Genomic DNA, 60,948 nt, shown 5'->3' with positions numbered 1-60,948 from the left:
TGTGATCTTGACCTTAAAATAACTTTGACCATTAAGGTCATTTTTAATTTACAGGTACTGTATAATTATTCATTCTTGAACAAAATATCAAAACCGACATGTTGAATAATCCAAATATGACTTTGACCTTAAAATGACCTTGACCTTTAAGGGCAAATTATTGAATTTTGCTTGATAATTATGTGTTAACTTTGTTATTTTAAAGAATTTTATTCATATTTGTACAAAACAACAGTTGCCAATAAGTTTTATTATCCAAGTTTGACCTTGACTATCATGGTCAAGTAGTTGAACTTTTGTTCTGTTTTGTTCTAACTGACATAACTTTTTTGTTGACATATTTTTATTCATACTTTGAAAAAGCAACTGCAATGTCCGGTCCGTCAAAAAAAATCCCTTATTATTGAAGTACAATCTTATTTAAGCTCCCTGTAAATGTAACGGACAGGAAATAAACATAACTGTAACTCTCTAGCCAGTGAATTGGGGTTACCAATGGTCTGTATATAATGCACTGGGGAAAACAGGTAAAAATTGGTATAAAACAAGGGAATAATATTTCTGCTGAGTAACTGCATGCACTTATGTAACTGATCTACGATAACAATATCCAAAACAAACAAATCGGTTGTTTAGCGTATGATTATATGAGTGACATAAGGAACGTTCTACATTTTTCCTTATCTGTAAATACAATGCATTTAGGTTACGGTCTATATGAATTTTTTACCTATATTAATAGTACGTTGTATATTTAATTTGATAGGTACGAAAAGGAACGTGAATATCGCTTTTCGTTTTAATTAATTTGCATTTTGTTTGGACATATGTCATGAGTAACCAGAAAAATAATCAACAAAACTTCAGTTTTCACTCTAAGCATACTACATTTGTAAAATAAACGTGCCCTGTTTTGCATTAACAACTGTACAGTGTTATTTTTTTATTTATTATTATTTATATTTTTTTATGGGGGATATTATTTAACAGTATAGAGTCTGTCAAGGTTGCACATATGTACAGCTTTGCCTGGCTTGTAGGTACAGACAAAGGCGTTGGCAGTGTCGCTTATTGAAGACGTTCAATTAAGTAACGATTAATTAATTCGACGTGTAAACTCGGTTGAAATTTACCATTAATCATTGATTTTAACAGTAAGTCACATTTGTGGTTAAACATGTATAAAAGTTTTAAGGGTATCATTTAACATCCTGATAAATAGTTAGAATTAAACATAATCAATCACTATATATTAACCACAAGGTTAAAGGGGGATTTTTGCATCACGGTTTCCCAATACCAATGTTCCATAACTACGTTTTAAAAGAAAGAGGTGATCTTATTTTTGAACCCGTGTCGGATGGTCTAGCTCTAAGTGGTATAATCTGTAATAAGAGACTAATTTCTATGTTTAGATGTTCGAAATGAATCATTAGTGTATTGAAATTTAATCCTACATTTACCAGAGGTCAAATGACTGTGATTCTTTTAATGTACTCTATCGTTTAATGACGCTTATAGATTCGGCAAACTTCGTCAGTTTCCGTAAAATAACAGCGGTTAGCTGTTAAGATGCTCTTAATGGAGAGTGGCAAAATAAGGCGAAATTTCACGAACTAACAATGTTGCAGATATCAATTCCGTCTCCTATATAAACATTCGGAATACCTCGCTGGTTACCAATAATCCTTTACCAAATAGGTTGAATGTACAAGTTAAAAAATCTGAACTCTTGTCAGAGTGCGATAAACAAAAATATTGTCATGACAAAGATTGAAATGTCCCTTAAACGTTTTTGCTCGAAAAAGATACCAGATTTAAAGAAGAGTTTTCTTTCCTCATTCGCATGACATGCAGGCATACCGACAATGACTTGTAAGTAAAAGAGTCAGTAAAATGAGAGAAAATATGACGATTTTCCTCTGCTGCCTGAAAATGAGGGTGGAGGTCACAAATAACTATTCCATGTTTCAATGCAATATCTTATGGTGTATGGTGAAAAGGTGGGATGGTCCAAAACAAATTTACCAAAAGTGTGACGTACTGTTATTGTAATGCACTAAATCAACCTTTCAAATATAAAGGGCCCAAAGCAATAACATAAAAATATATGTTTAAAAGATCACTCATATAGGACCTATAGCCTGCCCGTAGACACTCCCATCAGTTTTAAAAGAACACAAAGTTGTTTAAAATAACTACTGCACATTTAATTTGTACTTGTAGAAATATGAAAGCTACAGACTTATCAAAAGTGCTATTTAGAAGTTTAGATAATCATGACAGTCATATGTAAATGAGGTGATAAGTCTGTACACTCCCTATCCCCCGGTCATTATGACTGATACACCAGGCCATTCAATGATATCAGGGTTTGCTTTTGAAGCCCACACCCGTAAAGGAAGTTTATGTAATTCATATTATTTTGAAATGAGAACATTGACAAAAGACAATCCAACAAAATTCTTCACTGAAGATAACACCCATTGCTTCATTTAGATATTGTATTTATTTTGTAAATAATGACTGTGCAATTATCAATATGATATACAACTAAAATAATTTGAAAGACCATACATAATCAGTCTTTGACTTTAAATAATAGTACAAAAAAGAAATACTGAAACTTTGATATACTCTTTACGTTTAACGTTCAGCACGGCAAACTAAATAGTTTTGTTATTCATTCAATAACCCACAATTCATGTACACAAAATCCTTCTTTTTCACTTCCTAGTAATTGAGCTAAAATTTCGATTTATGAGAACGACACTATTTTTAAATCATACATCAAGTTGATAAAGAAACGTCAAACACTTCGGTCCGTTTGATTGCTTTAATAGTAAAATTCCTAGGGTGAAGAACAATTCCTAAACTAAACTCTCTTGGGTCAATTTCTTGTTCGTCGTTTACTTTGGCAGTGTTCTCAAATCGGAATTTCTGTAGTAGAGATACCGTGAATAGAAAAAGACGGTTTTTAGCGAGGGCTTCTCCCAAACAAACTCGACGTCCTGCACCGAACACCATGAATCTGTAAAAAGTACATTGAATTTGAAAACAAAAAATATTTACAACTTTTAATTTTTCTCTTTGTATATTTATACGAAAAAAATGCATATACATGTACAATCTGAAAATCTTGTTAAATCGGTCATTTATCAATAACATTTTCGTGTAGGTAAGAAAATATTCTATGTTTTATTTTCACAAAACTGATCAAATTTAATAGCAACTTTATTCAGAGTTTTTACTTAGCAAACATTTTTGATTTTGTTTTGTTTCTGTTTTTCCTAGTAGTAATGTTGTTTATGTCGGTGTTTTTATTTTCTTGTTTGCTTCCTGTTTTTTGTTTAGATTTACGTAGATGTTTGCATCATTTTGACGTGACAGACACAGTCAAATAAACATAATAATTATTTGGAGTAAGTATATCCGTTTCAGTGGTTAGACTGTTTTGCTAGCATCATGCTCAATTACCTTCCCGTTTGTACTGACATACGTGACGTCGTGTCGACACGTGACGTGAGTACGTGACAAATATCATAACATATATCATTTGCACATTTTACGTCCCGTTCCTTTCTTATTTAAATTTCAAAATCACAAACTTCAGACTTCAAAAGAACCATAATATACGACTCATAAACAATACCTGCGTCTATTCTCGTGATGAGTAGGAACTAAGTGACCTTCGGAATCTAAAAATCTATGAGGATCGAACTTCCAAGGGTCGCTCCAAAAATTCTCATCGTGGTGTAATGCCCAAAGATTTATATAGACCTGAAATGATACACGTTTAAATATATCAGAAACACGGACTTTGCTCTCCTAAGTGCGGCAAGAGACATTTTTGTCCGGCATGATTAAATTTGGTGAATCTAAAAAGCTGATTTAGTTTGTTGAATATGTAATTTGTACATGTATATAAAAAGTACATGGTAGAGAAAGACCTCGGGTACCCCTCTCATGCAATTGAAAATATATGCGCGAGTAAAATACCATAACAACTACTGCACTTGGACATGTTGATTATTAAATTAAAGCAGAAGAAATTATACAATTGAAGACATAATCATGAGTTAATAACATAAAATCGCTAAATGATGGAAGTTTATGCAATTAAAGATGTGAAATGTATGCTTAAAAGTGTTACAGAATGTTATTCAAAATGGAATCATTGGCTGAAAAATGATATCGATAGCTAAAAAATTATATCTTAATTTAGATGTTTGGCCATCTCGCAGGGAATCAGGACATATGTTTTTATTTGAGATCGTTTTTGCATATCTGACGTCATATACGAGTTTAGGTAGCGTCAACGTTCCTTTAAAATAAACACCGAGTATACATATCTTATATTTACGTACTTGACTGTCAGTCGAAAAAAATTAACAATAGCGGAAACTTTCAACCTTTTTAACTTTATATATAAATTATTATTCGCGTCTTGAATTGCTTCCGATAGCAGATAAAATAATATTATTCGAATTTATGATCAACTACACACAGAATGGATATTTTAGATAACGACCACTTACAAATGTCATTAAAGATAGAGCGGAAATATCAATGCTCGGGCGTTCCTCTTTAATAACGTGTCTTTTATCATAAATGAATAATAAAAACAACAAAAACTTATTTTATCCTTTCGAGTTTCAGAGGGTGTAGTCTTGTTAAACGTAACAGCCACAGAAATGTATTGTCCAATCTAACCGCAAATAGATAAAGAAATTGCTATCTGTAAACCGCGAAATTTATCTCAGTAATCAGAGAGAATGGTGGTAACTTCTTTCCAAGAATAAGCACAGTGTTGTAGTTCAATGTATGAAAGTGATGAAACATTACGAAAGACAAGCGCCGGTGATGACAATGCAAATTTTTTAATACACTACGTATACTTGTAACTAATATGGACTTGACCTACTTTGAATATGGAACTGTCCATTAGAAAATTTAAAGGGTTCAATATTAAAATATGAAAACTGAGCTATCAACAGTGCATATCTGGGCTCTATTACTGATAGCAAAGACTGTTCCAGTAACTTAACGACTGTCCGGATTGTAGGTAACTGTATAAGGTTCTACCGATTTATTATTTCACATTTACCCGAGAGCTCATCTTGCACTTAGGGTTGTAATGTGATATTTTCCAGCACCGATGCTGTTCTCCAGTCTGATATACATGTACAAAGACAGTTCGTCAATGTATATGCTTGCTCTATTGTACAGGAAAAATACATTATGGCATACGTCTGACAAGAAACTGGTGTTTTAGCTATGCTTGTGAAATGATTCCCTTAATTCAAATGACCTAAATCAATGTTTACATAGCGCAACTACATCATGAATAATTAGAAAAGGCTCAAGAGTTATAGTATGAACAAATCACGATAGTGAACTGTTATCGATAGCGCTCAGCGGTGACAAGGGTATACAGTGTCGATATAGAGAGCTTAAGGAGATACGAGTTTTGAAGAGTGATGACGGAAGTATGATAGCGGGGTGAAGAAGAAGGTATTGAAGCGGCAATGCGATGTCGACGATGTGACGAGCTAGGGCAAAGGCAAACATATTATAGCAAGGGAGATAAGATCTGATGATATAGGAAGGGTGATAAACAACATTTTGATTGGTCGCACCAACACAGTAAATGTCATATGTCGACTTCCAGCTTAACAGGTGGAGGAAAACCTCATGTGCCCCTCTATACATTCTTTTAGGCACAAACGGCCATCTGAGTAGAACCACCGACGTAATGTAAGCTAGCAGGATAGCTTCCTCACACGTAGAATCTGACGACGCTTGCGCCTCACGAACCTACAACTAGCGGTGAGAGGTAAGTGGTTTGAAGGCAATGACCTTTACCATAGCATTCGGCGACAGACGCCCTTATGTGATGAAGATCATAGTGACATATCGATGGCGGGACAGTGAAGGCTAAAATATAACAGCAGCAAAGCAAAAACTCCTATATTGTTGTAAAGAAGACGAAAATATAAAATATAATCGGAACAGACCAATGACGATGATGAAATTATGACGGCGGCTGCGGGATGACGAAACTTTAATGGGGACAGAACGATGACGAAAATATAATGGGGACAGAACGATGACGAAACTTTAATGGGGACAGAACGATGACGAAACTTTAATGGGGACAGAGCGATGACGAAACTTTAATGGGGACAGAACGATGACGAAAATATAATGGGGACAGAACGATGACGAAAATATAATGGGGACAGAACGATGACGAAAATATAATGGGGACAGAACGATGACGAAAATATAATGGGGACAGAACGATGAGGAAACTTTAATGGGGACAGAGCGATGACGAAAATATAATGGGGACAGAACGGTGAAGAAAATATAATGGGAATAGAGCGATGACGAAATTACGACGGAGGCAGAGAAAAGAAGTAGATATGATTGCTGAACGGTGATTTCGCAGATATAATGACTGAAGAACTAAAAAGAAGATATGGTGGCGGAAGAGTGATAATGAAGATATCATGGCGGCATATCGATAGCGACGGAGTTGTGCGATACAGCGACGTCGACGAAATGACGGCATACACGCATAAGGCGCAGATATTATTGCAGGAAAGAAATTATGGTGAAAATTGCCATGGTTCATCTAAATTGACATTTGAAGATTCTAAGGTTGGCTCCATATTGGAGTGTAGTCATGACACTTACTGTTGTATTTTTAGGTATACGTTTTCCTCCTACAGATGTATCACAAGTTGTGGCATGGGGTACAGCCAGGGGCACGTGGGAAATATACCGTAAAGTCTCATATAAACACGCCTCCATATATGGCATTGAAGGGCGGTCTGATAAGGAGGGTTCACGTGACGATCCTATCACGTGATCAATTTCCGTATGAAGACGCTTTTGGATTTCTGGTCGGTAAAGTAGCACCAAGAGAAAACATGTAAGAGCAGTGGTAGTTGTATCTGTACCTAAAAATAGGTTAAAATGTTAAACTGAAGTAAACATGGTACATGGTAATAGTGAACTTTTGAATAAAGCAAACATTTAAAGAGACAGAAAATGCTAGGTTTAATTTGCCAGCATATTTTGTTAGAGCCATTTTCTTTTGAACATGTTTTAAAAATCTGACATGGGTAGATTGCATATTCTGTATATTGGTTGTTCTTACATTCATAGTCCACAACTCTCAGCTATATACTCCACTGTTCTACAATAAAGCAACTATAGCCATTTCATTTTCAAGAAGAGAGCGCAATACCTTGATGTTAAAAGAATTTACATCGATTAGCACTTTTATCATGTACAGTGTAGTTTATAAATTATTCCTTTATTTTAAGAGTATCAATTTAAAGCAAAATAATCACCGTGTCTAACCTGCAAGTATGAGATTCGTAAACGTTTCTTTCAGAGTGGATTCTGAAACATCGTACTCTTTGTACCGAGTGTCACCCTGTAACTTTTGTAAGTCAGATATCACACTTTCTTGCCGAGATTCAGTCTGAAAACACAAACAAAATTACTATAGCATTCAAATCACCTTGGAACCGGGATAAAATTCCGGGATAATGACGGCATATAATATTGCGAGCAATAACATCTTCACTTGACAAGCGGGAACAAATTTAGTTACAAGAACCACATAAAACAATCTGATAAATCAATATGCAGTGTCCAAATTGACTCATCTTAACATAACTTTAAATTAAATGAAATATATAAGAATTGCTGTTCGTTCTTCTGTTTGCCTTAAATTACGATCTTCACACCACACGACATTGTCGTTATCACACTGTGGCGTGGCTTCACTTCTCGCTAAACAGAGACTTATTGAATTGCTAGACCCATGTAAATAGTGCAACAGTCAAAACCCACGCCTCTAGGTATTGTTTGGTAATGACTTTCAATCTGTCACCGCACTGACGGGTCAATGCAGTGTCTAGAGTTCTTTAGGAGCCCAAATAGCAGGCGATATGTGTAGCTCGTAAAGCGGCTGCAGGGGGGGGGGGGGTTAACACATCAATTCACTCCACACGGCGGAACTTTCCAGTGGATTAAAAACCAGTATTAAACGTCCAAGTTGTTACTAGTGTATAGGGGACAGGATTTCAATTTACATGTATAATGTGAAGTATACTTCAATAAAGGTACCTTTGAACAATTATGGTCCAGCCAAAACTGATTCCTTAGTCCCACCGCCTGTTTCAGGGCTCTGTATTCGTCCTGGAATATGTTAAACATTGGAAGATGGTCTAGAATACGACTTGAACCTGGCCCAAACGAGTGGTTAAACAAACCGTTGATTTCTTTCAACCTCGTGAGATCTTTACCATTATATGGGAACCGGATACCAATTGCCTGGAAATGGTGAAAGTTAAAATATATATGAAAAAGGTCTAAAATTTACTCTGAAACCGTCAGTTGAAACGCACGAACGAACGTATATAAGATTACATTCTTGCATGTAACGCACAAAGGGAGATTATCCAGATTGATTCTTAATTACGTTCAGATTAAATTAAATCAAAATTTCTAATGCTTTGAATAACATTATTATAAGACAATAAAATACTCCGAAAGCTGTCTAAACTCAGTTTGATAGGTGCTGTTTAAATAACACGTGACAATATTACAATTAATTTCTAAATGCATTGACAATTTCACTGTGTAGAAACACATTTACTTCATGTCATCGCAAAAAATGATACATGTTGAATTGTATAACCTTGCAATATATGATCGCATCGCAATAACTATTAAATTGCATAGGCTTGCAGTAAAGGGGCGTCCGTGTCCGAGTCGTTGACTTCAAACCACTTGTCCCTTACCACTGCGGGTTCGAATCTCAGCAGGGATTTTGGATTTTTTCATGTGAGGAAGCTATCCAGCTTTCTTACGGAATGTCGGTGGTTCTATTCAGGTGCCCGTCCGTGCCCGAAATAATACATGGAAAGACAGTGCTCGTCCGTGCCCGAAATAATACACGGAAAGACAGTGCCCGTCCGTGCCCGAAATAATACATGGAAGGACACCTAAGGTTTCCCTCATCCAGTAAAGCTGGAAAGTCGCCATATGACCTATACTGTGTTAGTGAGACTTGAAACCAGACCAAAAAACTTGCAGTAAATGATACAGTGATTTCGTTTGTGCACTGTGAATTTTTCTTCTTCAAAATTCAATAGTGTATTCGGTATAAAGTGTATACTGCAATGTACAACTAACGAAATAAGCTATTTTCAGATTGCTACTGTATCTTACAAGGTGCCAGAAATTGGGAAAAAAGGTTGAAATAAGTTTTAAAGACATTCCTCCATTAAAGCTCCCCTCAAAATATGCAATAGCGAAATGCTACCAGTCTTAACAAGTGTTAAAGTATAAAACATCATAAAATATTATACCAAGTCTAGCATTATATTGCACGCAGAACAATAAAGAAGACTCCAAGGATCGAACGCTTGACCTTTGTAAGCGTCTATTCGTGAAATAAGCTCGGTAATTTCCGTACCGCATCGGTCTTGAAGTCTGTTAAGGCCACCGCCATACATGCGAAGTGACGAATGAATTTGTTTCCTTAAAAACTGCAAAAAAAAAGAATGGAAACATTTCAAAGCAAATCAAAGTTTATCTCCCACTACATCTGAAATGATAGTCTGTGTAAGTGTGGGGTACTAGGTACATATGTTTAAACTTTAATTTATACATAAGTAATTCTAGTCCGATTGTGTAGAAAGCTATAAGTTTATGGACACACTCGAATCCGTTTCTGGAACTATCAGTAAATGTTTACTTTCAGTATATGGAGCAATGAGTGTAAAGTAAGTTTCTTGCTCAATGAAACAAAGGCCTGTCCCTGACGGGGTTTGAGCCCACACGGCTAGCGATTCTTATAGCATTAACCGATGACCACTTGACCGGAAAAATGCAACAGACAGCTCAACATTAAATCATTACAAGGTTAGCTTTTAAAAAAGCTAGTAGCGACTCGCTTCGTAATTTTATTCCAGGGGTGTGTTTAAATGTAAAAATGACAGTTCTGTACCTGAACATCAAAATAAAAGTGACATATAAAGTTACGGAAGCCAGTTCTCTCAGTTTAACAAAGGGGTATATGAGTATATATGAAGATGCATGTAAACAGATAGAATGAAGTCCCTATGTCTATGCACATTTACTATATGGCCTGTTGACCTTGACCAAAAATGTTAGATATGTAGAATTCATAAAGAAGTCTCTTTATACAAAGTTAAGTTGTAATATGTTATTTAGTATTGGAATGAGTGACAGACACAAGTCCTATACAGGAATATATTACTGAAGAACTCTCTTGGTGTGGGCGAATTTAGATTCATGTGGCATGATTATTTGATTTGTACAAGTTCTCAAGTCTCGTAAATCCCGGTCAAAATAGACCGGGAGAGACCGGAAGCGACCGGACCGGAGAATAGTATATCCCAGTAAATACATAACACAAAATACCGGACAGGATAAAATTACCGGAAAAAAAAAGAAAAAGAAAAATATGCACAGAACCAGATGTACACTTATGTTTAATTAACCAATTAATTGTTAATTATTTAACTTACTACAGAGAAAACAGGTGAAATCGCTAAATCAAAAGTCAGTGTAAATATGATTTATTGAAAAGAATTCATGAAAACAAATATTTTTTTCATCATTATCATCTTTGCGCTCAAAGCAATTCTTGTTTCTTTTTAAAATGGCGTGAAAAATTGAAGGTTTTTTGACGCTATGTAAGATCAAATTTGATTGGCTTAATTATTTTGGATTCCAGCCCAGACAGATAAATTTTGTAGAAAGCTGGAAGCCAAGCTTAGATTAAATTTTTGGATGGATTCGGAGTTTTAGGTTGTTTCTAAGTAAAATCCTAACGTAATACCGGCTCGCCGTGGCGAGCCGGCATAACTGAACATAAATAGGACATGCATTACCACAAAAAATCTATATAGGGCGATTTGAAATTGCTTTGGCCCTAATATTTGCTCCAAGTAAACAGTTTTCAAATACACCGATAAGATACGCTAATAAAACACTTTCAATGTCAAATACGATTTTAAAGGATACTTTTTTGCATTTTTTCAGATTTTAGGTAATGCCATAGTTTATATCAGGGAAAAAAAATCCACACAACGTCTTTTACATTTTGCATATAAATAGTAATGTAATGGTAATGTAAGAATAAATTATTATGGTTATATAAGTTAATAAAGAAATATCGGTTATGGTACTAAAGTTACACTATAGTTGATTGCCTTGTTTCAGCATTATGATCTTAAAACTCCCTATATTTAGCAATGGACAAGTCCAAAAATTTAAAACAGGGCATGTTCAACGCAGGATTTTAGCCCAATGCATGGTAGAAAACCTCTTATTCTCAATACATTATCAATTTATAAGCACTGTCATCTGCATAATAATCATGTCGCTCACATGCGTTATATCATTTACATTTGTTTAAAACAAGCGTTTCTGACATATTAAGAAAGATTTCAGTTGACAAGTTTATCCTTTGCTTTTGGATATATTGACGCTTATTTGATCTTTATATTGCACGGAATGTGGCGAAACTTGCCGAATGTTCACGATCATATAACAGAATTGAATATGAAAAGTAATGTCGTGGTAAAATGATATTTCACTGGGATATTTTTCAGTACAGTTTATGCTATGTATTTACCTGTAATTTAGGCGTGTAGGTCTGCCATACTATAGAATTCTTGTTCCTGTCCTGATAGTCGGTCCGGCTCATGTGTGGTCGACCGGCAAAGTCACTACCACGAGTCACTAGAGCTTCATAAATAGTGTCGTAGTCATTTAATACTACTATCTCTTCACCGAACAAATTGAATCGAAAAACCGGTCCATATTCCTTAGCCCATTCTGTTAATACAATGTGAGTCCTGGACATATCAAATAAGTTGCCTATGAATGGCCAACGGTTGTTGACGGCGGGAATGTCGGAATATTTCACAGCATGTTTGATCACTGATTTATAAAGGTAGGTTAGTAACAAAAGAACCAAAGACAAGGCCAGTGTCAATGTCAACATTGTGGAGTCTGAAAGAAAAATAGAACAACTGAAACTAAATATTTAAAACATGAACATTATTTTTTGTCAAATTATTTCTGGGACCATAAAACACACGAAAACTGAACTCCCTATATAACATAGGGAGATTCATAGCTACAAAGGAATATAGTGTTGTTGTGTAATAAATTATTGTGTAATAAAATATCCTACAAACAGGATGACATCAGACATTGCTTGTTACACACGTATTTTGTTACCTTTCAGTATTATACAGAAAATGTCGATGACTTGACAATAAAATGGAATTAAAGAAAACTAAAAGTCTCACAAATCTGCCCAGAATTCCTAGATAACACTTTAAAAAACACCCAAAACGGGCCAAATTATATGTTAATAATTTTTTTAATTGAGATCTTTATCATAACATTGCAACGGTATTAAAAAGTTTTATGTTGACCTTCGTATGACATTGGAGGAGAAAAAGTTCACTAACATTACAGTTCACTAACATTGTTTAATGTTAGAACATGTATTTTGACAGGAAGATGGAGTGAAATGAACTCCTACCAGTTACAGCAAGTGATCCGTCGTCAACAACAACAGATACCATTCATCCAGGAATAATGTACCATCTAAAATAAATAAAAAATGCCATCAATTAATTCACATGTATCAAATTATCATACATATTCTTCGCTGAAATAATTTCTCTTTTTTCTCTCTTTAAATTGTCATCCTTCGATTCGAGTAGCAAGCTGGCTTAAAGGACATTGTAGGGCCTACCAAAGGAACAACAAAAGATTTGTTTTCTTCTACGGAAGGGGAAAACAAGTAATTATGGATTTAAAATATGCAATTTAATGCTGATCTCTGGTAGAAAGTAGCGATTAATTTTAGTTATATAGTTCTAAAAGTAGCAAAATGTAAACAAAGTTGAAATGTAACTGTGCTAATATATTTTTTTTAATAAAACCTTAAAAGGAAAAGCAAAAGTAAAATCTTTTTACTGTATAGCTCTATAGAAATTACAATAAATCATTTTAAGACCTAATCTATTCCTAAAGACTATTTTTACATCTTGTTCTTACAACAAATTACGTTTTGTTTTGTTCAGGTCTTGGCAAAGTTACTTCCCTTACTTCCAAGTGCGATATTTGCAAATCAATATAATCCAAATGCAACCCGTAAGATTGATAAATTAGTTGCAAAAGAGTGATGGAAATTGATTTCTAAATGATATGAAACGTATTTACGAACCTTTTCAGTATGGGTTTCTTTTGTATGGGCTAACAATTTTGCAATTTTAATATACATGTATTAAGATTAATTTTAACAATATTATAGATGTATATCATAGGCCCTTTAAAATAAGTAATAGTCTCGTTTGATGTTAATGCACCCCCTGCGTCCAGCCCCCCACCCCCAACCCCCCGATATCGACATTAAAAATTATATAGTTTCATAACATGATAATTTCTTACATTGTGTGTCAAGCGGGAAGTAAGTTTACCAGCTACGCTCCTTTTTATGTTAATTAATTTTTAACTGAATGTTGTGTACTGAAATCTTTAAGATCTTCACATTCACTGTACTGTATCCAAATAAGGAAACTATTAACATTTAAGAGAGGTGTCAAACTTTATAAATGTAAAAAATAAACTGTTAAATGTATTTTCAATTAAAACACAGCCCTATAATTACAAATATTTAACTTTGAAATACATAAGGGTTAAAATTCAAAGCTCATCAAATAAATTTTCTAGAAGAAGACTAAAGAAATAAGTTACCTCTTCACGTGGAATTAAACGCACTGACTAATTAATAATCAATTAAGCCCGGTGGAACTAAACGTAATCTAACCGTTATTTCGATGCACACATCCTTTTTATCAACGTTTTTATTCTCAATACCAAATTTAAGTCCAGAAAAGCGTTAAAGGATGAAATGTCGTCCGTAGCATGCATGTTCATACAGTTAATCAAGGTTACATGTGAATCAGCTATAAATAAAAAGGTCAAGGTCGCAAAATTTGTTTGATCCACGGGAGTTAAGCGCTCAACAACTGTTAAATTGATTTAATGTAAGAGTTGTCTGAATACAAGCGAATCTACATGTTATAGCTAACTATCAACTCTGCTTGATTCAATTTAAACCATGTGTACATGTAGCCTGTGTTTCCATTGTAAACAATGTTAATTAACATCAGTATATTTTTCGAATTTACATGTATACATACATATAAATCTATTCATTCTGGGACATGATATATAATATGGATACACTCGAAATAATTATTTTCATTTTGCTAAATAAATAGTTATATGTCAGGTGCATAAAGTGGAATACAACGATAATAAATATCGTGTCATCGACAACACTTTTAAACGCAAATTAGTTCTTGCTCTTGTTGATAAGATACGCACGAACTGTACTGTATAGTACATGCTTGCAGAGACATAAATAACATCTACATCTACATTATCTTCATCACCTGCCCTCACATATTAATTGATAGTGTTACAATGTTTTGTTTATCATTACTTTCCACAAGATATATATCTTTGTGGATCAATTAAACATTTTACTTCTAAACATCAAAAGATTTTCCAAATTGACCCTTCAGGCACTGACTCTATTTTATAATCCAGCTGAAAGAGTTGTCGCCCTCTTTAACTCTTCAATGTTATAAAAATAATATTACGCTCGACTGATTCCAATGCATATCAAATTGAAATAGTATACAAGATTTACGATCGAATTGTTAGTAGACCAATTTAAACCTAAAAAAAGACGTAGTTGGATGTATATTTACGATTTGTAAATTATATCGTACAGTGGTGAAATGTTTCTTTTTATGTGACATAGCTTTATTTAACAGCTGTCGTTTAAACATTGGAGCACTTCTCATGTATAATTTGTGGTTAATGGAATTTTGAAGGTATCGCGTTTTGATGCCCGGTTCACCTGTTTGTCGAAGTACATGTAAATCATCTAATAATGATAAGGTAAGACTTCAATGTTTTCGATACTGTATACAAACATATTTGTATACGTCAATACAATTTCAATTATATATATATATTGGAAATGTAAATGTATAATTTTCCATCATGAACGCTGCACACATAATATACAATTGCTCTATTCGTTAATTTTACTGTATTTATTCGCTTGTTTAAAAAAATTGTCATCAATTTTTGTCACTGTTAAATATGTTGTTACTGATAAATCATTACATTGCTGATTCAATATAAAAATATACATACATGTAACAGTATATTCACTAATTCAGGCCTGCTTAAAAGATATTTTTGTCACGCACAGTAGTATTGTACGTTAAGACATTTGACCGTTCATCACATCTTTTCATTGTGTCCGTCTGTTATCACAATTATCTTTAAATAAGGAAACAAACAGATATCATTTTTGTCTCATATTTTATCAGCTAAAGTGTGTGTATTTGCAAATACGAGAGTCACGTTACATACTATTCTTGTGAGACGTTATTCCATGTGGAGTCAAAACCGATGACTTCGTTCCTTAATGTTATGTCAAAACCAATAACATCGATTCTTATGTGGCCAAAAACAATGAATTTATCTTTTGGGATATCGCTCCTTATTAAAATGTTAAGTCAAAAACAATGGCATTGTTCCTTGTGCGGTCAAAATCTATGGCATTTATCCTCGTTGGGTCAAAACCAATAACAACGGTTATTTTGAGGTCAAAAGCAATGGCATTTTATCCTCGTTGGGTCAAAAGCAATAACAACGGTTATTTTGAGGTCAAAAGCAATGGCATTTTATCCTTGTTAGGTCATAACCAATAAGAAAGGTCCTGGTGAGGTCTAAATCAATGACACTGGTCGCTGTGTTGTCAAAATAAATGACAGTATGATAATCACCATAGTTGGGTATCCTTAATCGCAGTCATTTCTGTGTCTGTGCCCACAGTCATTTCTTTGTCTGTGACTACAGTCATTTCTGTGTCTGTGACTAAAGTCATTATTGTGTCTGTGCCCACAGTCATTTCTAATTCTATGACAGCAGTCATTTCTGTGTCTGTGACCACAGTCAACTCTTTCTGTGTCTTTCACCACAGTCATTTCTGTGTCTGTGACCACAGTCATTTCTGTGTCTTTCACCACAGTCATTTCTGTGTCTGTGACCACAGTCATTTCTGTGTCTGTGCCCACAGTCCTTTCTGTGTCTGTGACCACAGTCATTATTGTGTCTGTGACCACATTCATTATTGTGTCTGTGACAACATTCATTATTGTCTCTGTGACCACATTTCTGTGTCTGTGACCGCAGTCATTATTGTGTCTGTGACCGCAGTCATTTCTGTGTCTGTGACCGCAGTCATTATTGTGTCTGTGACCACATTTCTGTGTCAGTGACCACAGTCATTTCTGTGTCTGCGACTACAGTCGTTTCTGTGTTTGTGACTACAGTCATTTCTGTGTTTGTGACCACTTTTCTGTGTCATTATTGTGTCTGTGCCCATAGTCTTTCTTTTGTCCGAGTCCATATTCATTTTAAAGTCTGTGAGCACAATCACTCTTTTGTCTGTGACAACAAACATTTGTATGTTTGTGACTGAGTGGTTAACAGATCAGACAAGTAATCTTAGTATTGTTGACCGTGTGGATTCAAACCCAGTAAAGTGCAAGCAGTTGTTTCCTTCAGTACTGTTTGGTTCCAAATGTGCCTGTATGCTTATAAATAGCTTCCTATACATAACCGAACAAAATAAACTATAAGATCTACCACAGTATGTCTCTGATCCGTTTTAATAGTATTATTGTATCTTAAGTTAAAATATTTGCGAAATTAATTTTATTCATGTCTATATATATATATAAGTATTACATAATGTATATTACGCCTTGAATAGCAAGGACACATAATAATTAAACATGTATGATGTATATACATCCACAAAGCATAGCAGTGTTGTTCACATTGTCGCTGTCAGGTTTGTTTGATACTAACTGTCCCTGATAGATTTTTATTGATATAGTTTTGATATAAAATTATTTGTACCTTTAACTTTTACTTCAGGCAGACAAAGTGAACTTTGAGTCTTCGGTCATAACCATGTAAAAATCTGCCTAAGTCTAAAAGTCTCAGCACCAGACTGTTATGGAGGCAAAGTTGAAATTCGTGGATACATTGACTGTTGGACTTGAGAACATGTTGTCGTCGGGAAACCATGCTGATGTTACAATCGTTGTCGATGGGAAGGTCTTCCCGTGTCATAAGGTATTTTATAGCATGCCTTTACATCTTTTACTCATTTCATCCAATCGGAACACTGCAGATTATGCATTTATCATAAATACAAATCCGAAGGTTGACAGAAAGCGTTGAAAAGCTGCGATTGCATGTCACCATAATTAAGAAAAATAAATTGCGTGATTCTAACCGTCTTGTCATAGTGTTCCAAAGCTTACTAAAACAACTTTAATTGATTAGGTAAACGGCAAGACATATTATCATCATTATTGAAAAATTGGAAATATTTTCCCTGCAAGAAGATACAGAAGCTACAATGTTTAGAATTAGCGCATGAGTTACTGGAATCTGTGTTTGATAGCCGTTGTCGGACTTTGATAACACCACCTCATTAAAGACGAATAAGTTTTTAATAGTCTCCTGTTGCTACTCGAATCCATATCCCTTAATTAAAGAATGGTCTGAATATTGAACCTTTTCCTTGCTCATGACTCACCGTTGAAATAAGTTTCTGCAAGTCAGAGCGGTTGAATAAATTACCCAATTTGACAAATCAACACAGTTTAGTGCGTTGTCACGATATTATTCTGTTACGTCAAATATAATAATTATGTTTATTTTAAAATGTAGAAATTACATTAGAATATAAGATAAAATCACACCCGTGTTTAAACAGATGAGTAATTTTAAAGTAAAATGTGTTTTGTTTGATTTTCTATGCATGCAATTACATGATTTACATGAACTTCGTCGGTTTATTAGGCTATTCTTTCAATGTTTTGTTAGCATGTGAATGGTTCATAGACGCCTTCAAGTTGTTCGTGTCTTAATATAATATACGTGTATTTCTTAGACAAAAGACTCTTGTAATTAAATCAGTACATTACTTTATATCATGTTCTACTTCAAAAAGACTGCTTCCTCACGATATGTTAAAGAAAATCTAAATGTATACGGGAAAAAGCATAAAAAATCAAGTATACGAGATAAATGATAAAAAATAATGTATACGGGAGAAAATCATGTATACGGTTGAAACGTGAAACTTAGGTATACTCAGTATGGGAGAAAAACTTGAATACTTTTGAAAATAAAGTACGCGGGACTGAGAGGAAATACTATTGAAAATGCTTGTTTAAAATGCGTTATTAAATTGCATTTACTTTATTCAGAAACAACTCGAACCTTAATGATGGTTTCATTACACCAGAATGATAAGCAGCATGAGCATTATTATCTCTCGTTTGCTCTTCCTTCATATTATTTCCTTACTTTAAAAAAACCCATGGACACAAAGATGTTATATATATACTTATATGTGTATTTCATATTATGTTACGTGACGGGGCGTCCGTTGCGGAATGGTTAAGGTCGTTGACTTCAAATTAATTACCCCTCCTCACTGCTGTGGATTAGAATCACGACAGGCACTTTGGATTCTTTCATGTAAGCAAAGTATTCTAGCTAGCATACGAAACGCCAGTGGTATTTACCGTTCGTACCTGAAATAATGTACAGAGGAGCACAAGAGTCCTCCACAAGTAAAGCTCGAAATATAAGTTTAAAAAAAAAAGTTAAAAAAAAAGTTTAAATACATGTAAATTTACTTTTCAGGTAATATTATGCGCAATGTCATCCTATTTTGATGCGATGTTTAATCATGACATGATTGAGACACGTGGAGGAATCGTGACATTGTATGACATTGAACCGGAAATATTTGATCGTCTGCTGAGATTCATGTACACTGGTAGGTTTTTATTAAATTGTGAAAATTGATATACATGTGTACTTACAGTATAAAAATATTTAATGTTCAACTAGACAGTATTTCAATATTAATTGTTTTCAATAAAAAGATTTTTTATGTTTCACTTTGTAGCCTTTCTTTTTTTACTCTCCAACCTTTATTGCATAGTAACACATTGTTAAAAAAGTCGTAACTTTTTTTATAACTATGGTTTATGTTTGTAGTCTAGCAAATAAGGGATTGGAAACGTAATAAAATGTATAAAAATAAAAGAACCCGGTATTTAGGCAGTTTTGTTCTTTATAAAATTCTTTTTTCGTTAACATTATTTTTTTGAGAGGAAGTGGCAACAACTTTTAAAACATGATTTGATCACAAGGAAATAAAATTGGTTGCTATGATACTTCGTGCAGAATACACATTCGTCTGAATACACACATTTTCAGTTGTATTTATAAAAAAAAGATAAGGTTTAATTTTAATTTCCCGGAAGTTTTTTTTCTTTCACTATTAACAATAGAAACTTATCATTTCAACATTTGTGACATTGTGTAGATTTTCCTGTGTTAAATTATATTCATGCGATGTGAATGTATTATATTTATTGTTGATTTTTTCAGGAGTCGATGTTGTGGACCAAACTAACGCTGAGCGAATATTCCGCGCGTCTTCAATGTTGCAAATTCCTTGTCTACAAGAACGGTGTGAGGATTTCCTACTTACACAAGTTTCAAAAGAAAACTGTATAGGAATATGGAAAATAGCCAGGGCGCACAACTGTAAGAATCTTGTTCAAATCGCACAGCTGACCCTTCTAGAACTATTTATAGATATCTCAATGTCAGACGAGTTTCAAAAACTTGACGCAGACGAGCTGATAGACATTGTTAAAAACGATGAACTTTCCGTACCAAACGAAGAGAGCGTCTGTGAAGCGGTGATGATGTGGGTGAACTTTGAACCTTCACGTCAAGCCGAACTTGGCAAATTACTGCAAGTTCTTCGTCTGCCTCTAGTTTCACCGGACTATTTATTTACACTCCTCCGCGAGGATCTAGTTCTTAGTTCGCAGGCGAATAAATGCGTACAAGAAGCATTTAAGTACCATCTTTGCCCGGCTAAGCGCCCATTTTTTAGTGGAGACCGATTTACTCAACGTAAGATGAGCGATAGAAATGACTCGCTGGTAGTTATAGGTGGTCTTTTGAAAACAGTTCCAAGATTCCAGACGACAAAGGAAGTCGTCTGCTACAGCTTCCAACAAGAACAATGGTATTATTTACCTTCTATGCCTTATGACCCCGGCTATGAATTCGCCGTCTGCTCATATGGATCAGATATTTATGTATCAGGAGGTTGGTTAAAACTGAAAGGCATGGCTGTATTTAAAGGTGAAAAGAATAAATGGAAGACTTGTGACGTCATGGCAAACGGACGATGTGGTCACGCAATGGTTGCACTGACACATTCTGTGTATGTCTTCGGTGGAAGGGACGGTACAGCACCGGCCATGACTAATATAGAAGAATTTGACATAGGGGCAAAGAAATGGAAACAGGCAGGAGAACTCATTTTAGGAATTCGTTCAATGTCGTCTGCTGTAATTGGTGAAAATATTTTCCTATTCGGTGGAATCACTGAAAACGACAAAGACTCTGACCGCGTACAATGTTTTGACACACGTAACGGCAATGCAACTATAATAGGTGAACTACCATTTGCATGTAGGCTCACAAGAACTGTTATCATTAACAAAATTGTTTATATTGTTTTACCAGATGGCCGAATAATGATTTTCGACACGACTGTGACACCGCGGAGGGTCATACAGTCGCTCTCAGAGCTTTCATTTTCCTTCGATGCCGATGACGATCAATCGGAGGTTTCACCACCGCCAAGAGAATCGCCTTTGCTTCCGTCGCCCTCCTCGCCAAAGTCTGTCGTGTCAACATCGGTGTCTGATAAAGAACATGTTCTTGCGAAAGTCATCGGTCGAATCGCGGGTTTCAATCAACACCACTTCGAAGCTATACAACATAGAGGAAACATTCTGCTTGTTGGCGGGAAAACTCCGGACAATACAATTCTTCGAGATGCCATGATTGTTGACCCCACAAATTCGAAACTATTGTCACACATTGAAATGCCGTCTGCTAGATGGTGTTTCGGTTGTGAAAAGATATCGCTGAGGAAGGAATATCTGCAAAATGCGATTGGAGTAGTATAAAATAAAAAAGATAACTGCTGGATATTTAAAATTTGTTTTACTGTCTAAGGGGTATATTGTTCTATAATTGTAATCTGGATAAAGAGTAGTGGTACAAAATCTATAATTAAAAGAGAAATGTTTACAAATTTTCGATAAAAGCGGGTGCACAGTGCTAAATCTATTGTACTTTATTAGGAAATAGTTTATAAAATTTTATACTGTTCTCTTTTATAATGCGATATTCGCTTTGTTTATACCTCTCTCCAGACCACAATGATATAAGAAGTTTATAGATTATTATATTATATAATACTTATAATTCGCTAAATAGATTCGCACCCTGTTCAATGATTGAATTTTATAGATAATTTAGATGGTTGTGTATAAAAATACCATGTGCTTTCATTTCGTACTTTTTTTGTTCTTTTGTGACATAAATATGTTTTCATAACTAAACACTTTATTTGAGCTGCTGGGCAGTGTTTTATTTTATGTTAACATTTATACATATCAAAGGCGTATCAAGATATTTTGAAAATCTATATACAATGTAAATTTAGTTATTATTTAATGGCTGCAAAGTTCGATATATGTTTTAATGTACATGTATTTCTTATTTAGAATTTAAGGAACTCGACTGAGGTTTCTTGACATTAAAGGGACTGTCAATATTTTTCGAGATTTTTATACCCTTGATGTAGGTCATTTCAATAACTTGTGTGCAATTCGTTCACATTGTTTTACCAGAAAAAAATCATTCTATAAGTGAAAAATGACATTAAATAAGTGTTAAAAACCTTATGAAATCAAGTCAAGCAAAGAATCGCATTAAATATACATTTTTATTGAATTCTGAGTATATTTCATTCTTATCTTTTTCATATTTTTTTTTCCAAATTTAATGTTTTATAGACTATAGAAGTGGAGGTCCTTTAAAATAACGTATGGTTAAATTTGTTTAAAACCCTGAATGTACATGAATGTTTAAATTAACGTATGGTTTTATTTGTTTAAAACCCTGAATGTACATGTATGTTTACTTTATGCAATACATAGCAACAGAAGATAAATACTGCATTTAATGTAAATGTTTTATGTTATTTTCTCCGATTTCAAGTCAGATTGCAAGAGCTGCAAGGGTTTTAGATATACGACATGATCAAATAACTGTGGCAGAATAGTAAACAAATAGTAAACAGTAGACGTTTTTTTGCAGTGAAATAAGTACACATTTACTTACCAAGTACTTATTTCAGGATAATGTAGAACATTTCCCTTAATTGTATAATAGACATAATAAAATATCATATGGTTTATGTTTATAAATACCAATGACCACGAGTGTTTAAAACAGGATATGGTTCATGTGTGCGGAATACATATAGTCCAGGTGACATATCGATCAAGTTCACGTGGCCCCAATAGCTGAAGTCATTAAAATGGAATCATCTTTCCTTTCCACTTTAGATTTTAATCTCACAAGAAACTCTTGGGTTCTTTCAGTGAGGAAGCTACCCTACTTGCTCAATGATTGGTTGCTGGTCCTACTTTCATGTTGCCCGCACATACCGGAACTAATACGCGGAGGAATGCACGAGGTCTTCCTTTACCAGTTTAGCTGGAAAGTCGCCAAATGAGATTTACAGTGTCGGTGTGGTTGAAAACCCAATCAAAAATACCATTTTATTTTGTATTTTAGAACTTGGTATTTAGAATTGAATAACATTGATTAAACCAAAGTGTGCAGTTCAAGTATTTATATGCTTTGTATTGACACGTAAATTATCCGGATTAATTGACCGCTTAGGGCATTGTCCAAAGTGTTAGCATTACGTTGAATTACCCAAGACGCTTCGACGTATCCTTGTGTCATTGAAGGTAATCTTTAAAAAGTTGAAAAGAATTTTAAAATCGAAAACCAAACTTTTGATCAATATAATGTTCTGTTTATATAAGATTTCAAGCAGATATGTTTTCTTTTTGTTCAAATACACGTCAGTTTAAAATTTCTATTGATATTTTAAAAGTTAAACATACTTTGAAGTAGACCTTATACACTAGCGACTTTGTGAAAGTCGTTTGTCAAATGTCGACGCTGGAAGTCGGAACGAATAAAAAGTCAAAGGAAAAAGAACATTTTTTTGTTTTAGAAATGTATGCATGGGGTAATATAGAAGTACTTTTAGCGGATTTTATGTTTATTTGTTAAAATAATATTTTAATATAAAGCTTTATTTTCATAAAGTTTCAACAGATCTGTTTATCGACTTTGCAATCAATTTATTACTCCCAGATTATTTAACGTTATATAATACAAATTTTAACCAACGTTTGCCGGTATACCGACCTATCTAATACTGGTATCATACTATAAAATATGTTTCTAACTATCTACCAGAATGTGAACAATACCATGACACTAGTAACAATAATTTACTTGTTCATAGAATACTTAACATTGAAATATCAACTTACACAAATGTTTCAATGAAAACCATTCAAATGCCATCAATATTTCAGCCATAAAGGGCATAATGTTTTACAGTCGCGTCTTGCATCTTCAAAACCAAACTCCAGACAGTGATTTGATTGGTTTTGCTCTTTTGTAGTGAACAAGGGGGGGGGGGGACACTGCGTAGGAGTTTTCAAAGTGATCACTCTATTATAACGACAGCACAATGAATGAAAGAAATCGCAGAGCAGGTTTGAATGAGTGTAGTCATGAATGACTTATAAAAATGATGGCCAGCATCTTAATATGTCACGAGTCTATGAGTTAGAACTACTAAATTTCCGATCAAATCTTGTGATAGAGTGTGAATTACGTTGTATATCACTGCGATGTATGTTTTTCTTTGCAATTTTGCTCAGTTACAATGCTAAAGTTTTATTGTTTTGTTGAATAATAATATCATATAAAAAGTGTACCTCTTTTATAATGTAACTTTGAGTATAATTGTTTAATTCACAAAATGTGTTGTTTATGCTGATGATGCATTATTCATATCGTATCAGAGTTAATGCAGTAAAAAGAAACTAAAGGGCAGATTTAGTTCAGTAAAAGTCGAATACAGTTGTTTTGAATCACTTGCTTTGAAGCAGCTAAATCCTTACGAATGATAAGTACGCTGTAAATTGTTATTGCAAAATAAATAATAAATCGAAAATATAAATAAGTAATACAAGAGCCGGTTGAACCGGGTGATGCTTCCCGAATAGGTTTTGGACACAGGAAGGTATACCTCTTGTAGTGTCAGAGTTATGTCACAGACAAAGTTCAAAGTGTAAAAACAACCCAAATGTTGTGCACGACACATTGTCTCAATATGGTGATCATTTCTGTGAAATAGTTGTAAAATCTGACTTCAAATAACGAAGTTATGGGCCGGACATGATTTTGCTGCAAGGTCATGCTGTGACCTTGACCTTCAAGGTAGCGACCCAAATGTTGCACGCGACACGTCGATTCAATATGGTGATCATCTCTGTGAAATAGTTGTTAAATCCGACTTCAAGTAACGAAGTTATGGGCCCGACACGATTTTGCTGCAAGGTCATGCTGTGACCTTGACCTTCAAGGTAGCGACCCAAATGTTGCGCGCGCCACGTCATCTCAATATGGTGATAATTTCTGTGAAATAGTTTTAAAATCTGACTACAAATAACGAAGTTATGGGCCGGACATGATTTTGCTGCAAGGTCATGCTGTGACCTTGACCTTCAAGATAGCGACCCAAATGTTGCGCGCGACACGTCGTCTCAATATGGTGATCATTACTGTGAAATAGTTTTAAAATCCGACTTCAAATAACGAAGTTATGGGCCGGACACGATTTTGCTGCAAGGTCATGCTGTGACCTTGACCTTCAAGGTAACGACCTAAATGTTGCGCGCGACACGTCATCTCAATATGGTAGTCATTTCTGTGAAATAGTTTTAAAATCCGACTTCAAATAATGAAGTTATGGACCGGACACTATTTTGCTTCAAGGTCATGCTGTGACCTTGACCTTCAAGGTAGCGACCCAAATGTTGCGCGCGACACGTCGTCTAAATATGGTGATCATTTCTGTGAAATAGTTTTAAAATCCGACTTCAAATAACAAAGTTATGGGCCGGACACGAATTCGGGACGTACGTACGGACGGACTGACGGACGGAAGGACTGACGGACGGACGGACAATCCGACGACTATATGCTCCCCCGAACTTTTTCGGGGAGCATAAAAATGGATGAAAAAACAACTCTTGTATACCTACAACGGAATCGGGACGCATCAGGGCATTGGCATTGCTATATTATAATTATGTAATTAAAATGCTGCAATTAAAACATGATAACTTTGTTCATGATTAATTATTCGACTTCTGAATAATTTCCTTCAGTTTTCCTACAATAATGCAAGCGTCTGACCCAATGATACAGCAGAATGCTATAATCAGGAAGCACAAACCGGTATATCCTATCACTTGAGAGGTCGGTCGGTGATCTTCTCTACTTTTAAGTTTATTAAGTGCTAGTGACGTATTTTTCGTGTTAATCTCCGTCTCTTTTATCAGTATTTCAATAATTTCTTCATTCGACTTTCCCGTAAAAGTTTTATTTTCGTAGCATATGCAGGACATGATGTATATTTTTGGAGCAGTTATGGTATGTGTTGGTCTTGATGTAGCTGATGACGTCATAACCTGGGCGGAGGTTGACGATGACGTTGATGACGTAGCCGCAGTTGAAGGTGTCGTCGTCGTCGGAATCGGTGTGGTAGAAGTAGTAGTAGTTGTTGTTGTTGGTTTTGGAGTTGTGGTAGGAGCTATTGTTGTTACTGATGTTGTTGTGGTTGGAGGTAGTGTAGTAGTGGTAGTAACCGTTGTGGTTGATGTTGTTGTTGTTTCTACAATAAAAATGATTTTCTTTATAAAAAATCTGTCCACATCTGCACTTTCATTAAAAGGCTATCGATTATTCATTATGGTTGAAGGACTGTACATGTAATGTTAGTTATAATATGTATATTTCAGGACCACCGTTTGCATTACTAAATGGCTACGGGGTTAGGGTGGGAGGCGTCCGTGGCCAAGTAGTTAAGGTCGTGGACTTAAAACAATTACCTCTCACCGCTGTAGGTTCGAGTAGCACAAGCGTCTTTAGATTCTATCATGTGAGAAAGCTATCCAGCTGACTTACAAAATTTCAGTTTTTCTTTTCAGGTGCCTGTTTGTGCCTGAAATAACGCACAGAGGAGCAACTGAGGTCTTTCTCCACCAGCGTCATATGACATTATACTGCGATGGTGCGACGTAAAACCAAATCATAAAAATAGCAAGGGGACCGGCATTCACTCATTACAGTATTTTAACAAAATGGCCGCTATGAAGTCACTCAGTAATGTTTACAGTTGCTTCAAACATTTGAAGTAAACAATTATGCCATTGATTGTAACACATTTAGTGTTGAGGTATAAATAGTGTAGTAGTGATCCGCTGTTCCAACCTAGTCTTTATCAAACAGAGTCTGTCATTTCGTGGGGTTTTCACTGTACCCCAGTGATTTCCCTTTCTCTGTCATTTAAACAGTTTGTTTAACAAATGGCTACGGGAAAGACATTTTAACCTTAACTTTTGGCTAACTACACGGGTCACGCTAATAATTCATCAAGACTTACCGTTCGGTTCACAAAATGGCTGGGGTAATGACCACGTGCCGTTTGACTGACAAGTCTGGTTGTTCGAACCTGTTACCTCAACAAACCCTTCATTACAGTAAAAATATGCTACTGACCCATCCGTTGTGTCTAGGTATGTAACATTTCCATTTGCAGGTACCTGAGGGTCTCCACAATCTATCATATTGAAGAAAATGGTTAATATTTATTTTCACTCTTTAAATAATGTATGTTTTGACTGGCTTTGAAAATAAAAATTATTTCACACATTTCTGGCGTATGGCCTTTATTGAATCATTAAGGAAGAATAAGTACGGTAACACTAAGTCTTGGCAACAGATTTTTGTTGAACTTAAAAGGTTTGGGGGTATAGCTAATTAACATACGGGTAACTACAATTTCGCGAATATGACATCGGATTATGAAAAAGACTTAGCAGTATTTGTAATAATTATTTTTTAAAGATTAATGTGCATAGTAAGAAAGTTTTGCTAATTTCTGAATGATTTACATAAAGAATCGTCAAAGATGTGTGAATTTTGAATTACTGGTATGTATTATATGATACCACAGGATTTCCTTACATTACGTACATTTTTCTGATATTTTAGAAAGCAACAAATAATATTTTTAATTAATGATAATGTGTATTCTACCATAGAAATGTATTCGCTTACAACAGTGTACAGTTATTAATTCAGTGGATGCTGTTTATCGAATGCCTTGGAACTAACTTAAGATATTTTTGATACAATTAAACAATAAATATGATACAAAATTCCTTTGTAGAAAGTCAACTAAAATAAAAGTTACGTGGTGCATTTACTTATATAATCAAAGCACTGAAGGTTCTGGAAACAAAACTAACTGAGACGCAATAGAGTTTGAATAACAACATCTTAATGTATTTGACTTTTTCTTCTTACAAATCTGGAATTTGATTTTTTCAACCCCTATTTGCCTTTCGTTTTTCTCTCTTAAACACACCTCTTATCCTTCCCATTTTCCCATTTTTATATTTCTTTAATTCACCCTCTTATCCAAACTTCATTTCTCCCGTATCCACACACTTTTATCCACTCTCTGTACTATAAAAACTAACCTTATACTATCTCCCTCCTGCTATGTTATCCGCACTCTTTCTCGCTCTCTAATTCCTCATTTATTCCCACATTATTATTATCCTGGCTTTTTTTTATCCCTTACCCACAAACTCTTGATTGGTTGATTTTTTTCTTTTTTTCTCATATAAACAGACTTTTATTGTAGTTTCCTTATTCTCATTGCTCGGACATTCCTTCCATTTTCTTTCTGTCATAACTTATATTTCTTTCTATTCTGCTTGTTTCGTTTTCATTGTGTTCATTTTGTTTTAACCGGCTTCCCCGGATAAATACGCAGTGACCGACTACTAATCCCGCATGGTCCCACAAACGACCATTTATATCAGTTATAGTAACTGTTGTCACGGAGAAATTTCGCCTCGCCCGAGGATTGAACCAGTGACTGCTGGGTTACTACATGTAAATAATTCTATGCTCCCCAGGGCTATTGAGGGTCATACCATTAGGGGCCATGTGGTTATTAATAAGCTATTATGATTAGTATCAAAATATAATTTTAATTAAACAACTTACTTTCCAGACATGTTCTCGTAAACGTTTTGTGACTAAAGTCCAGAGTGAAAGATGTTGAGCAAGAAAGAGTAAGTCCACAATCAGCATAGAGTATGCATGATGTTCCATCATGTTCCCACATGTAGCAATACTCTATGTCAAAACATAGTTCTATACACAGAGCTCTAGTTGTGCTTATCTCGCTAGTAGGTGTGTTACTAATGTAACGATTTGAGTCCTCATCAAGTGAAAAGTCCAGGCACTCTGTATATGAAGAAAACAGTTTATTTTAAGCTAACCAGTTTTATATTTATGCTGTAATTTAAGAAATAATATATCCCAAACAGTGATTTTATCGCTCAATAACATCACTGTTTGGAGTTCGGATGCGAGGAATTATATCACGAGGGCGTAGCCCGAGTGACATAATGATGCGCATCCGAACGACAAACAGTGATGTTATCAAGCGATAAAATCACTGATTTGGATATATTATTTCGATTCTAACACGACTTTAACAAATAAATGTTGCGGTACTTGATAGTTAAGCAAAATTGCGCCTGATTTGTTTCCGAACATATTTTCAGCGCGTCGGATTTTAAGTGGTTACGTCACGTGTATAATGATTACGTCCCATGTCTTAATATAGAACGCCAAACTGTGCATCTGTTGCATAATAACACACACTTTCTGTTCTTCTATGTTCAATAGGGAAAAATGCGGGTCGTGTTAGAATTCGATATCACTCATAGTATATCACCACTCATGGTCGGATACCCACTGCCGAACCATTAATATTTATCATTTATGTTATTTTACATGTTAATCAACCGGGGATATCCGACGATGATCACCTCAGTGTGGCGGATACAACATGCAGCTTTGTCGAACTTATTTTTTGGCACCGAAATAATTTGAATGAAATCACAAAATTGTAAATTTGACACAAAAAAATAATGGTTTCATATTTCTCGATTAAAAACTAAGTACCATTATAACGCAATGATGTTACTTTTGTTTGGCAGATTTACGTAACCTCGATACGCATATTCAAACGCATGACACACGGGTGCGAATAACGTGACTTTGTTGTAATATCATCCTAAATTTCCATCCTAAAATTGATAAGACAAGTTATGGGATTGCTGTGTTGCAAATTTAATATTTATGTTGAAGTACAACTGACTTATCTCTACTGAAAAATTATTTGGGTAACGTCCATGGCAGAAAGAAACACTCAGTGTGTGTTAAGAACTGTTCTAAGTAACAACCTACTTAACAGTTGACACATCACTGGAAGGCAAACTGTATTTTTTTTAATTCAACATTTTTTGAAAACTATTACTTTTATAAACATTGATTTTAGACGATGTGAAAATTACCTTTTTCCGCGCTTTAATCCAATCCTTAAAATTTAAAAGGTATGCCGATTATAACGGACATGCATTGAAGAAAATATCTAAGCTTTAGGCGATGTAGTACCACGTTATATGATTTAAATGTATTTTCCTATTTAAGTAAACATTAACTAAGTGACCCCGGGGTGGGTCAAAGATTGACCCAAGGGGAATGACAAAAGAATGAGTTTTGTTGAGGTCAACATTACATACCAAGTATCTAACCTCTTGGCTTTGTAGATTCACACAATAAAACTATACAAGTCAACATAAATGAAGTGAGGTGGAGGTCAATATTCACCAAATGGACGAATCTGTGCACTGCACATCGTCTCATTTATAAAAGGTTAACATTACTGCCAATAGTTGCAATTTCCTTCCATCGGTTCAATGATGCAGTTTTTTATAACTCAACTTTAAAAACTCAGTAACAAACTTTTACTTCACGTCAATTTGGACTGAAAATAACCACACTCTCCGATGAGATGCGACATTTTTTTAAAGTCACAAAACCTTATATTTTCTCATGATAATAATCCTTTTTTATTTTATGCTTTTCAGTGGATTACTGATTTATCTGTGAAAATTATATTTGATAATTTCACAGTGAAAATTATCAAAATATAATTTCACAGTTTTCAATGACGAAACTACTTTTTTAAGATTTTCCCCATGTGATACCTCAATTTTATTTTTGCTGACAATTCTGACAATGTCAGGCTGTGTAAAGAAAAAGTAAAGCTGAAATTGATAAATAACTTAAATGTCAAAAGTAATAAAAAGAAGAAAACTTACTTCTATTCATTCAAATTCCAATCACCAAATTTCGTTTTGTTTCATTTTTACAGTCTGAAAAATACATTCCTTCCCCATGCAAAACTGCTCTTGATGACATTTGGGCATATTAAAGTATCCTACGAGCAATAACTGCCGTATGCTTTATGAAAAATTGAAAAGCAATGACAGCCATCACTCGAAAAATAAGTAAAACAACCCAGCGTTTCTGAGCAAGCTTCCAAGTTTTCCATTTTCCTAGCTCCTTTTTTGAATGTTTTCACATCTGTCAACACCTATTTTTTGTCTGTTACAATCCTCAAATAAGTTTTCTTTCTTTTAAAAAGGTGTATGACTTACAAATCCAAATTATATCCCTTTGAATCTTACACAATTATTTTCCTCCCATGAAATACACAACTTTAAAAAATGGCTGCCGTTTACATTTTACAAAGCCAGGTCTAATATAAATTCGCAGTAAGTAACAGAAATATGGATGGATGGTTGGACTTTTTCTCCTACAAGAATTGTTCGTTTTTATTATTAAAACAAGCGATCATTCATATTTTTTTAATAAAATGAATAAATATCACCGTCATTTAACGTTGATTGGCGGACTTATTTTCAGCTCAAGACTTCTTGTTTTTAATGAGAAATTCCGACTAAATGGGGCTCTCAATGGGGAAAACAGATTTTTAATATTAACGTTAAAATTATGGAAATTTCGTTTTTACTTGTTTTTAAGCATAAAATAAAAAGAAAATTTGTTTGTTTGTTGTGTAAGATGTAATTTTATTTCATCTCGTGAACTTTAAAAACAGTATTCTCACTCGTGGCTACTCGTGAGAATACTGTTTTTAAAGCCCACTCAATGAAATAAAATTTCATCTTACACACAAACAAACAAATATCCTCTATATCAAACGATTTGTAAACGTCAACATTTTGTCATTAAATATTCCAAACCGTACCTTCATAAATGCGTTTTTGTTAAAGTTATAGGGTATTTAAGTTTGAGTGTCGTCAAATTTGAGTAACGTCATCAGCCGTTCGCCTCTTTTTAATGATAACATCAACATCCATTCATCAGCATGAATGAATAACGCTGAAAACCGTTCAAGGAAACAATTTTCAGCGCTTTTGTGCTACAGTTAAGAGGAAAGAGTAAAACTATTTTGTTCATTTAAAATATTAATGAATTACATGATACTTTCTAATAGACCTCATGCTCACAAAATCCATCAATTCTTTAACAATTTCTAAATTTTCCGCCATAATTATCAAATGATTTATTTAAAGCATAAAAATTGATTTTGAATATGACTATTATTTTTATTGCACTATCCAATAAAACCGATTTTAAGAATAAAAAACACTTAAATTTTAAATAGATATCTACCTAATAAACGACATATTTTTTCCGTATTTGGAATTGCGAAATGACGATGTCCGAATGTCGTTCCTACACAAGTTCTTTTCCTAATTCTTGATGTACGCAATCACAAAAAAGTGCAAGAAAATCAAATACTAAGAATGACATTATTTTCTTATTGAAAAATAGAGAAATATATTAAAAACATACCTGTTGTGCACGTGTATCTAAATGCTCTGACGTCATCGTAAAAGTTTGGATTCTTATAATCGATTCCGTTGCATGAGCCCAACACACACTTTGTAACAGAAGGACGGTACTCCACCACAAATACTGATGTGTGATCTAAGTACGCTATACATTCCGACTGGTTCAAACCAGTTAATTCCATGCCACCACACTCCACACCACAGTTGTAACATGTCTGTAAGTTGCTACACAGTGACGTCACTAAAATGATATATTATTTTTCATATTAATAGCTCTTTTAAAGCTATTTTAACTATTATCTGAGGTAAACATGGGTGCACAAAATGAAGTAACTGGCAAGGAAGAACTGTTTGCCGATGTAGTAAGAACTCGTGGTTCTACAGGTTTGCCACTTTTGTGATAAGATTGTAACCTGCCGGCTGACGTTGGCACAGGTGTGAAACTATTCACCTGCAGTCATTAAGATACTCTTTTCCCCCTTTCCCCAAATTCCCCTTTTCCCCTTCCCGAAAAAGTTTAAATTAAACCCTTTTTGATTAATCCCCTTTTTGAATCCCTATTAGTTCTTTTTTTTCCCAATTTTTGGAATGGATTTCCAAAAATTTACCCTAAAATTCCCCTTTTCCCGCCCCCGGGATACCCCAAATAACTTGAAAATTATCTTTTGTGGCTTGGGATTCCTTGAAGAATGATAATTTTCCAACATTTTTTCCCCCGGTTTAAAGCTCATATATTTTTCAAATTTACCCCCACTGCCCCCTTTCCGCGCGCCGCTTAATTTTGGCCTGGGGTTTTGACAGGAAAGGGGGGGTTCTTTGGTTTTTTGAACGCTGTTTTCCCCCTGTCCCCGGCATTAATAATTTTTTAATTTAATCTCTTTCGTTTTCGGTTGGGGAAAATTTGTTAAAATTATTTTGAACCTGGTTTTTTTTCCCCCTTTTGTCTCCGGGCGTTTTCAAAGGGGGCAGAAAACTTAAGGATTTTTTGCAACCTTTGCTACATTTATTAGCTTTTACCAAAAATTTGAACCCGCGTTTTTTTTTTTTTTCAAGTTCCCCAAGGGGGGTTTCCGGTTTTTTTTTGTTTTCCTAAAGTTAAAATTTTATTTTGCCCCAAGGTTTTAAATTCCCAAAAATGCCCCCCTTTTTCTTTTAATTTTCCCTTTTTACAATTTTCTTCTTAAAATTCTTAAATTTTCCCTCACAACCCTGGTTTCTGGGAAAGATTTAGTTAATAATTTTGGATTTGCCCTTTGGGTTTTGGGCTTTTGTGTTTCGGTCTAAAATGGGGTTTTTTTACTTTTTGGTGTGGGTAGGGTTTAAGTGTGGAAATAAAATTTAAAATTTTTTTTATAATGAATAAAAACCCATAAAATTTAGTAATTTTTTTAGGGGGGAAAAATTTTTAATAATTGAAAACACAAAAACAAACATTTATACTTTTGAAAAAACCCGCCAAAAATTTTTTTTCTCTTGCATCCAATTTTTTTCCACGCTAATTTTTCTCTTTTTCTGGGGTTTTAAACTATTTTTTAATGTTTTGCTTTTCACTTTGCAAGGGTTTTTTTTTTCCCTTTCTTCTCCCCTTTCTTTTTTCCTTCCTTTTTGGACCATTTTTTGCTCCCTTTTCGCAGGGTTTTTTTCCCCTAAAGGGCCAATTTTCGCCAAAAAATTGTTTGGGGAAAGGGGATTTTTTTTAAATTTATAAAAAAATAAACCCCTTTTGTTTAATTTTAAACCGAAATATTTTTCCTCTTTAAAAAAAACAAATACCCCAAAAGGGGGTTAATAAAAAGGATGATTTTGTGGTTCTAAAATTTTTTTAATTCAGGATTCGTAATTTTGATTTTTAAAAGGTGGAAAAAAACTTTTAAAATTTAAACTGAAAACCGAATGGAACAAAATTTAAAAATCAAAAAATCCCCACTGGCTTTCCAAGAGGGGGCATAGTTTTAAAACCCCAAAAACCAAAGGGGGAACCCGGTGGGGGAAAATTTTTTTTAATTTTTTAAATTTTTACGTGCCCTTTTTCCCCTTTGTAATTAAACCGGGGGTTTGCCCCCTTTAAAATCCCCGGAAAAAAAACCCCTGGGTGGTTTGGTTTTAAAAATATAATTCATTGCCCCCAAAAGTTGTTTGTGGTTTTTTTAAAAATTCGTTTTTAAAATCGTTTTCCTTTCGTCCAAAAATTTTTTAAGAAGGTTAATTTAAAATTTTACGTTGATTGTGAAAAGGTTTCAAAAATTGATAAACCCCTTTTTTTCCATGAACTCTATTAAAATTTTTGTGACACGAAAAAAGAACTTTAAAACCCCAATTAAAACCAACCCCAAAACATTTGGGGTTGAAAAAGTTTGCACCGGCCCGGGAAAAATACATTTTGCCTTAAAATTTTGTTATTTTTCCCTTTCCCTTTGTTAAAAGAAAAATTGGTTTTTTTTCTTTAAAAGCCCCCTGCAATTTTCTCAAAGAAAAATTAACAAATATTTAATAAACAATGACCCTTTCATACTCGAATAATGTCGTTTACTATATTTTTAACATTCCTTTATGGGAACCCCGGCCCTCCAAAAAACTTTGGAATTGTTTCTTCCCTAAAACTCTGTCCCCCTTTTCCCATTTTTTCCATAAGGTTTTTCTGTATTTTTCCTTTTTTGGGGTTTGGCAATTTTAATTTTCTTTATTTTAAAAAAGGCCCCATTACCGGCCCCCTTGGACAAAAACCCACCCCTTTTGAAGTTTTTTTATACATTTTTTCCCCCCAAAAGGGAACCCCCAAATTTCTTTAAATGTTGGTTCCCCCAATTATCATCTTCCTTTTAAACCCTTTATTTTTAGTGGGGTTTTCCGTACTTTTAGTGGTAATTTCTAAATTTCAATATTTATTTCTTCAGTTTTCCTTTTCCGGTAAAAATTTCCGGTTTAAACAAATTAAGGGGTTTAGGTATATTTTTGACAAGGCAGCGGATTGTTTTACCCCCCAGAAGGGGTTGTGTTTTGGCCTTTTTTAAAATTTTGGCTGTTTTTGTTTGCGGGGTTTTTGGTTAATGTTGTTAAGTTCCCCCCGGATTAATTTTAACCCCTTGTTTTGTTTTTGGGGATGGCCCGTTTGTCCGGGGCCCTTTTGGTTTTTGGTTTTTGTCCCCGGTCCTATTTTTTTTGTCCGTTGTTATTGGCCTTTTGGGGTTTTCGCCCCTTTTTCCTTTGGTTTAAATTTTCCCTTTTTGTTTTGTTTGTTGGTTTTTCGTGGGTTGTTTTGTTTTCGTTGGGTCTTTTAATTGGGAAAAAACTTTTTTTTTTAATAAAAAAAAACAAACCCCCAAAAAAAAAAAAAAAAAAAAACAAAAACCCCCAACTTTTGGTCTCCCGTGGGTCGTTTTGGGGGAATTTTTTTGGGTTAGGTCTTTGCTTTTCTTAAATTTAATTTCCCCGTTTTCCCTTGTGTTTTTCCCCTTTATTTTTTCTTTAATTTTTTTTGTTTAAAGGCAGAAATGAAATTTATTAAAATTAACTTCCTCTGGGGTGATTAAAATGGGGGGGGTAATTTTTTCCCCCTTTTCCCGGGTTTTTTTTACCTTCTGGTTTTTTCCTGGCCTTTTAACTCCTTCTTCAACCCCCGGGCCCCTTTAAAACCGGGGATCAAGTCAATGAAAAAAAATCTGGCCATTTTTTTGGGAGCCCTTTTGGTACTGGGGAAAACTGAATTTTTTCCCAAAAAAAAAAAACTGGTTCGCCAAAAATTTCAAATGTAATATTATTTTCCCCAAATTGTTATTCTAAATAAATTTTTCCACTGTTTGGATTGCTGCGGGGGTTTTATCCAAAGGGGGCGGTAGCCCCCTTGTGATGCCATTCCGAAAAAGGGCAAACCAGTGGTTTTAATAAGGGAAATTTTAAAAAACCCGATTTTTTGGTTAAAATTATTTGGGGGTTTTTTAACCCGGTTTTAAAAAATAAGGCTGCCCATTTAAAGATAATAGCTAAAATTTCGCCTGATTTGTTTCCGTACTTCTTTTCCCCGCGGGCACATTTTTTTTGGTTACTATGTTAATGATTTTCGTCAAATTCTTAATACAGAAAGTTTAAACAGTGAAATTTTTTAGCATAATAAAACCCCACTTTCCCGGGTTTTCTATGTTTTAATAGGAAAAATGCCAGTCGTGTTAGAATACGTCATCGCACACCTTCAAAATGGTCCAAATCGGACCGTTGTTTTGTCGATTCAAAGATAAAATGTTTTTTTTTTAATTCTAAGAAATCGTTAGAATATCAAAATATAATGCGTTTTGAAAATTGGCTTTTGTACGGAAGAGCATTAGTGCCAGGCGTATGTTTTTTATTAACTCGAAATTTCGAGTTACTAACTCGAAATTTCGAGTTACTAACTCGAAATTTCGACTTACTTATCTCGAAATTTCAAGTTACTAACTCGAAATTTCGACTTACAAACTCAAAATTTCGACTTATCTCGAAATTTCGACTTACTAACTCGAAATTTCGACTTACAAACTCGAAATTTCGACTTACTCGAAATTTCGACTTACTAACTCGAAATTTCGAACTCGCAATTTCGACTTACTTATTCGAAATTTCGACTTACTAACTCGAAATTTCGAGTTACTTATCTCGAAATTTCGACTTAGTAACTCGAAATTTCGACTTATTAACATTACAAGAATGGCCAAAGTTATTAGTTAGATGGTATAAGATATATACTAAGCACACATACAACCATCATGTGGAGAAACAACAAGTCCAAAACCCACCCTATTGTAAACTGTGCAATATCATGTGTTAAATAAGTTTTAATTGGCGTGTATACGCCAGTTAGTCTGTCACGTTTCTTTATACTAATAATGTTTTTGTAACATTATTCATTATTTACTAATACTTTGATATTGTGTTGATAAAAGTTGATAAAAGTGATACTTGTTGTTATAAATATGTTGGGAATGATATAAAAGCATCCGATTTTACAAGAAATATAGTCAGTCCAACAATTTTGACAAAGGCCTCAGCACGCCCTATTTTGTCCACGCCGCGATACTTTCCTCAGATGTCCCACACGCGATGTATAGGATCGGTTTTTTTACAGGGATGAGAAGAATATGATTAGCGAAAAGATATGTTCGAACAGATGAGCTGAAGACCGCCTGAACGTACAAATTAAAGGAAGCCTTGTTTTTTTTAGGTCGGGTGTGAATATGCCATTACTAAGTTTAAGTTAAATTTCCTTAGTTTTTGTCCAGGCACCCGTTTCTCCATCTCCATCGTTCAAAGGCACTGCCTACTATATCTTATACCATCTAACTAATAACTTTGGCCATTCTTGTAATGTTAATAAGTCGAAATTTCGAGTTACTAAGTCGAAATTTCGAGATAAGTAACTCGAAATTTCGAGTTAGTAAGTCGAAATTTCGAATTAGTAAGTCGAAATTTCGAGTTAGTAAGTCGAAATTTCGAGATAAGTAACTCGAAATTTCGAGTTAGTAAGTCGAAATTTGAGTTAGTAAGTCGAATTTTCGAGATAAATAACTCGAAATTTCGAGTTAGTAAGTCGAAATTTCGAGTTAGTAACTCAAAATTTCGAGTAAGTAACTCGAAATTTCGAGTTAATAAAAAACATACGCCTGGCACTGATGCTCTTCCGTAGGTTTAAGCCTGAAAACGGGATAAATTTTGTTTGGAAGTCCGAGTAGGAGCATTTAGGAAAAGAAAACTTTATCCAATTTACAGGACTAAACTTGGCAGTAAAACTTTATATGTTCATTTTGCAGGTGCGCGATGACGTATTATCCTACCATTGAGGTTACATATAGGCATGTTTCCAGAATGAAAGCTATGAAATAGAAATATTACAACTTTTAACGAAAAGCGAAAAATGTCATAAGTTTTCCACCATAGTTACAAAAAACAAACAATGCACAACTAACTTGCAAGACACGATCTTGTAAAGGTTTTGTACGAGAGACTAAACGATTTTGAGCAGGAATGAGAAGGTCCACAATCTGCATGCATTTTACATGCTTCATCATCTCCAACATTGTTATTATCATCATCATCATCATCATTATTATTATTATTATTATCGCCGTAGTCCACCATATAACAGTACTCGGTATCTAGACACAAGGCCACACAATCCGACTTTGAAACATCATGAGTGCTGGTGGGCGTGTCACTAATTTCCTGCCATTCTTCCTTTATTGAGAAAACTGGACAATCTGTAAAACAAAAAGAGAAATCAGTAGATCTAGTAACAATATCCCTTTAAGTCAAAAACGAAGTCGAAAATGGTAGAAAGACCCAGGAGACTTTTGTAAATGCAAGCATTAAAAGCGATTTTTAAGGTGTGTCTTAGATTCTGCTAGAATCAATTATATATTACAGTAATTACAAACATGTCAGTTTGACTTGATCAAAAGACATGAAGAGGAAAAATAAATGGAATCCCACCGCAAATTTAAACGTTTACATGATTAATATGTTTACTGATCAAAGATAATATCGCTTAAATGTACAAAAAATATGAACCAACGTGTACAGTCATTACATTTCTGCAAATTGCAAATATTGATAACAGACATTCCAATATTTTACCTTGATAATTATAATAAAAACTTTTTGTAACGAAGTGCACACTTATAAGATTTTATGCCCACATAAAATAATTTATGTCATTGGTCCGTCCCTATTCTCATTACTGTACAGAATATTACGGGTCAGGTTTTATGTTTATTAACAATGTGATGAATTGATAGTGATGATAGCGATCATGTCGACTGGGGACATACATACATTAGATGCCGATTATTATCATTGTAACTACATTGTATTGTAATCATTATCATTATTATCCGTATTATTACTTTTCATAATTATTATTATTATTATTATTATTATTATTATTATTATTATTATTATTAGATCTGCAAGTATTTTATTATTAATTTTTTGACCCCGCTGTATGACGACGACGATGACGTTGTTGTAGATAATGATGATGTTTATAATGATTATAATACTGCACGTTTGTAACGTCATTTTTCACTGGATAATCGTGACGTTTATATAGTTTTATATACATGGCTGCTGTCAATTCATGAAGAAATCTTACTTTTTTCTATAAAAATGATGCTTGCTGTATTATAAATTCGTTATAAAGTTTGTTGACAGGTTATATGGTCGTATATAAACGGCTGTTTGCAATATAACCCTCGCCTGTCGGCTAGGGTTATATTTACAAATAGCCGTTTATATACGTCCATATAACCTGTCAACGATCTTTATAACTAATAAATTATTATTACATACCCGTTGTACAAGTATATCTAAACGTGCGGACGTCCAGGTTAGCGGTATACCCAAACGCTTGAATAGGCATCTTGTACTTTATACCTATGCAGGAGCCATACACACATCTTGTTTGCGACGGATGATACTCCACGGCATGTACTGATACCTGGTCAATGTATGCGATACATTCCGACTGACTTATACCGAGAAGTGTGTTAGTGCCACACTCAACCCCACACTGATAGCATGTCTGTAAGTTGTTACATTGTGACGTCACTGAAATAAGATATTATATTAATGTCGTAACTAATATTACATATTTATTGAGTATTCATAATGCGCGAGTTTGAGTCCTACTTGCGCCAATTTTATCTGTTTAAGGACTACTACTTATATAATTGTTGAAAGAGAATCGTTAACAACACTTTGAAACTTGTTTTAACAAATGAAACAAATTGGTTTTCTTGTTTTTTTTGTGTTGCTTTTTTTTCTTTTTTTTTTTTTTTTTTTTTTTTTGGGGGGGGGGGGGGTAAGGTGGGGAGGGGGGGAGGGGTGGTTGTTGTTATAGTTTTCATTTTTGCAGTTTAGTTATGTCTATTATAGTTTATTCGAGTGTTAGTTTTTTTCTCTTTTTTTTTTTTTTTTTTTTTTTTTTTACTTTTTTTACTGTTTGTTGTACGGGAAAATATGGTTTGATACTACAAAAAAAGATACCCAACTGTCATATTTTTTGTTCTGATTGGAAAGACAAAAACTATGTTTGGTGCAGTGAAATAACGCAAGAATGAAAATAATGACAAAGTATTTTAACAATGTTTAAAAATATTTTTAGACAAGTCAGATATCAAACATGTTTTTAGTGAATCTATGTATTCATAATTTGGCATTTTGTATAAAAAATACGGGGAAAAACAGATCAAAGTATTTGTATATAGATTATGAAATAAATAAAATTAAAGCGAACATAAATTAATAAATAAATAGATAAATAAATAAATAAATAATAAATAATTAAATAGATAAATACCTCCCATCACCAAAGTCCATATCCATAGTATCTTCCTTATAATCCGAGACATAAAGATTTCATGAAACGCTAAAACAAAATTGTCGGCTGTCTAACCAAATCGGCAAAATTATTTAAAAATCAATGGAAAGTATTATAATTTACTAATTAGTAAAAATGTCCAAATAGTATCTTAGTCAAACACAGAAAAATATTTGCGTTTTTATACCGGTCAATATTTAACTTAAGACATTTCTACATGTGTAGTAATGCGTTTAAAGATTGATTTTTCTGCGAAAGTGCGAGCGACTTGTAATTTTAGCTCACCTGAGCACATGGTGATTGAGGTGAGCTTATAATTTCGTTTGCTGTCTGTCCGTACGTCCACAATTGTTTCAAATGTATCATATCTCTTCATTTGGCCAGAGTTTGATAAAACTTAACTAAGAGGTCTATTGTGCAAAACTATAGGTATATGTAATATATTGACTCGCTAATGGTCAGCTAGTATTAGCCACTAGCTGATAAGCCCCGCCTAAATTCACCTGGCATCACCTCTATGTAGTATCATTTGTAAATAGATTTAGTAATCAGACGGCTGCGTTGTTTAATCTCTCTACCCATGCTTTGTCCAGTGACTATGTTATAACAGACATTACAGTATACATTAATGGCCGAGAAAAATAAAATTTAAAAGCGCAACCCTCTGCTATGAGCTTAGATAATTAGTTTTGTAGCATCTTGAAAGTAATAAATTACTGACTGGGGTCAAAATTGTAGTAAAATTGCCTAAACTCCAAGGCATATACATTAAATATTTGCTGTGTAGGAAAATCTACTCCAGACCCCAATGCCTAGACATTTGGTTTGCGTAGTTTTTCTGTTGTTTTTATATGGCGACTTTCAAGCTATACTGGCGAGGGAAGACTTAAGGTGCCTTTCCGTGCAATATTTCAGGCACGAACGGGAACCCGAGTAAAATCATAGACGTTAATTAGCTGGATAGATTTCTCACATGAGAGAGTCGGGATTCGAACTAACAGTGGTCAAGGGCAAATTGTTTGAAGTCAACGACCTTAACCACTCGGCCACGGACGCCCCTTCATTGTGTAGTAGACCACTATCTTTTGATACCACATATACCTTTAAAGAACTTAGATATTTCGTGTTAAGCATTGTTTTAGCCGATCATTAACAAGTTTGTATAATTTTATGACCCTAGAGTCAGAATTGAATTCGACCCTGGGGCCACTTTAATCCAAACAAGAAAGCACTTAATAAAAATAATCTTCTCCAAACTCTATAAAGATATTTAGTTGGTAGCATTGTACAGTAAACCACTATACTAAGTTTGTTCAAATCATGACCATGGCCGGGGTCAAATTTTGACCCACCACGGAGGTCACTTTGATTTTACATAACACACAATGATATAGGAAACCCTTTAAAAAATCTTCTTTGATATCTTGTGTGTTGCCTTTTAAAGTGTACCACTGCCAAGTTTATTCAGCTCGGTCAAAAATAGGTTGCATATGAAGTGTCTTTTGTGCGAGGAAAAGGTTCGATCATTCCGAATATGGCGTTATTATTCGGTAGAAGTAATGCTATAAGGTTCATCAAAGGTCAGAACACAGCTTCAGGTCTATTCAAGGAAAACTAATGCTGTTTGATTGCTCGCCAGTGCATGCGATTTGTTTGTATGTCTACATATCTATGTCACAAGAGTTTCGTTACAGAATAAATGTTCAAAGAAAAGTAAACAGACATAGTTACATGGGCTTCTACATTGAATTCGTTCAATAGTTTACACATGCACTTCATGGGTTATTATTCCGTGTAAAGAAGTTTACATTACAAATAAGCAGGGAACTGTTAATTAGGAAATAGATATCAATTCTGAGTGCATTGTTGTAGAATAATGCACGGTTTGAGTTCAAATGCGTAGTAATATAATCACGAAGGCCGATAGGCCTGAGTGATTAATTACAAAGCATTTAAACGAAAAACGTGCATTATTATACAATAATGCACGAAGAATTAATATCTATTTCCATTCTTACACGTCAAGAAAAAATATTATTATTATAATAAAGTTGGACTTTATGTTCGGTGGTTAAATTTGTTTTCGCCTCAGAGTTTCCAATAGAAACGTTCTTTAAAGGCTATTCCAGTGGGTTGAAAAAAAATCTACCGTGTGTTAAATCTACCGTGTGTAGAAACATTTTGAGAATAACGAATTTTGAAAACGTTGATAAAACTTTGTTTGTTTATTTTATTTCACTCTATAATTTTTCAAACGAAATACAAATTATTAAAAGTTAAATAAATGTAAAACTTAACTCGTTTGCGACATTAAAATAGCGTTCTTGATTTGATTGTTTTGCACGTGCTGTTTGGCGCTACATTGTGACGTCACGTAAACAACATTTTAAACGTCTGCACAGCGTTAACGACTGAATTAAAGATATTGGTGTTCGGATTAATTTTCTTAGTTATACCATTTTCTTTCATTCTAGATAGTTTTCACAAAAAAATTCGACAAAAAATGTTTTTATTTATCAGATTTTTCAAACAAAATGGCGCCCTCAAAGTGAAAATACACAGGGAGATAATAAGAACGGCGAGTGCATTGTTGTAGAATAATGCACGCTTCGGGCCTTCCTTGTTTATATAGAAACATTTCCGATAGTGTTAGAATTAATAATTTATAACATTAAAAATATTTAATCATTTCTGTTGATAAAAGAGTATATTGTAAGGCTTATTTACAGTTTATAAATGAACAAATATTTTACTTTTGAAATACCGTGGCCAGTTAACCAATTAAAATTGTAACACTAATATGGAATTGTAATAAAGGGCATAGCACGCGCACTATATTATGTACTCTAAGTTCTTATTGTTGTGCGTGCGTACCCACGTTTTTGTATTTTACTTTTTGGCTTGCAGCCACGGCTGCAAGCCATTTCATATGGAAAACTTGTTCCGGTTAGGTGGTTTTCTGCTTACATTTGTAAGTGCATGATTGAACGGGAAACCAGCTACAATCGTGCCAATCGCAACTTTACGGCCTTTTCCGTCACTCTTCGGATAAATGATAATAGCCGATGTAGTTCCGATTGCAATCGTGACAATTCGGGCGATTCCGTCATACTGCGGAATCAGACGAAGTAATATTACGGAAATCTAAGCTATTTTAGTTACTTCGGTAATCCCAGTTTGTTTATATAAATAGGATTCGTATTTTTACTTGATTTATTGATTTAAACCGTAATAAATTATAAACGAAATTGTTCCGTTTCAATTCTTTTTCAAGACGCAAAAGTTAATTTCTTTTATAATTGTTTTTTGTCTGTATTAGTTTTATAATACAATAGAGGATGTTGACTGTAGTAGTATTCCGTCTTCAAAGGGTGGTCCAAATCACACAGAATATTAGTGCATAATCGAGTTATATTTAGATCTACTGAACTTGGTGAGGTAATCTAAAAATAGCCAATGCATATCATTAACCTTACCACGTGATGATCTATAGATAAGCGCATCGTATCTGTGAACATGCTTATTAATTGGTACCACGTAACGATGTGGAAATGAAATGTGCACACTTGTTTCCTTTTATTTTCTTTATTAGTTTTATACAATAGAGAATATATTTCAAATCGTTTTGACAAAAATATTCGTTTTTACAAAAATAAAAACAACTACAGTAAATATGTTGGGATGAAGGCACAACTGTGCAAGCCTTTCCTTTTAAAAGGAAACTTTATTATAAAAATAACTTATTTAACTCGTTTTAAAAGTTCTGCTAATTGCTTTGTGCTGAAGATTTTATTTAATTGTGTCTAACGCATTTTTTTGCTACATGGAGCTATTGGTGAAACGTTGTTTCATTACACGCACAGTATGTCGAGAAAATTCCAATTACTTTTATCATTATCCTGCTAAATTTATAACTGCAGGATTTGTATTTTCAAAGTTTTGTTGTTGTTGTTTTTCTTCGGCTTTCCATCTTTACTGGTGGAAGGAGACCACAGGTGCGTGCGCTATTAAAAAAAAACAAGCGGACATCCGAGCATTATCACCGACATTCCGTAGGCTAGCTGATAGCTTCCTTACATTAAAGAATCCAAAGATCCTGCCAAGATTCGAACGAACAGCGGAAAATGCAAGTGGTTTGAAGTCAGCGACCGTGACATATCTTTTTATTAAAAAAAGGTAATTGTATTCAAGAATAAGAAGCGGGCCATGATGGTCCTGAATTGCTCACCTAAACATGAGATACAATGCTAGAAATGGTCACAATTTTTACTTTTCAAAGTCATTAATGAGGCCACATTGGATTTGTCATTTTTTATCCAAGCTGCATAATTTTTAAAATATTTGAAAATATCTGCTACAAAATGCATGATAACAAATATCTATGCTATTGAAGACTTAAAAAGAGACTTAAATGTATTTTCCTGTAACAAGGCTTCAAAGTCTATATAAACTAAGTGATCCCCAGGTTGGGGCGAAGTTTAACCCCAGGGGCATGATTTATAAAACATTTTGTATAGAACCACAAGATGGTGCATCAGACTGACACCATTTGTATAACTTGTATAATACCTAGGGATCATTCATGTGTTCAAAGTTTGGTCACAGTTCATTGAGTGGTTTAAAGAAATTGTGGTCAACGATGGACAACAGGTACACTGCCATCACAAAAGCTCACCTTTTATACACTTTGTGCTCAGGTGAGCTAAAAAAAGAACAAACTATTGTTAATTTTTAGTAATTTATGTCACATCTCTAAATATATGATTATCACAAATACTGGAGCAATCTATACTACACGGTTTTAAAATAACAGCAACTTAGGAAAAGCTAAGAGTATAAACTTTACATCAAAACATAAATACCATTTTTGATATATCATATTTACCATATCCGGATTAATTGACCGCTTAGGGCATTGTCCAAAGTGTTAGCATTACGTTGAATTACCCAAGACGCTTCGACGTATCCTTGTGTCATTGAAGGTAATCTGTAAAAAGTTGAAGTTGAAAAAAAAATTAAAATCGAAAACCAAACTTTTGATCAATGCTTAAAAATCATTCAATGTTCTGTTTATATAAGAGTTCAAGCAGATGTGTTTTTCTTTTTATTCAAATATACGTCAGTTTAAAATTTCGATTGATATTTTAAAAGTTAAACATACTTTTAAAGTAGACCTTATACACTAGCGACTTCGTCAAATGTCGACGCTGGATGTCGGAGAGAAATAAAAAGGCAGAGGAAAAAGAACATTTTGTTTTGTTTTAGAAATGTATGCATGGGGTAATATAGAAGTACTTTTAGCGGATTTTATGTTTATTTTGTTAAAAGAATATTTTAATATAAAGCTTTATTTTCATAAAGTTTTAACAGATCTGTTTATCGACTTTGCAATCAATTTATTACTCCCAAATTATTTAATGTTATATAATACAAATTTTAACCAACGTTTGCAGGTATACCGACCTATCTAATACTGGTATCATACTATAAAATATGTTTCTCACTATCTACCAGAATGTGAACAATACCATGACACTAGTAACAATAATTTACTTGTTCATAAAATATTTAACATTGAAATATCAACTTACACAAATGTTTCAATGAAAACCATTCAAATGCCATCAATATTTCAGCCATAAATGGCATAATGTTTTACAGTCGCGTCTTGCATTTTCAAAACCAAACTCCAGACAGTGATTTGATTGGTTTTGCTCTTTGGTAGTGAACAAGGGGACAGCAAAATGAATGAAAGAAATCGCAGAGCAGGTTTGAATGAGTGTAGTCATGAATGACTTCTAAAAATGTCGGCCAGCATCTTAATATGTCACGAGTCTATGAGTTAGAACTACTAAATTTCCGATCAAATCTTGTGATAGAGTGTGAATAACGTTGTTATGGTCTTTGAACGTGCAATCACTGCGATATATGTTTTTTTACAATTTTGCTCAGTTACAATGCTAAAGTTTTATTGTTTTGTTGAATTATAATATCATATAAAAATATAATGTAACTTTTAGTATAATTGTTTAATTCACAAAATGTGTTGTTTATGCTAGTGATGCATTATTCATATCGTATAAGAGTAAATGCAGTAAAAAGAAACTAAAGGGCAGATTTAGTTCAGTAAAAGTCGAATACAGTCGTTTTGAATCACTTTCTTTGAAGCAGCTAAATCCTTACGAATGATAAGTACGCTGTAAATTGTTATTGAAAAATAAATAATAAATCGAAAATATAAATAAGTAAAAAAACAACTCTTGTATACCTACAACGGAACCGGGACGCATCAGGGGATAAACCATTGGCATTACTATATATATTATAATTATGTAATTAAAATGCTGCAATTAAAACATGATAACGTTTAATTCTTCTAATAATTAATTATTCGACCTCTGATTCATTTCCTTCAGTTTTGCTACAATGATGCAAGCGTCTGACCCAATGATACAGCAGAATGCTATAATCAGAAAGCACAGACCGGTATATCCTATCACTTGAGAGGTCGGTCGGTGATCTTCTCTACTTTTAAGTTTATAAAGTGCATGTGACGTATTTTTCGTGTTAATCTCAGTCTCTTTTATCAGTATTTCAATAATTTCTTTATTCGACTTTCCCGTAAAAGTTTTATTTTCGTAGCATATGCAGGGCATGATGTATATTTTTGGAGCAGTTATGGTATATGTTGGTCTTGATGTAGCTGATGACGTCATAACCTGGGCGGAGTTTGACGTTGACGTTGATGACGTACCCGCAGTTGAAGGTATCGTCGTCGTCGTCGGAATCGGAGTGGTAGAAGTAGTAGCAGTAGTAGTTGTAGCAGTAGTTGTGGTTGTTGGTTTTGGAGTTGTGGTAGGAGCTACTGTTGTAACTGATGATGTTGTTGTTGGAGGTAGTGCAGTAGTGGTAGTAACCGTTGTGGTTGATGTTGTTGTTGTTTCTAAAATAAAAGAGTTTCTTTATAAAAAATCTGTCCACATCTGCATTTTCAGTAGAAGGCTATCGAATATTCAAAATGGTTGAAGGACAGCACATGTAATTTAAGTCATAATATGCATATTTTGCATTACTAAATGACTACGGGGTGCTGGTGGTTGTTGGAAGCGTACGTGGCCAAGTGGTTAAGGTCGTTGACTTAAAACACTTACCTCTCACCGCTGTAGGTTCGAGTATCACAAGCGTCTTTGGGTTCTATCATATGAGAAAGCTATCCAGCTAACCTACAGAAGTTCGGTTGTTCTTTTCAGGTGCCTGTTTGTGCCTGAACACAAAGTTCACACTGAGTAACTGAGATCTTCCTCCACCAGCGTCATATGACATATATTGTGTTGGTGCGAAATAACACCCAATCATAAAAATGACAAGGGGGCCGGCATTCACTCATTACAGTATAATAACAAAATGGCCGCTATGAAGTCACTCAGTAATATTTACAGTTGCTTCAAACATTTGAAGTAAACAATAATGCCAAATGTTGATTGTAACACATTTAGTGTTGAGGTAGTAATCCGCTGTTCCAACCTAGTCTTAATCAAACAGAGTCTGTCGTTTCCATGTTTCTATGTGGTTTTTTCACTGTACCCGAGTGATTTCCCTTTCTCTGTCATTTTAACAGTTTGTTTAACAAATGGCTACGAACCTTAACTTTTGGCTTATTACACGGTCATGCTAATAATTCATCAAGACTTACCGTTCAGTTCACAAAATGGCTGGGGTAATGACCACGTGCCGTTTGATTGACAAGTCTGGTTGTTCGAACCTGTAACCTCGACAAACCCTTCATTACAGTAAAAATATGCCACTGACTCAACCGTTGTGTCTAGGTATGTAGCATTTCCATTTGCAGGTACCTGAGGGTCACCACAATCTATCATATTGAAAAAAAAATGGTTATTATTTATTTTCACTCTTTAAATAATGTATGTTTTTACTGGCTTTGAAAATGAAAATTATTTCACACATGTATGGCCTTCATTGAATCATTACGGAAGAATACGTACGGTAACACTAAGTCTTGGCAACAGATTTTTGTTTAACTTTATAGGTTTGGGGGTATAGCTAATTAACATACGGGTAACTACAATTTCGTGAATATGACATCTGATTATGAAAACGACTTAATATTTGTAATAATTATTTCTAACGATTGATGCGCAAAGTAAAAAAGATTTGCTTATTCCCGCTCTCTAATTCCTCACTTATTTCCACATTAGCATTATCTTATCATATCTTATCCTTTTTATCCCCTTTACCCACAAACTCATGTTGATTTTCATTTTTCTCATATACACAGAATATAATTGACCCGCGTCATGACAAAACCAACATAATGGGTTTGCGACCAGCATGGATCCAGACCAGCCTGCGCATCCGCGCAGTCTGATCAGAATCCATGCTGTTCGCTATCAGCTTTACTACTTGTTAAAGAGTTTGTAAGGGAACAGCATGGATCCTTATCAGACTGCGCGGATGCGATGGTTGAACTGGATCCATGCTGGTCGCAAAACCCATTATGTTGCTTTTGTCATGACACGGCTCAATTATAGTTTCCTTATTCTCTTTGATCTTACATTCCTTCGATTTTCTTTCTGTAATAACTTATATTTCTTTCTATTGTGCTTGTTTCGATTTCATTTTGTTCATTGTTTTAACCGGCTATCCCTGATAAATACGCACTGACCGACTTCTAACATGGTCGCATGAATGAGCATTTGACTTTATGTAGGATACCAGTTAAGACACTATACGACGATCGAGGATTGACAGTGACCGCTCGATTACTAAATGTATATTTTTCTATGCTCTGCAGGGCTAATGAAGGTCATAATTATAATAATAATGATGATAATAATAATGATAATAAAATCTTTATTTATAGAAGGTAAAAATAACAAAAGAAGGGTCATATGATTATTAATAAGCTATCGTTATTAGTATCAAAATATATAATCATAATTCAACAACTTACTTTCCAGACATGTTCTTGTAAACGTTTTGTGACTAATGTCTATAGTGAAAGATGTTGAGCAAGAAAGAGTAAGTCCACAGTCGGCATAGAGTATGCAGGATGTTCCCACATGTTCCCACATGTAGCAATACTCTATGTCAAAACATAGTTCTATACACAGAGCTCTAGTTGTGCTTATCTCGCTAGTAGGTGTGTTACTAATGTAACGATTTGAGTCCTCATCAAGTGAAAAGTCCAGGCACTCTGTATATGAAGAAAACAGTTTATTTTAAGCTAACCAGTTTTATATTTAAACTGATTTCTCGCACGCCCGTTTAACTCACAACGAGTGAAAAATGTCCATCGGTAAAAATGTTGTGAGCAACTTCCGTTCCTCGTTGTGAGCACCCATCTAGGACGTGTGACACGATAAACAATTTGATTTTTTCATAATTTTTAAAGATTACAGACATTTATTTAAAAAATATCGGAATGCAGTTAGCTAGCGATGTGTTTTCCGATTATGCACATGTAAAGATATTGCCTGTTGGTCGACAATTTGATGGAAATACCGTGCGACGCAGTCACTTGGGGTAGCTGGAAAACTGGAGACAACTTCTCTCCGGACCAAATTTAACATTGAAAAACGTCGATTCTGGTGACGTTTTGTGCATTCTAACCTAAAACAGATGCCCACAAGTCTTCAGCGTAAATTATTACATGAAAGTCTTCATAGAAAGGAAGATATACCCTTTTTTGCTTTAATCCTCGTTGTGAGCACCATAACCTCGTTGTGAGCAAGACAAGCGCAGTGCGTGTCTGGTTTTAATATGTACAATTCAAGTGGGGAGAATACAATTTTCAATCTACCAAAAGCAATCAAAACGTTTTTGCACAATAGTTTCTCTTTGCAATAGTTCTTCTTTGTCTACATAACTTGGCCAGTCTAACATGAATAAAACTCAGGATAAATACATGCATGTTTATATCACACAGACTGCCCTCTATGTTAACTCTGGCAACACGAAGTATATGCAATTAAATACATAATTTACCTCCCCTTATTAGTTCACCACCATTTGCACAAACAGCAAAACATCTGCAAAATTGTAGGTATAAGTAGTTTTTTTTGTTTACCATTATCTATTAAGCTAAGAATATACTAGTGAAGTGTTAAAAGTTACAATACACAAAATAAGTAATCCTCCGCGAAAAACGATAGTCGCATATATTAACAGATTCAAATAGTTCTCAGCGTTTGTTTGCTCTGTACACGAGCATTTTTCATGATTTTAGTTGCACTGTCTTTCCTAGAAAGCTCATGACAATCTGTGTTTGACATTTAAATAGCATTTTCATCATGAAATAGTGGCATTCTAAGAAATCTTCTTGACTTCTTAGGTGTTTCACCACTGGTACAATTTTGGGTTAGCTAATTTTACAGTGTGTTTAACTGAAAAGAATGCTTTTGCAAGAGACATGACCAAAACTTTTCTTTTGATTTTTATGCATCACTGACAGTTTTTCTAGTAGTTCTAATCTTTTTCAGACCAGGGCAAGTACATACTTGATGCCTCGCTTCGGTCTCTCCTTGAACGACCCCATTTCCAATCACTGAATAGAATAGTACTACTACTGCAGTTGGAAGGCCTTGTCCAAAGAAGTGTTGTGCCTAAATATGAATTAAATTGATTTACTAATAAGGACATTATGGCCAATCTTAAATGTTTTGGACAAATTGACCTTCAAGGTAAAGGCCATTCAGGGATCAAGGAAAATAAATACAGGCCCGTAGGAAGGTCTTGTGCTAAGGGATGTTGTGTTTAAATATGAATCAAATCCGTTTACTAATGAGGAAGTTATGGCCAATGTTAAAGTTTTCGGACGGATTGACGGACTGACAGACGGACAGTTCAAAACTAATATGCCTCCCTTCGGGATATACACAACGTATTGCAAAGAAATGCTGATGTGCAAAAACGTTTTAATTGCTTTGGTAGATTGAAAATTATATTTTCACCATCTTTTGTTTGTTTTGGGTTTTACGTCACATCGACACAGTATAGGTCATATGGCGACGTTCCAGCTTTACTGGTGGAGGAAGACCCCAGGTGCCCTTCCGTGCATTATTTTAGGCACGAACGGGTACCTTAGTAGAACCACCGACGTTCCGTAAGCTAGCTCGATAGCTTCCTCACATGAAAGAATCCAAAGTCCCTGTCGGGATTCGAACCCAAAGAGGTGAGGGGCAAGTGGTTTGAAGTCAACGACCTTAACCACTCAGGCACGGACGCCCCCTTTTTCACCATCTGAATAACATATTAAAACCAGACACGCACTGCGCTTGTCTTGCTCACAACGAGGTTATGGTGCTCACAACGAGGATTAAAGCAAATAAGGGTATATCTTCGTTTCTATGAAGACTTTCATGTAATAATTTACGCTGAAGACTTGTGGGCATCTGTTTAAGGTTAGAATGCACAAAACTTCACCAAAATCGACGTTTTCAATGTTAAATTTGGTCCGGAGAGAAGTTGTCTCCAGTTTTCCAGCTACCCCGAGTGACTGCGTCGCACGGTATTTCCATCAAATTGTCGACCAATAGGCAATATCTTTACATGTGCATACTCGGAAAACACATCGCTAGCTAACTGCATTCCGATATTTTTACATAAATGTCTGTAATCTTCAAAAAATATGGAAAACTCGCCTTGTTTATCGTGTCAAACGTCCAAGACGGGTGCTCACAACGAGGAACGGAAGCTCACAACATTTTAACCGATGGACATTTTTCACTCGTTGTGAGTTAAACGGGCGTGTCTCGATATCACTCATAGTATATCACTATACATGGTCGGATAACCTTGGATGACTGTCTTATAAGTATAAACCTGAACGTTGTTATGTACAAATAGCAATATATTGAGTCACAATTAACGTGCACTCACCAATATATTATGTGGATCCATCTTTATATGTAGTCAACTGAACAATATATGATGTCAATGTGTCTTTATATGATGTAAATATATCATTATACGATGCGCATTTTTGAATATATTATGTGGAATCATCCTTATATAAGGTCAATATAACAATATATTATGCCAGTCTGTCCTTATATGATGTCAGTCTGTCATTATATGATAAGAAGTTATGAATACGTGTATATTATGTGGAATAATAAATATAAAGAGTCAACGTTATAATAATTATGATGTCAATGTCTCCTTATATTATGTCAATCTATCAATATACACTGTGCATTTTTCAGTATATTATGTAGAATCGTCTTTATATAGAGTCAACTTAACAATATATGATGTAAGTGTGTCCTTATATGATGTAAATCTTTCATTATACGATGTGTATTTATGAATATATTGTGTGGAACCATCTTTATATTGAGTCAACTTAACATTATATGATGTGTATGTGTCCTTGTATGATGTCAGTCTTTCATTATACGATGTGCAATTACGAATATATTATGTGGAACCATCTTTATATAGAGTCAACTTAACATTATATGATGTGAACACGTCCTTATATGATGCCAATCTTTCATTATACGATGTGCATTAATGAATATATTATGTGAAACCATCTTTATATAGAGTCAAATTAATATTATATGACGTAGATGTGTCCTTATATGATGTCAATCTTTCATTAAACGATGTGCATTAAAGAATATATTATGTGAAACCATCTTTATATAGAGTCAAATTAACATTATATGATGTAGATGTGTCCTTATATGATGTCAATCTTTCATTAAACGATGTGCATTAAAGAATATATTATGTGAAACCATCTTTATATAGAGTCTACTTAACATTATATAATGTGTATGAGTCCTAATATGATGTCAGTCTTTCATTATATGATGTGAAATTACGAATATATTATGTGGAATCATTCCTATACAAAACAACACTATATTAGGTAAAATAGTCTTTATATAGAGTCAGCTTAACAATATATGATACAATTAACTTTGAATTTTCCCTATGTTGCCACGAACGTTGCATAGTGAGATATAACCCGGTAAATTTAACCCCATCAGAATCACAGGCAATCGGTGCGTGGCTAGGATAGTATACATGTACATGACCACGCCCACTTATTTTTTTATAAATTTTTTTTTTCTTATTAATAAAATATTTTTTTATTCAAAATGTTTTTAAAATATCTTATTTTCAATAAATCAACAAAGAAAATTTGTTTTTAAAAAAATTCATCCATATATACTATTAATATAGTAAAGGTAGAAAGGTTCGCCTGCGGACCTACCACCAGGCCTTATGTTACCTCCCAGATCTTTGTTAATTGTCAACCAATTTTCACCAAATAAAGTGCAATTTACGCAGAAATGATTTTTCGTTCGAAAAATGTACAATATTAGAAGAGTTGGTACGACAAAAGATGGAATTTTAAAGCGAAAATGCACTTTTTGTCTAGGTCGGCCATCGCTTGACCGAGCCGAAAGTAGACGATTTGAACATAAATCGATCTTTTTCTTAATAACAAACTAATGTCAGTGCATGCAAACAGTTGAAACAGAAAGGGCAGCTATAATACTATCGCTTACCGGTCCAAAGTTAATCCAAAACGTATGTAGGTACGCACTTTCGGTAGTTATTTGCACTAACTTCTTAAATTCCCTGACATTACAAGTATACAAATGCTGACCCGGATGTACCTGATGCGTACCGCTTTTCGCATAATAAAAATTGAGCGAAGCTGGGTACCAGCGGGAACCGAGCATGCGTACCTTGAATATCCGGATCAGAATTTGTATACATGTACAATGTCGGGAAATTTAAAAAGTTAGTGCAAATAACTACTGAAAGTGCGTACCTGCAGACGTTTTGGATTTACTTTGGACCGGTAAGCGATAGTATTATAGCTGCCTTTTCTATTTCAACTGTTTGCATGCACTGACATTAGTTTGTTATTAAGAAAAAGATCGATTTATGTTCAAAATCGTCTACTTTCGGCTCGGTCAAGCGATGGCCGACCTAGACAAAAAGTGCATTTTTGCTTTAAAATTCCATCTTTTGTCGTACCAACTCTTCTAATATTGTACATTTTTCGAAAGAGAAATCATTTCTGCGTAGATTGCACTTTATTTGGTGAAAATTGGTTGACAATTAACAAAGATCTGGGAGGTAACATAAGGCCTGGTGGTAGGTCCGCTGGCGAACCTTTCTACCTTTACTATATTAATAGTATATATGGATGGATTTTTTTAAAAACAAATTTTCTTTGTTGATTTATTGAAAATAAGATATTTTAAAAACATTTTGAATAAAAAAATATTTTATTAAAAGAAAAAAAAATATTTATAAAAAAATAAGTGGGCGTGGTCATGTACATGTATACTATCCTAGCCACGCACCGATTGCCTGTGATCAGAAAAATGGCAGAAGCACACGATATAATGATGTTTGCACTTTATATTAAGCAGCGGTCGTATAACAATAGATGCACATCGTATAATGAAAGATTGACATAATATATTGATAACTATGATTTAAATATATTTTCCTATTTAAGAAAACATTAACTAAGTGACCCCGGGATGGGTCAAAGATTGACCCAAGGGGAATGACAAAAGAATGAGTTTTGTTGAGGTAAACATTACATACCAAGTATCTAAACTCTAGGCTTTGTAGATTCACACAATAAAACTAAAGTGTGTTTCCAATACAAGTCAACATAAATGAAGTGAGGTGAGGGGTCAATATTCACCCAATGGACAAGTCTGTGCACTGCACATCATCTCATTTATAAAAGGTTAACATTACTGCCAATAGTTGCAATTTCCTTTTGATCGGTTCAATGATGCAGTTTTTTATAACTCAACTTTAAAAACTCAGTAACAAACTTTTACTTCACGTCAATTTGGAATGAAATAACCACACTCTCCATTTTTATTTGTTTGGGTCGTCAGACCAAACAAATAATGGTAGCGAAATTTCAGAGCCTAATGCTGTTAATTGCAAATGCCTAAAGTAGTCCACTTGTTTGAAGTGGTAACTTCCCTTTATATGTTCTAACGCCGAAAAATTCAGGAGAGATCAATGCGTAAAGATTGTCAAATGACAGGCGCATTAATTTTCAAGCAAAGTAGTTCCCGAATGGTTGATGTTTTCTAATATTGTTTCATTCTGTATAGATATACATGCTTACTGTAAGCTTCATGATTATTTACATCTGTGTTTAGCGTCGAAATAATAAGAGTTACAAACCCTAATTTTGAAAAAATCTGGTTTTCTTCAGGTCGTTAACTTATAATTTCACCGTGACCGAGGAGTTTGCACGCTCGCTTATAAATCGAGGGGTCTCGAGTTCAAATCCCAGTTGAGGCACCTCAATTTTTTTTTAAAAATTAAGTCAAATAAACATTGAATTGACCTACAGTGTTGCAATTAGTCTTAAAGCCAATTTACTACAGTTAAAACACTGGAAATCATTGGTGGCACTTAACAAAAACAAATTGGTTTACAATGTCACAACCTTCACCTTTTTGACATTCTGAGACCCAAACAAATTAAGCGCCTTCTGTACTTTGATTTTTAAGTCACAAAACCTTATATTTTCTCATAATAATAATCCTTTTATCAAACGATTTGTAAACGTCAACATTTTGTCATTAAATATTCCAAACTATGGAACGCCGTGACTGTCTTATGTAATCAAAGTTTTTGTTATTTTGTGAAACTATGATATTATTTTGTCTTTTGAGCGTGTTAACATGTGCAATTTACATCATGTCTTGTCAAAGGAACATGCTGACTTGTACAAACAACATTTTAACTTGTCAAATGATTATGATGACATGTGCAGACAACATCCTAACTTGTCAAAGTATCGTGATGACTTGTGCAAACAACATGTTAACTTGTCCAAGTATAATGATGACTTGTGCAAATGACATGGTAACTTGTCAAAATGTAATGATGACTTGTGCAAACGACATGTTAACATGTCGAATTATTGTGATGACATGTGCAAACAGTATGTTAATTTGTCAAAGAATCGTGATGACTTGTGCAAACGCCATGTTAACTTGTCAAAGTATAATGATGACTTGTGCAAACGACATGTTAACTTGTCGAATTATCGTGATGACATGTGCAAACAGCATGTTATCTTGTCAAAGTATCATGGTGACTTGTGCAAACAGCATGTTAACATGTCAAATTACCATGATGACTTGTGAAGACAACATGTGAACTTGTCAAAGAATCGTGATGACTTGTGCAAATGACATGTTATCTTGTATCATGCTGACATGTCAAAACGTACTGTTAACTTGTCAAAGTATTATGATAACTTGTGCAAGTACCATGCTAACATGTCAAAATTCCGTGATGACATGTGTAAACAGCATGTTAACTTGTCAAATTATCGTTATGACATGTGCATACAGCATGTTAACTTGTCCAAGTATCATGATGACTTGTGCAAACGACATGTTAACTTGTCCAAGTGTAATGATGACTTGTGCAAATGCCATGTTAACTTGTCAAAATTTCATGATGACATGTGCAAACAGTATGTTAACTTGTCAAAGTGTCATGATGACTTGTGCAAACGCCATGTTAACTTGTCAAAGTATAATGATGACTTGTGCAAACGACATGTTAACTTGTCGAATTATCGTGATGACATGTGCAAACAGCATGTTATCTTGTCAAAGTATCATGGTGACTTGTGCAAACAGCATGTTAACATGTCAAATTACCATGATGACTTGTGAAGACAACATGTGAACTTGTCAAAGAATCGTGATGACTTGTGCAAATGACATGTTATCTTGTATCATGCTGACATGTCAAAACGTACTGTTAACTTGTCAAAGTATTATGATAACTTGTGCAAATACCATGCTAACATGTCAAAATTCCATGATGACATGTGCATACAGCATGTTAACTTGTCCAAGTATCATGATGACTTGTGCAAACGACATGTTAACTTGTCCAAGTGTAATGATGACTTGTGCAAATGCCATGTTAACTTGTCAAAATTTCATGATGACATGTGCAAACAGTATGTTAACTTGTCAAACCATCGTGATAACATGTGCAAACAACATGCTATCTTGTCCAAGTATCATGGTGACTTGTGAAAGCGACATGTTAACTTGTCAAAATTTTATGATGACAAGTGCAAACAGCATGTTAACTTGTCAAGGTATCGTGATGACTTGTGCAAATGCCATGTTATCTTGTCAAATTATCATGATGACTTGTACAAACAACATGTGAACTTGTCAAAGAATCGTGATGACTTGTGCAAAACACATGTTAACTTGTTTAGGTATTTTGAGCATGTCATCACGATAATTGGACAAGTTAACATGCTGTTTGCACATGTCATCATGACATTTTGACAAGTTAACATGTCGTTTGCACAAGTCATCATGTTATTTTGACAAGTTAACATGTCGTTTGCACAAGTCATCATGATACTTTGACAAGTTACCATGTTGCCTGCACATGTCATAATGATTATTTGACAAGTTAACATGCTGTTTGGACAAGTCAGCATTGTCTTTAGACAAGTTATGATGTAAATTGCACATGTTAATATGCTTAAATGACAAAATAATACCATCATTTCAGAAGATAGCAAAAATATTTATAGCATAAGACAGTCACGGCGTTCCATACCAAACCATACCTTCATAAATGCGTTTCTGTTAAAGTTATAGGTTATTTAAGTTTGAGTGTCGTTAAATTTGAGTAACGTCATCAGCCGTTCGCCTCATTTTAATGATAACATCAACATCCATTCATCAGCATGAATGAATAACGCTGAAAACCGTTCAAGGAAACAATTTTCAGCGCTTTTGTGCTACAGTTAAGAGGAAAGAGTAAAACTTGTTTGTTCATTTAAAATATTAATTAATTCATGACACTTTCTAATAGACTTCATGCTTACAAAATCCATCAATTTCTAAATTTTCCGCCATATCAAATGATTTATTTAAAGCATAAAAATTAATTTTGGATATGACTATTATTTTTTATTGCACTATCCAATATAACCGATTTTAAGAATAAAAAACACTTAAATTTTAAATAGATATCTACCTAATAAACGACATATTTTTTCCGTATTTGGAATTGCGAAATGACGATGTTCGAATGTCGTTCCTAAACAAGTTCTTTTGTACGCAATCACAAAAAAGTGCAAGAAAATCAAATACTAAGAATGACATTATTTTCTTATTGAAAAATAGAGAAATATATTTAAAACATACCTGTTGTGCACGTGTATCTAAATGCTCTGACGTTATCGTAATAGTATGGATTCTTATAATCGATTCCGTTGCATGAGCCCAACACACACTTGGTATCAGAAGGACGGTACTCCACCACAAATACTGATGTGTGATCTAAGTACGCTATACATTCCGACTGGTTCAAACCAGTTAATTCCATGCCACCACACTCCACACCACAGTTGTAACATGTCTGTAAGTTGCTACAGAGTGACGTCACTAAAATGACATATTATTAATTTTTTGTATTAATAGCTCTTTAAAGCGATTTTAACTATTATCTGAGGTAAACATGTGTGCACAAAATGAAATAACTGGCAGGGAAGAACTCTTAGCCGATGTAGTAAGAACTCGTGGTTCTACAGGTTTGCCACTTTTGTGATAAGATTGTTAAAATAGGTACAATAATGTTATTCTGTCAGGGCAATGAAAATATTGGTTATAAACCTATTATTTTCATGTATTAGAAGCAATAAAGTAAGTTTATACTCAAGTTATATTGAAATGAAATACAAAAAAATCCACTGTACAGCAAACGCTGATCAGAATGAGCCGGCTGATGTTGGCCTGCACTGGTGGGATACGTGATTCACCGCTGTCATTAAGGATACTCTGGTAAAGCGTTGCTGAGAAAATCGTTATAAGTCTTCTGACAGTTTAAAATTAACCCTTTTCGTAAGTAATCTATATTTGAATCGTAGGCAATTCTTTCCTGGGCGATTTTGGAATGAGTTTCCAAAAATGTACCAAATAAAATACTTTTGGCCAGCCCTGGATACGTAATAACATACGAAAATATCTTTTAAGAAGGAATTAGAAGGATATACCTTGAAGAATGATAATATTCCAAATACATAGTCTATGGATTAAAGAATTCATCAGCATCATTTCTCGACACTTCACCACGCGTTCTTCTCCACACTTTACCGCGCGCTCGCTCAAATTGTCGGCTGCTGTGATTGTCCCAGCATCAGGAAATGCTGCTACTTGTTGTTCTGATGAGCGCTAAGTAATCTGACGCTGTGCAATACCCGATCATTAATAAGTTTTTTAATTAAATCTCTGTAATCGATGCGGTTTGCGTTCTTTGTATATTGATTTCTGACACATTTTTTTTACTTCATGTCGTCAAGTTCAGAAGTTAATTCAAAGAACAGAAAACTAATGATCTTTATTTGCACCGTTTTGAACTTAATGCTTTTACCATAATTTGAAAACGTTTATTAAGTTCACACGACCGTGTTTCCGGTTTTTAAATTTGTGCTAAAGTATTATATTTTGCTCCAAGAGTTCAAATTTAGAGTGCATGTTTAACTTACTATACATACTATTTCTTCTGAAGTTTTAACTTTTAAATAATACAAAACTCACGACATGGATTGCTGGGACAAGATGGAGTATGATATGCATTTGACACGAATTGCTTTAACTCGGGAATGAAAACGAGGCTAAATTGATAAGATTCGGTCAAATAATGTTTTTTACTTGAAAATAACGTGACCCAAATACTGGTTTTATAATGTGTGAAATAAAGTTTATTTTAATATAATGCAATGAAAAACGATAGATTCAGTTAATTTTTAGGAAAAAATATCCTAATAATGTGACAAACACAAAAATAAACATACATTAATTAACTCATTCAATTGTTCTGAAAACCTGCCAAAAGTTATTTCTCTTGCATCCAATTTATCACGCTAATTTCTTCTTTTGTATCGAATAGGTTTAAATGCTATTTGTACAAGAATGCTATATATTTCACAGTTTGCACGGGTGTTTTTCTTCTTCTCTTTCTTGTTCTTCTTCCTATGTATCAACCTCTTTGTGCTATTTCACAGATTGTTTTCTTTTTTTAGTACCCAAATAAGTTTTATATGCAATTTCAAATATTTTTTTTTACTTACCTTGTGTTAAAAAGATTTTATTTTAAAAAGTGAAGCGTTTTGTCTCAAACTAAAAACGTCACTTTTAAACAAGAACTGTATAGTTCTAAAGACACAACCTCACAACATTGTGTAGAAGAGATTTTTTCATTGCTTACAAAAGAAATATACCTTCTTGTAAATGAATCAGAAATATA

General features: G+C 34.2%; 4 protein-coding genes across 6 annotated transcripts in view; 1 reads left to right on the top strand and 3 right to left on the bottom strand.

The window, feature by feature from the left end:
• Positions 1–2,490: 2,490 nt before the first annotated feature.
• Positions 2,491–15,424, bottom strand: LOC132726088 (steroid 17-alpha-hydroxylase/17,20 lyase-like). Of its 3 annotated transcripts, none has more exons than XM_060711356.1 (9): positions 15,313–15,424; positions 12,614–12,678; positions 11,693–12,072; positions 9,396–9,575; positions 8,149–8,355; positions 7,375–7,498; positions 6,703–6,968; positions 3,653–3,780; positions 2,491–3,031 (listed from the first exon to the last, which is right to left on the bottom strand). In XM_060711356.1, the coding sequence occupies exons 2-9, from the start codon at positions 12,654–12,656 to the stop codon at positions 2,791–2,793; spliced, it is 1,569 nt and encodes a 522-aa protein (XP_060567339.1). In that variant the 5' UTR covers positions 12,657–12,678; positions 15,313–15,424; the 3' UTR covers positions 2,491–2,790. The 3 variants fall into 3 exon arrangements, with proteins under 3 accessions (XP_060567339.1, XP_060567338.1, XP_060567337.1); XM_060711355.1 differs by lacking the exon at positions 15,313–15,424 and adding an exon at positions 13,907–14,046; XM_060711354.1 differs by lacking the exon at positions 15,313–15,424 and adding an exon at positions 13,834–14,045.
• LOC132726086 (kelch-like protein 24) lies at positions 14,741–22,443 on the top strand. The gene is made up of 4 exons (XM_060711353.1): positions 14,741–15,051; positions 17,110–17,310; positions 18,898–19,033; positions 19,654–22,443. The coding sequence occupies exons 2-4, from the start codon at positions 17,191–17,193 to the stop codon at positions 21,258–21,260; spliced, it is 1,863 nt and encodes a 620-aa protein (XP_060567336.1). The 5' UTR covers positions 14,741–15,051; positions 17,110–17,190; the 3' UTR covers positions 21,261–22,443.
• A 1,742-nt stretch (positions 22,444–24,185) lies between these two features.
• Positions 24,186–32,734, bottom strand: LOC132726081 (uncharacterized). The gene is made up of 5 exons (XM_060711347.1): positions 32,725–32,734; positions 32,275–32,514; positions 28,543–28,785; positions 26,906–27,082; positions 24,186–26,134 (listed from the first exon to the last, which is right to left on the bottom strand). Exons 1-5 carry the CDS (start codon positions 32,732–32,734, stop codon positions 25,596–25,598), a joined length of 1,209 nt encoding a protein of 402 aa, XP_060567330.1. The 3' UTR covers positions 24,186–25,595.
• Positions 32,735–46,981: 14,247 nt separating this feature from the next.
• Positions 46,982–60,948, bottom strand: part of LOC132726080 (uncharacterized) — a 15,136-nt gene continuing 1,169 nt past the window's right edge. Inside the window, exons 2-5 of the mRNA XM_060711346.1 lie at positions 58,848–59,087; positions 49,589–49,831; positions 48,311–48,487; positions 46,982–47,560 (exon numbers count right to left, since the gene is read on the bottom strand). Coding sequence (XP_060567329.1) covers positions 47,001–47,560; positions 48,311–48,487; positions 49,589–49,831; positions 58,848–59,087 — 1,220 coding nt within the window. The 3' untranslated portion in view covers positions 46,982–47,000. The remainder of the gene's footprint in view (positions 47,561–48,310; positions 48,488–49,588; positions 49,832–58,847; positions 59,088–60,948) is intronic.

Source organism: Ruditapes philippinarum, unplaced genomic scaffold (assembly GCF_026571515.1).
Source record: "Ruditapes philippinarum isolate M1 unplaced genomic scaffold, ASM2657151v2 ctg462_1_1_1_1, whole genome shotgun sequence".
Lineage (NCBI taxonomy): Eukaryota > Metazoa > Mollusca > Bivalvia > Venerida > Veneridae > Ruditapes > Ruditapes philippinarum.
The sequence above is the reverse complement of the archived record's forward strand: the minus strand, read 5'-3'. Positions and strand labels throughout refer to the sequence as shown.

Coding starts and splice junctions, on each gene's coding strand:
- LOC132726086 (XM_060711353.1), top strand. CDS start 17,191: ATGGAGGCAAAGTTGAAATTCGTGGATACATTGACTGTTGGACTTGAG. Junction 17,311..18,897: donor AGGTCTTCCCGTGTCATAAG/GTATTTTATAGC, acceptor TTTACTTTTCAG/GTAATATTATGCGCAATGTC. Junction 19,034..19,653: donor GCTGAGATTCATGTACACTG/GTAGGTTTTTAT, acceptor TGATTTTTTCAG/GAGTCGATGTTGTGGACCAA.
- LOC132726088 (XM_060711356.1), bottom strand. CDS start 12,656: ATGGTATCTGTTGTTGTTGACGACGGATCACTTGCTGTAACTG. Junction 8,356..9,395: donor GCAATATAATGCTAGACTTG/GTATAATATTTT, acceptor CACCATTTCCAG/GCAATTGGTATCCGGTTCCC. Junction 3,781..6,702: donor GTATACCTAAAAATACAACA/GTAAGTGTCATG, acceptor GTATCATTTCAG/GTCTATATAAATCTTTGGGC.
- LOC132726081 (XM_060711347.1), bottom strand. Junction 27,083..28,542: donor TACGAGAACATGTCTGGAAA/GTAAGTTGTTTA, acceptor TCAATATGATAG/ATTGTGGAGACCCTCAGGTA. Junction 26,135..26,905: donor GCCATTTTGTGAACCGAACG/GTAAGTCTTGAT, acceptor TTTTTATTGTAG/AAACAACAACAACATCAACC.